General features: G+C 32.9%; 4 protein-coding genes and 2 long non-coding RNA genes across 6 annotated transcripts in view; 1 reads left to right on the top strand and 5 right to left on the bottom strand.

The window, feature by feature from the left end:
• Positions 1-3,950, bottom strand: part of LOC114762133 (disease resistance-like protein DSC1) — a 4,280-nt gene extending 330 nt beyond the window's left edge. The window contains exons 1-5 of the mRNA XM_028951591.1: positions 3,099-3,950; positions 2,875-2,991; positions 2,686-2,772; positions 2,245-2,580; positions 1-2,144 (exon numbers count right to left, since the gene is read on the bottom strand). The exon at positions 1-2,144 is cut by the window's left edge and continues 130 nt beyond it. Of these exons, the coding sequence (XP_028807424.1) occupies positions 1-2,144; positions 2,245-2,580; positions 2,686-2,772; positions 2,875-2,991; positions 3,099-3,950 (3,536 nt within the window). The remainder of the gene's footprint in view (positions 2,145-2,244; positions 2,581-2,685; positions 2,773-2,874; positions 2,992-3,098) is intronic.
• Positions 3,951-5,936: 1,986 nt separating this feature from the next.
• LOC114762132 (TMV resistance protein N-like) lies at positions 5,937-6,554 on the bottom strand. Its single transcript, XM_028951590.1, has one exon. The coding sequence runs from the start codon at positions 6,552-6,554 to the stop codon at positions 6,060-6,062; it is 495 nt and encodes a 164-aa protein (XP_028807423.1). The 3' UTR covers positions 5,937-6,059.
• A 22,408-nt stretch (positions 6,555-28,962) lies between these two features.
• On the bottom strand, positions 28,963-30,257 carry LOC114762104 (uncharacterized). The gene is made up of 2 exons (XR_003742224.1): positions 30,158-30,257; positions 28,963-29,232 (listed from the first exon to the last, which is right to left on the bottom strand). It is a non-coding gene; the product is annotated as an uncharacterized LOC114762104 (long non-coding RNA).
• Positions 30,258-30,382: 125 nt separating this feature from the next.
• On the bottom strand, positions 30,383-35,768 carry LOC114762131 (disease resistance protein RPP4-like). Its single transcript, XM_028951589.1, has 6 exons — positions 35,293-35,768; positions 33,733-34,657; positions 33,197-33,496; positions 32,757-33,092; positions 32,053-32,656; positions 30,383-31,944 (listed from the first exon to the last, which is right to left on the bottom strand). Exons 1-6 carry the CDS (start codon positions 35,766-35,768, stop codon positions 30,383-30,385), a joined length of 4,203 nt encoding a protein of 1,400 aa, XP_028807422.1.
• Positions 35,769-47,694: 11,926 nt separating this feature from the next.
• On the bottom strand, positions 47,695-55,127 carry LOC114762130 (TMV resistance protein N-like). The gene is made up of 8 exons (XM_028951588.1): positions 55,062-55,127; positions 53,233-53,558; positions 51,572-52,610; positions 51,164-51,463; positions 48,832-51,061; positions 48,092-48,131; positions 47,955-47,989; positions 47,695-47,834 (listed from the first exon to the last, which is right to left on the bottom strand). The coding sequence occupies exons 1-8, from the start codon at positions 55,125-55,127 to the stop codon at positions 47,695-47,697; spliced, it is 4,176 nt and encodes a 1,391-aa protein (XP_028807421.1).
• Positions 55,128-60,659: 5,532 nt separating this feature from the next.
• Positions 60,660-72,089, top strand: part of LOC114762103 (uncharacterized) — a 17,455-nt gene continuing 6,025 nt past the window's right edge. The window contains exons 1-2 of the long non-coding RNA XR_003742223.1: positions 60,660-60,670; positions 66,119-66,120. This is a non-coding gene — a long non-coding RNA (uncharacterized LOC114762103). The remainder of the gene's footprint in view (positions 60,671-66,118; positions 66,121-72,089) is intronic.

Genomic DNA, 72,089 nt, shown 5'->3' with positions numbered 1-72,089 from the left:
CGAAATGCAAATTCAAGCTCCTCATCATGACCTTTCCCCTTTCTTCGGAGTTTCTGTAGTATGACTTCACTGTAGAGGGGATCGTACCATAGAAAAACATTATCTGAATTCAATTTTACCATTGAATAGTGCCATCCAAATGGACCGTTCAAATAGTTACCATATTTCCAACTCTCATCAGACGATAAACTCAGGTCATGTAAAGAGAAAGAACATGACGAGTGACATTCATGCCTTTCTTTTGAGGAGAACTGGGGTATAACAAAGCAGAAAATGAAACCCTTTAAGTTGTCAAAATCCAGAGCAAACCGAACACTGATCGAGACTTTTGAAAATTCATACTTTATCATTGAACTTTTATAAGTAAACCATTCTGGAATAATACTTCCTTCAAAATTGCCACCTTCTCCTTGATTCAAGGAGAAAGTAGCATATTTTAGGATTCCATGAAATGAATTCTCATCAGCATCATGACAAGTCTCTTTTTGGGTACCCAAGTTTGATTGCAACAATTCCATTTCTTGAATGAAGTTGCGATATTTCGAGGCATATATTGGCAAGACTCCACATTCTTCAATCACATCATCAGCATCCCCACTATCTGCATCAAGACAGAATTTAAATAGCACCTTTGATCGATAATTGGTGTTTTTATCGTCCTTCTTGTTATGGAAGCCGGTGAATGTGCAAGGTAGACTCCGCAGAAGAACTTGATGTGAATCTAAATTTGTCATGTTTAGGCTAAAGCTACTTGAAATCCATGGCCGCAAATCATCACCAACATACAGTTCGCATAAAAAGTTAGTGGAAGTGCGTTGAAGAACAGACCACCAAATGAAGCCAATTAGGTCGCTAGTGGGGAAAGGAAGCTCAATAGTTATATTTTTGGAGGCCTCTGCTACCCGATTCAATGTAAACGGCTCTGGAGCTTTTCTTCCGGAGTAGCGAATGTAATCTTCTTTTTGTGCGTATACTAGTCGGCTCAATGAGGAATAAGCACTTTCCATAGCATACGTTTCCACTGCTATGCAACCTTTGCCATAAATTTTTTCAAGGAACGGTGGTAGCTCTGGCAGAGAACGAAGTCTTCTACAATTGCTCAAGTCAATTTCTTGTAGATTTGAAAGATGCTTGATGCCAGCAGGGAGTTCATACAATTGTTCACAACCATTAAGAATAAGTCGTTCAAGATTTTTGAGATAGCTAACCGAGGAACAGAATGTTGAACCCGGCGTTATTTCACCTGGCAGAGAACGAAGTCTTCTACAATTGCTCAAGTTAATTTCTTCTAGATTTGAAAGATGCTTGATGCCAGCCGGGAGTTCATGCAATTGTTCACAATCATTAAGAATAAGAATTCTAAGATTTTTGGGACAGCTAACCGAGGAACAGAATGTTGAACCCGGCGTTATTTCATCCGTCGACAATGAAGCTTCAGTATGAGAAATGAATTGTAGTGTCGTCAATGATGTGCATTTGCCGGCATCTAATACTCCAATGGATGGAGGAAGCTCGGGTAAAGATTGAAGGTCCTTGCAACCGCTTACATTAAGATCGTATAGCCTTGGGAGATGCTTGATATTGTTTGGAAGTTCAGTCAAATTGCAGGTCCCGCTCAAATCAATTGTTTCTAGAGATAGCAAAGCATCAAATAAGACATGGAGCTTTGACTTATCAATTATTCCTCCTCCACAATCATAAAGACAAAGCACCTGGAGAGATCTCATGTAACAGATGTCATTGATCGGAAGATTCTTTAATGTTGAGCCGTTGACATAGAGCCACTTGAGTTTCTCCATACGCCCACTTGAAAAGTCCAATATCTCGACACCTGTTCCTTCTAAGCTTAAATCCTCCATTTTGTCTGAAGAGAATGAAAATTCCTTGAGTCTAGAGCAACCATAGACATCTAGGTGTAAGAGAGATTTTGATTGACTCTCACATTTCAAACTTTCTAGGCTTCGGCAGCCACAAAGGTTCAAATCACTCAATCTTGGGAGAGATAAAATTGATGGATGAAGATGCCGCAAACTTTCACAATATGTCAGATCAACCTGTTCAAGACTTTGGGCTGTTGACAAATCTCTCACTTCTATCAATTGGTTGCACCCATAAAGGTTTATCTCCCTTAAATTCACAAAGCTCTGCAACAATTAAAAAGAGAAATATTACATGAGAAGCAAGAGTCTCAAATTTCAATTAAATTATAAAGAAAGAAATTAAAACTTTTAATTGTTCGTTTACCTGCATGCCATCCCATGGTTTTTCAAGGTTGCTACCTTGCATGAGAAGTTCGACTAGTTTCTCTGCACAAAATGACAATGGTAGACACTTGGAAAATGGATTTAGTTTTGAGAGCGATTTTGATTGACTCTCTGTAACCAAACTCTTTAGGTTTTTGCACATCCCAAGATCCACAAACTTTAATCTCGGAAGAGATAAAATGGATGGATGAAGATGGCATAAACTTTCACATGCGAAAAGATCAACCCATTTGAGTCTTTCAGCGGCTGACAAATCTGGCAACTCTATCAATTTTATAGATTCCCGAAGGTTGATATTCCTTAAATTCACCAAGTCCTGCAACAATTAAAAAGAGAAATATTACGTAGGAATCAAGAGTGTTAAATTTGAATCAAATTGTAAAAACGAAAAAATTATGAAACTCGTATTTGTATGTTATACCTGCTTGCCATCCCATAGTTTTCGAAGGCAGCTATAGGGCATGTGAAGTTCAACTAGCTTCTCGGCACAAAATGACAACGGCAAAGACTTTAAAGGAAAATTGTCCCACCAAAGATGCATTAACGAACTGGGAAATGATTGAAGTCCTGAAGGAAGATTCACAATGCACGATCTTTTATCCTCACGTACGCGTGAATAGAGATTCAGAAACCTTAAATTTGTCATCTTTCTAAAGACATCAGCACTCAATTTTAAATATTTAATTTGAGACAAATCTAAACTTATGCCTTGAATTGCACCACTTCCCTGAAAAACACAAAAGCCCAAAAGAAAATAAATAAATTGCTTTATATTAACAATTTCTTTTCATTCATTTTCAAGTGTTTAATTAGAAAGGTAAATATTTTTCTTACCCGATTATTTTCTAGCACATCACGGATCTCATCAGGATTCCGTAGTCGACTACGTCCTCCAGGATTTTTCTCATTCTCTTGGCGAACAATTTCAAAAGCCATCCATTGTATTAAATCATGCATCCATACCGCACCATGACTATAACTTATCAACGCCTTATCCACAAGAATTCCCAAACCAATTCTTGCATGAAAGCCAAAGCCCTCTAGCGTTGCTGCTACATACTCTCCCCATTCACCTTTAAAAAAAAAAGCAATGTCTAAAAATATCTCCTTCACTTCATGATCAAGTCCATCGTAACTCAATTTTAACACATCTTGAATATCTTTATTGGCCATCCGTTCTAATTTGTTCAACGCACTTACCCATTGATTTATAGGTCTGGAATGTAGAAACGAACCCAAAACAGTTAAGGCCAATGGGATGCCTTTGGCATAAGCAAGTGCTCTTTCAACCAGTTCTTCATATTCACTTTCATAACCAACTTTGTGGAAGGCTTTGAGGTTGAAAAGCTCAAGTGAATTGTTGTAGCTCAATGCCTCAGCCTCATGTATTCTCTCAACTCTTCCATTTAGCACATGCTTATCTCTACTTGTTATGATGACTTTACTACCATGTCCCAAACAAGGAACTTCACTTTTCAACTCATCTAACTGCTGTGTGGTGCTAACATCATCAAGTACAATCAAAACTTTTCTACTATTGAGCCTTCCAAGAGATGTATCTAGTTCTCGGCAAAGTTCATCACGGATATGCTCTAACCTATACTCTTCATACTTTTCCCTAAAATTTTTCAAGAAGCAGCAACTATCAAATTGAGAGTGGAGCTTGGCAAACACAACCTTAGCCATTGTTGTTTTGCCTATCCCGCCTATCCCCCAAATCCCAATTGTTGAGGATTCTTCTAGCAACGACATAATATGATTCAAATTCTCATCAATTCCAATAATATCTTCTAGTACAGTTGTTAGGGACCCACGGTTTAGTTTTTTGTTGATGTCCGAGACAATATTTTGAATGAGTTCTACTTCATCCCTATTATAAGAAAAAGAATTACTCAAGAAAGTATTAATGCATCAAATGAAACTTAAGGAATGGTTTAAATAAAGTTATAACTAATTGATCGCAGTTTCTTCCTTCGGTGACATGGTAAGATAATTATTTTATAAGTGACAAATTTCTATAGAGTTTCATCAAAATTGTGTGTATATTTTAATTTCCCCCGTTTTCAAAATTATCAAGTAGAATTCTATTAAGATTTCATCGATTCCTACTCTGGTAAACAGGACATTTGTGAATAATTATAGAGATAAGATGTTATATACTGTTTGTTTCAGGGAACAAGCTTTTATAACTTTGAAAATTACCAACAGATGCCGTAAAATCTATCGTTTTTGTGAAATTTAGAAATATGTGCAAGTTTCATTTGATCATAAGAAATAGGGAGCACACATGCAGGGTAGAGCCCCAGCCAAGAATAAGCAGGCTACATTTTGCAGCCTCTTACCTGATCTTTCTTGTAGAATCCCTAACTATTTTGAGATGGGTAAGAATGAGTTAGATGCAGGGTGGGCTTCCCTATCTAAATAGTGATGCCTTGTCTATGTGTGAAAAAAAAATCTATACTAGCACAGAAAGATTTCACAGAAAAATTGTCAAACTCAAACCAGCGGAACATATGAAATTTCACGTTCCTTCTGTCTTTCATTTAGTCTTTCCAAATTTCACATTCACATCAGTTCCAAACATCATAATATAATATATTAATATTACATTATATACATATATATATATATATATATTCAAGCAGGGTTAAACGGGCAGAGCAACATGCTTTATTCAACACTCGATCCTGCCCATATTAGCTCAGCTTGAAAGTACTCTGTTTTTTTTTTTTTTTTGGGTTTCTTCTTTTTCTTTCAGACTGGACCGGGATTATTTTTTTTCTGGACAGAACGAACACCCCTGTTAAGAAATGTATACATAATTTACTCTGCTATATATGAGTTATTCGTATATTCTTAATGACAATTAATTAAAGAAGGGAAGAACATTTATTTTTTTAAAAAAAGTAAAATCTTTACTGGTGATCTTATTTTTCCAATACACATAGCATCTTGATTTTTTTAGTGGTAAAATTATTGGTAAAATTACACTACTAAAATGATTAAATGCTAAATATACCTGAAAAATAAATCAAAAATAAAATTCACAGTTGCCAAAAAAGCAACCTTAGAGGCGAAGTATCCAATTTTGAGATGACACCGTTTAAATAACATTTTCTTCATATAACCCCAATAAATTAAAGAAATTAATTTTATACTCGTCGGGTACTATTGATAAAAGAGAAAATATTATTTTTGTCCTATTTATAAGTCACTTTATTAAATTTTTAGCATGGATATACCATTTTATCTTTTATTTATTATAAAGATTTTTTTAAAAGATATATATTAAATAAAAATAGTATTAAAAAGTTATTATACTCCTCCGGTCCTTATTATAAGACTCAATTTGACTTTTTATTTGGTCCTAATTATAAGACCCAATCCATTTTCTCTCTTATATTTATGCATTTTTTTCCAAGATAATCCTTCTAATAATGATAGTTTTAGCCAATATACTTAATTAGCAAGGATATTTTAGGAATGACAACACTTATTTATTATAAATAACCAACTTAACTTCCTTAATCTCCTCAAATAAGTCAATTGAGTCTTATAATTAGGACCGGAGGAGTATTTTAATAAAAAGTTAGTTACCATTTCAGGTTTTTATTAATTTGAACAAAGAATGCTAGAAGTTCCTTAAACATCAAATACTCACTGCCAGACCTGTTAATTACTTGCCAGGAAAAAGCAATTTCTACGATGACGAAGATCAATCAAAGGAAATAATAAAAGCATGAAACTCTCAAGTCATAATTGCTAATGCAGCTGTGATTCAAAGATTGAGACTTATTAGAGAATGAAAAGTGACCTGTAGTTGCGGGAGTCCCATCCTGCTAGACTTGCAATCTCAAAAAGTGCTTGTCTCCACTCCTCCACCTTCTCTTGGTTTTTCTCCAAATGCTCTGTGAATGCTTTCTTATAAGTTCCTTTCTGATTGCGCACATGAGATGGGTCGATTTCGTAGAAGATAGGAACAACAGTCTGTCTCTGCTGTTGTTTGCAGCAAAGGATCTGAAGGAGCTCATCTAAACACCATTTGGAGGAGGCGTAGTTTTCAGAGAAGACCACCACAGAGATGGATGAATCCTTAATTGCTTCCATGAGTGATTGAGAGATGCCATCGCCTTTTGGGAGCTCATTATCAATGTATGTCTCAATATTTTTGCAGCACAAGGCATTATGGAGATGGCTGGTGAAGGATCTGCGAGTGTCCTCTCCTCTGAAACTCAGAAACACATCATATTTCTTGGAAGAAGAAGATGATGGGGAAGCTATGGGAAACATGGTATTCTGATTGTTCTCTCGGATCTCTCTCTATCTTCTTTGCTGAGAAATGGCAAAAGTGAGCTGATGATGGAGTATATATATAGCAGCGGCTAGACTTTACTCACTTTTTCAAGTCTTCAGAGCCAAAATGACACGGCAACTGATATTTTTACTCTTTTCACATTTGAATTAACAAATTTCATTCCCATCCTAACCGCACCACCTTTCTTTTATCTTTCGCATTGGTAAACTTTTACATCCATCAACTATGATCGCTGTGAATCAACTATCTTATGCTTTCGTTTATTAACGTAAGATCTAGTTTGCATGCAGTATATCTTATATTAGGGAAAAAAAGGAGGTGTATATGTTATAAATGATAATTTGTGTGAAGCCCAAATGAAAACATTATTATCTATGACCCATAAATAATGACTATCTGTCACTTTTATTGATAAAAACGGGGTAGAATGATATAATAATTATTCTTTTCGGTTTTTCGATTTAGACGAAAACGTCATGACAACGTTGTCCCTCCCTCATACGATGAATTACAGGGAAAGGTCGTACCTTCAATGGTTTGTGTGTGATTAAGTCGTGTTACTCTTTTGCGTGTGAATGGCTTGTACGTAAAAGATAATGTAGATTGTTCATGCCAATTGCTTTGTTACTTCTCGGCAACTTCCCCCTACTTTTTTGGGACCAGCAAACTTCCCCCTACTTAACGTAGCTAGGTGGAACGTTCCCATCAAAATTCGAATGCTCAACTTTCACTAATTGATGGTAGGGACATTCTTGTTACTAACTTCTATTTTTTATCAGGGTTACTTAACTAATTTAAATATGTTAAATAATAAATAAATTATTTAATTATAGTAAACATGACATTTTTTTTAAAAAATATTTTTTTATAGAATATTAGATTATATACATCTATTTATAATATAAATAAATTAGTTTAAAAAATAATAAATATGATAGACATATTAAGATCTTATCTATAATATCAAATCTAACTCCCGATTAGTTATTATATCAAGAACTGAATAGAGTAATTGTTAATGTTGATATATAGGGTCAATTCTGTTTGAAATTGTGTTAAGTGATGGGTTCTAATATTTGTTAGTGGTGATAGGGTCAGTTATAATGATGGGTTCTATTATATTGTAATGCTGCTTGTACTGTAACAAAACAAATTGGAACATATAAGAGACCCTGTTGCCAAATTAAAATGCACAAGGTTTGAGAACCAATACACAACAACAATGCAAAAGCCTCATCAACACCGGCTGATCATCTACGAGAATAATTATCACAGTTACTATAATTAATATGACAAGTTGGCTTGTGCCTCATATATATTTTAAAAAAAAAAGTGGTGAAGATGTAAAAATACATGTAAACTTTTTATTGTTTTCAAATTAGGGGCATTTTGATACTTTCACAGTACTAGCATAGGTCCCACGGCAAAAAATAACAGTTATTAGTCAAATTTAATGGTGATATCAATTTTTTTTTTTTTTGGTTTTGCAAATTTATCCCTGCTTTTGTACTTCCGAAAAGATTATAGTGGTGAGTATACTTTGGGTAAAAATTTATAGGTATTTTGGCACGTTCACTATTTTAAGTACAATATAACATTATCACTTCTGTGAATTTTTGAAACACACCCTTTTATTTTTGGCCTTTTCTCAACCTTTTTTTTTCAGATTTTACATAGAATGATTTCTATTTGTTTATTTTTGCCCATTAAATATCTTGACCTTATGTTTCTTTTTGTTGGTTCAATTTAACTTGACATGGGTTTACGTGTTAAACGGATTGATAAATATCAAGAATTAATGATTCACTAGACCCTCTAGATCTAATTTGAATTGAAAGAATATTTTAATTTTAAATATAAAAATTTAATTTACTTTATCTTTTAAATTTATAATTAAAGGAGGAGATTTCTATTAATGCGGTGGTTTTTAATACAAATTATTAAAAGAGTATTTAGGTAAATCCACAAATATTTTCTTGAAATAATTAATAAAATTACCTAACTCCTATATGGAAAATGGAAGCGAGTATATGCTTCTTTTTTTTTTGCGGCACATTAATTATGAAGTCAAGTCTTCGGGAGAATAACATTTATCATGAAAGCTCCCACGTAACTAAGGTCAGGAAAAAAAAAAAGAAAAATGAAAGCTCCCACGTAACTAAGGTCCAACAATATGTGTGGCCTACGCTGAAAAGTGAAAAGTTCATGTTGATGCTTTCATGCAATTGCTTTGCTATTTCACTGCAACTTCCCCTTGGTGTGGCTTGGAGGAATAACAATTACTCTGTTACTTCTCTGCAGCTTTCGCCAACTGACTGTAGTGTCAGAGTTTTAATTGTTAGAGATGGTAGGGTCTATTTTGTTTGAAAGCGTGTTAAAAAATAAATTATATTATATTTCTAATCTTTAATATAAAAGTTTGTTTAATTTTATTTTAATTTTAAATATAAGATTCTAATATAGTTTATCTCTCATATTTATTTACTTTTTTTCAAGATAGTTTTTATAGTAATGTTAATTCTAACTAATACATTTAATTAGTAAGGATATCCTGAAAAAACAATAGATATTTATTATAAACAACTAATTTAACAAATTTTCTTAATCTATTTAAATTAGTTAACTAGCTCTTATATTAATAATTAAAAGTAGTAATTAATTTCTGTAGCTTTCAAGACCAAAACAATTTCTGTTATTTAGAGCTCAAGTCTTTGGCAGAATTGCATGGCTGGCTTCCATATTAAAATGGTGCATATCCTCACTGGAAAAGTTGCGAATGGGGGGAAGAATAAATGACCCGCCATGAATTATTAGACCGAGTGCTTGGGCTAATAATATACACTGCACAATGATATACAAACCTGTGGGAAGTTGAAAACTCCTTCGAATCATTTTGGATTTACTTTAAATATAAAATTAAAATGTGTTTTTAACTATTAGCAATCCTGAAAACAAGACACAGTTTTGTTATTAAAAAAAAAACCCTCATAATCAGTGTCTCTTACCATGATCGGCAATCTAACCTAATGAAAAAATTGAAGATCATTTTCCAATTACAAAGTCACGCGCACACATATTCTGGTTTCAGTACATAACTTCCTAAATGCAGAGAGAAAAAGAAAGCAAGCACAAAAAAGTGAAGAAAGCAATTATTTTGAAAGAAACCAGAAGAAATTCCAACTCATCAGACTTAACCATTAAGCAGCAGCATCCGTCGAATCTTACTGTTAGCTTTTCCTGGCCGAGAATGATGACTAAATACATATATTTTGTCAAACTGCAATGATGAGAGGATGTAATAATATGAGTCAATAGATTTTTGGGGTATAAAATTAGTTAATAGATATTAATGATTGGGTATATGGGGTTGGCATCAGAAACAAGATATGTAACCAAGCGGTAAGCTTTTTTAGCCACGAACTACATGAGTCTTGATTTCTCTAAAAGACATATAGGTACTAAGTTTTTCTCCTAAGTCTAGTCTAATTTTATAAAAAATTTATTTTTTTCTTTTTGTAAATAAAAAGTTTTTTTTTGGTTTCTATCTCTATGTTTTTTAGGGTAATTAAAACATAAAAAAAGGTCATAATAATTTTGAGTAGCTGACTTAGGGTAACCATTCTCTTAAATGAGTGTTGTGGTATGCCTAACACTTTTTTCACACACAATTGACTCTTGAACCCTATTCGGTTTTCCTAAATTATTTTTTTATTTTCAAAATTAACCTTCTAAAATTTTAGTAGCGGCTTCTCTTTTTTTTCCCCCCTTTTTATGAGATGATCAAGATTCGGACGCAACAGTCATGAGTCACTAGATAAGTCTAGATCTAATTTGAATTGAAGGAATATTTTAATTCTAAATATAAAAAGTTAATGTATTTTATCCATCAGATTTATAATCTTCTTGTTACACTATTAATGTGATAGTTTTCAATAGAATTATTAAACAAGTATTTAGATAAATCAAACACATTTTTTTTTAAATAATAAACTCAATTCTATAAATTACTTACGTAACTCTTATATTTAAAATTAGAGGGAGTGTAGGTTATTTTTCTGGGGCAAAGTAATTATGAAGTCAAGTCTTTGGGAGAATTACATTTGCGTGTGAATGCATCTGTGTAACTAAGGTCCGACAAATGTGCGGCCTACGCTAAAGAAGTTGACATTTATGCCCTCATGCCAATTGCTTTGCTATTTCATTGCAACTTCCTCTGAGGAATAATAATTACTCTGTTACTTCCCTGCAGCTTTCACCAAGTGATGGTAGGGTCAGAGTTCTAATTATTAGAGATGGTGGGGTCAATTGTGTTTGAAAGCGTGTTAAAATTCTGATTAATATGTGTTACTTTTTGGACCAAAACAGTATCTGTTGTTTAGAACTCAAGCCTCTGGAAGAATTGCATGGTTGGCTTCCACATCAAAGCGGTGCATATCCTTATTGGAAAGGCTGTGAATGGACGGAAGAATAAATGACCAGTCATGTACTATTGAGAGTTGCAGCATGAAGATTGCTGGTGAAGTTGCTGCGGGTTTCGGCTCTAAAACTTACGAACACATCATATTTTTTTGGAGCATTCGGCCTAGAACCAGAGCTTGGGGAAGCAGAAGCCATTGCAGTTTGTTTCAAAATGCAGAAAGAACTGTTTACGCACATTCTTGGGAAGAAGTGATGAGATGATGGGGCATGGTAGCGAAAGACTTGACACACCTTTAATTCTTCAGACCCAAATGAACATCACTTGTGACATGACTTTTAATATATGAAATTGGATGGATGGAACAGAAAGTGAATATGGCCAGCTGTTGAGAACAAGATAAAATTATTAAAATTTGAATTAAGGTATTATGTTTAAAATCAAAATAAATTCATTAACTAGTTTCAGATTAGAATGATTATTTTTTAGAAAGATGAATGTATTTGAGGAACTGTATCACTGTTTTGTAAGAATGGATCCCTTTTTAATAACCACAAATCTAAATATCCCATATAAGCTTTAATCTGTAACTGTTTAACATTTGTAGACATTATTGCTTGTAAGAGTTTTATATAGTATATATAAAAATAAATTTAAAAATAATCCTTGACATGGTGGCTTTGTTTAATGAGGGAACCGTTGGCAAGTTGCTGTGAAACTTCACGTAAGTTTCACGACCTATTTAAATTAATAACTTTTTTGTTAATATGACAAATCACGCGGTTTATTGTGATGAACAAAAAGTTAGCCCGCATGTGAATTGGCTCACTTATGCTTAACAGGTAGCAGATTGACCAGTGATCTAACTTTTGTGCTTTGGGCTAGGTTGTCATGTGAAGAAAATAAAAAGACTGTTTTTGAAGAACTGGTATGAGTTCCTACTCCCGATTTGAGAGCTTTTGTGCAATTTCGAGGGACCTTTTTAATATTAATTGTGCTCTGTGGGACCTGAGTATAATTTTTCCAATTTAAAATGCACAAGGTTTGAGAACCAATACACAGAGCAATAATGCAAAAGCCCCACCAACACCAACCGATCATCTACTAGAATAATTACCACAGTTACTATAATTAAATTGAAAGGTGAAGGTGTAATAAAAGTGCCTATAAACTTTTACTTAAAGTGCATCCATTACTGTAACCTTTGCGGAGGTGCAAAAGTATAATAGTATAATAAAATTTAATTTTTTTAAAAAAACTAGAATAATTAATTTATTTATACGTTTATGGGTACTTTTGTAGAATCATCGTTTAAATTCATTGAGTAAGTATTTTCTGTTAATGTGACCTATGATGTTAACATTTAGTAACTAAAAATATACTTTCCGTATTTAAGAGACTAAATTAAAACTTGATGTAAATTTAAAAGACTAAACATATATATTAACCATAAAATTAATAGCATTAATTATCATAGTATAATAAAATTTAATAGAGTTTATCTGTTAAAACTGGAAGAATTAATTCATTTGTATGGTTATTGGTACTTTTACAAATGTAAAAAAACATATGATATTTGGCGTACCTTGATTAAAAAGTTTATAAGTATTTTTATACTTTCATTTTTTTTTTGTTGGAATTATTGGCATTTTAATACTTCCATAACATTAACGTGGGTCCTGCCGCAAAAAATAATGGTCTTTAGTCAAATTTAACGGTGATATTATTTTTTCTCTGATCTTGCAAATTTATATGTACTTTTGCACTTACGAAAAGATTATAGTGGTGAGTGTATTTTGAGTAAAAATTTATAAGTATTTTAGCACGTTCACCATTTTTAGTATAATATAATATTATGACTTTTGTGAATTTTTGAAACACACCCTTTTATTTTTGGCCTTCTCTCAATCTTTTTTCAGATTTTATGACTTCTATTTGTTTCTTTTTGCTCATTACTTATCTTGACTTTATGTTTCTTTTTGTTGGTTCAATTTAACTTGAAATGGGTTTGCGTGTTTAACGGATTGATAAGTATCAAGAACTAATAATTTATTAGACTCATCTAGATCTAATTTGAATTGAAAAAATATTTTAATTTCAAATATAAAAATTTAATTTACTTTATCTCTTAAATTTATAATTAAAGGAGGATATTTCTACTCCCTCCGTCTCTAATTATAAGATCCCCTTTTTTGAATGGATTTGTCCCTTTTTATAAGGTCTCTTTTCAATTTGTCTAAACATTTAATGTATTGTTACATATTTTATCTCTAATAAATTCTCATGTAATTCTCTCTCCATACATTCTCTTTCTATTTATGTCATTATTACTCTCTTATATTTATTAAGGGTATATTTGAAAAAAAATTATATTTGTTAAATATTAATTATTTTTAACTAATTTTAACTGTTTTATTAAAAAGCACAATTTGACTATAAAGTTTTTATAATTAGAGACGGAGTAGTATTACATTTTTATGAAAGCTTATTCCGGTCGGAACAAAAATGGAAAGCTTCTACGTAACTGGGGTCCAACAAAACGCGTGGCCTACGCTGGAAGCGGAGTATCCAATGCATGCAATGATTTTGTGAAGACTGAAGAGGCTTTACCCACCTTTGCCTCCGCCGTGTAGTCTGCAACGGCGTCCACTCGGGGTTTAAAAGAAAATTGTGCTAGAAAATATAATCATTTTAGTTATGTTGAACATTTTCTAGCTAAGACTTATTATTTTCAGATAAATTATTATTATTTTTAATTTATTTATATATTATTTTATATTATGTATTAGAAAAGTTTTTGTTAATATTAAGTTTAGACTTTTTATTTGTTAGTCAAGACTCGTCGTTTCCAGATAAATTATTATCAAACAAGAATAAAAGAGTTAATATATATTATTTTTTGTATTATAATATTAAAAAATATTTGTGGCCCAATATTTTTTTTTGTTGCCTCAAATAATTAGGGGGTGGTGGGATCAAATCCCACCCCACTGCTTTCTTCAAATAATTTCTCATGGAAAAAAAAGTCTTCTTGATTTAACGTGAAATGAGTGATTGATAAATATCAAGAACTCATGATTTATTAGATGCCGTCTAGATCTAATTTGAATTGAAGGAGTTTTTTAATTCTAAATATATAAATTCAATCTATCTTATCTTTTAAATTTATAATTTTCTTTTTACACTATTACTGTTATAGTACATGGGGACTTCTATTAATGTGGTAGTTTTCAATACAATTATCAAGGGAGGATTTAGGTAAATCAAACACATTTTTTAAAATAATAAACTTAACTCCATAAATTAGTTACACAACTCTTACATTTAAAATTGGAGGGGGTATATGTTTTTTTTTTGGGCACAATAATTTTGAAGTCTAGTCAATGGGAGAATTACATTTGCATGTGAAAGTTTCTGCTTAACCAACGTCCAATAAAATGTGTGGCCCGCGCTGAAAAGATGGTGTTGATGCTTTCATGTACCCATTGCCTTGCTAATGGGGTTTGGAGGAATAATAATTACTCTGTTTCTTCCCTGCAAATTCATAATTTTTTGCCCAAATTATTTTTATTGTTTACAAATTAGTTATATATATATATATATATATCTTATATTAAGAATTGGAGGTAGTATTATTAACGGAATGCATCGGCCTCCATATTGGACTGGTCCACATCCTGAACCGAGAAGTTGTGCGTAATGGATTGAAAATTCCCATCGTTGTCTGGATGTGAAAAATATAGAGAGAAAAGAATACCCAAAAAGAAAACTTTAAAAATAATAAATCCTTTTAGTATTGCAAAAAATTTTCTTCGCAATATTTTTCTCCGTGTTTTTTTTCCCTTTTCTCTCATTATTTTTCTCTTATTTCTTCCATCCAAACCTAGCCTTCATGTTATATTAGATCAGGCGATACATCCACAATACAAGGATTTGATGTCTAGATCTCATTTAAATTGAAAGAGTATTTTAATTCCAAATATAAAAATTTAATGTATTTTATCCATCAAATTTATAATTTTCTTGTTACGCTATTGTTTTCAATACAATTATTGAAGGAGTATTTATGTAAATCAAACACATTTTTTTAAATAATAAACTTAATTCCATAAATTACTTACATAACTCTTATATCTAAAATTGGAGGGAGTATATTTTATTTTTCTGAGGCAAAGTAATTGTGAAGTCAAGTCTTTGGGAGAATTACATCTGCATGTGAAAGCTTCTGCGTAACTAAGGTCCAATAAAATGAGGGGCCTACGCTGAAGAAGTTGACATTTATGCCCTCATGCCAATTGCTTTGCTATTTCATTGCAACTTCCTCTGAGGAATAATAATTACTCTGTTACTTCCCTGCAGCTTTCACCAAGCGATGGTAGGGTCAGAGTTTTAGTTGTTAGAGATGGTGGGGTCAATTGTGTTTGAAAGCGTGTTAAAGTTCTGATTAACATGTGTTATTTTTTGGACCAAAACAGAACTCAAGTCTTTCGCAGAATTGCATGGTTGGCTTCCACATCAAAGCGGTGCATATCCTCATTGGAAAAGTTGTGAATGGATGGAAGAATAAATGACCAGTCATGTACTATTGAGAGCCGCAGCATGAAGATGGCTGGTGAAGTTGTTGCGGGTTTCGCCTCTAAAACTTACAAACACATCATACTTTCTTGGAGCATTCAGCCTAGAGCCAGAGCTTGAGGAAGGAGAAACCATTGCAGTTTGTTTCAAGGTGCAGGAAGAACAGTTTACACACTCTTTCTACCGCCGCTTCAATAGACTTGACTCAGTCTTTAAGTCTTCTGAGCTAAATGACACGGCAAGTCGGCAATTGATACCCCCCCCCAATGATACTTTTTAGTCTTTTCGTGTTGGAATACAATTCCTATCCCCCCCCCCCAAAAAAAAGAAAATCTTACCTTTGTTTCTGGCCCTGGATAATTTGGACTTGTGAATAAAGTGGATGCATTTTATAGATAATAATTTGAGCAGGATCCTGATGAAAACATCACCATTTTAACATAGTTTGATTGATACAGTATTATTTATGACCTACAAATAGTAATGCTTATGAAGTCTAAGTCTTTCGGGAAATTGCAAAAGGTTGTGCGTAATTAAGGTCCAACAAAATGTGTGGCCTACCTTTAAAAGTTGATATTGATGCTTCACGCCAATTGCTCTGTTACTTCTCTGCAATTTCCTGTCTGATTAACATGGCCGGGTGGAATAATAATACTCCTTTCATTTTGATTCATAATTCTTTTTCAAAAATTACAGAAGTGTCCAATTTTATCATTATTTAAAATCATTTGATGTAACTTTTTAAAAAAATGAATTAACATTAACAAAATATAATATAAAGCATATTCAAAAACTTTAATGTAAAACTCACTTTGAAGGAGTAAGAGCTCACTCTCTGTTTTCTTTGCTTTGTAAGAGCTCACTCTCTGTTTTCTTTGCTTTGTTTTCATCCATAGACACCAACGTGTTCACCCGTCAAAAGCAAACTTATCTTGTTCACCTGACAAAATTTTCACTGACATGGAGTTTATAAAATCGTCATTTCCCCTGCAATGGACTTACTCAACTGATGAAAAAGGAAAAAAAAAATCCAAAATTCACTTCCTTATGACAAATAGAAACACCGACCGATCATCTACAAGAATGTTTACGACGTCCGCTTAGAGTTTAAAAAAATGATACTGTCTGTTGTTTTAAATATAAAAGATAGATAATTAATTTTAAAATATTAAGAAAATTAGCTAAGTTTGTGTTGACTTTTGTAAACTATTCTATTTAATCATATATTGGAACTATCCTTAATGAAAATCCTTTATCATCAATAGAAATTTTTTGGAGAAAAACTATAAACTTGAAAAACAAAGTGGATTGAGATTTTAAATTTAAGATCAAACAAAATAGATATAATAATTTAATGATGATTTTCAGTAATATTTTATAGAAAAGATTTTAGAAAAAGAACTCTAAAATTATTAGAGTTTTAATTTTAATTGTTAGAAATCGTAGGGTCAATTGTGTTTGGAAGCGTGTTAAAGTTCTGATTAATATGTACTCCTCCGGTCCTTATTATAAGATCCAATTTGACTTTTTATTTGGTCCTAATTATAGGATCCAATCCATTTTGTCTCTTATATTCATGCATTTTTTGCAAGATAATCTTTCTAATAATGATAGTTTTAGCCAATATACTTAATTAGCTAGGATATTTTAGGAATGACAACACTTATTTATTATAAATAACCAACTTAACTTACTTCCTTAATCTCCTCAAATAAGTCAATTGGGTCTTATAATTAAGACCGGAGGAGTATTACTTTTTGGACCAAAACAATATTTGTTATTTAAAACTCAAGTCTTTGTCAGAATTGGATGGTTAGCTTCCATATTAAAGTGGTGCATGTCTTCATTGGAAAAAGGTGTAAATGGCGGGAAGAATAAATGACCCGTCATTTACGGTTAATTTGTGAAATTGGACGGATGGAATAGAAAGTAAATATGGCCAGCATACGTGAAGGGCTGGTGCTCCGGCAGCTTTCGGGAAAGGAAGGTTTTGCATCTGGCCATTTGATGAGTGAAAGTGGGTGCTATAATTTAGTGAATTACTATAGCAACTTGGTGATTTCTGATTTAAATATGTTTTATTTCTCATTTTTTAAATCTCCACAGCTAATTGAGTGCTAACTATAACATAAACGTTCATTTAGCTTAATAAAATCCCCCCCCCCCCCAAAAAAATCAATCCAAGCAACTTCACTTTTATTTACATAACAAATGACCAAAACTCCATTTTGCTGACCAAAAACGTAAAAAACTAAAACAAGTAATTAAATACTAACATACTCATGTGATATCCATTATTACTACTACTACAGATATAATCATTAATAGGCAAATAATTGATTTATTCTTTAAAAAATTTTACAGGACTAAAATCTTGGAATATATATATATCTTTCTTGTAAATTGCATAATTTTCAACACTTAATTGAAATTTTAAGTTGCAATTTTGGGTGAGGTTGTACTTTTGAGCAGGCATATATACTACCTTGATCTTAAATATAAAAATTAGATAGCTAATTTTTAAATATTAAAAACTTCTTTAAGTTAGTTGTTTATAGAAAAAAAAATGTATGTTATTTTTCCTCGAATATCTCATCTAATTAGTTATATATATGCATTATATAATTAATTTGGGGAAGAATTATACCGAAAAAATATGGATTAAGGTGTCATATTTAAAATCAAAATAAATTTCTCAACTAGTTTCAGATTAGAGTGATTATTTCTTAGAAAGATGACTGTATTTGAGGAACTATATCACTGTTTTGTAAGAATAGATCTTTTTCTAATAACCACAAATCTAATTATCCCATATAAACTTTAATCTGAACCGTTTAATATTTGTAAACATTATTGCTTGTAATTAGAGTTTTAATAGTACTCAAAACCTAACTCATACAAACTTTTATGTATAAAAAAGAAAATCATAACAAATTCAAGCGATTAATATTACGCAACTTACGGATTTGGAATCACCATTCAGGTTTCGGTTGCCCCACCCCCAAACAAAAACACACACTGGCAAGGATTAAAGAATAAGGAGAATGCTTCACTTTCTGATTTTGTTTCAATTACAAGTAGGTATTTGTTAGTTGTTACTTGTTACCCCTCTAATCTTCAATATAAATTCTTATTAATTAATTTACACAAATCATTAATTAAGTTAGTAATTTGTCATTATATAAAAATTATGGATCACTTTTTCTACAAATTATGTGAGAGATAGAGAGGAAAACATGTGAAATTAATGAAAATAATACTGAAAAATACTCGGTGATAAAGTTTTATTACGTAATCTTGGCAACTGATATATTATACTTGGCGCTAAAAAGGTGATCTACTTCTTTCATGGCCACAGCCATAAATAACAACACTAGTTCTTCCATGTAAAGTCACGAAAATAAAAAGCAGCATGGCTTGGCATTTTCCTATTATTTCCCTTTTAAATATAAAATTTAGATAGTTAATTTGTAAGTATTAAGAATTAAATAAATCATTTGTAAAAGCATATATGTTAGTTTTTCAAAAGTATTTCACCTAATCAATCATTTAATTACAATAAACTATCATAATTGACGAAAATTCTTTTTACATGCACAACCAAATAAGGATAATTAATTTGGGAAAAAAATTATAAATTTAGGAACAAAAGCAAATTAATGTATCGTATTTGGAATTCAAAGAAAACCCATCAGTTAGCTCTTATATTTAAAATCAGAGTAATTATTTTCTAGATGAACGTATTTGAGGAATATTTACTGTTTTGTAAGAATGATTTTTTTTAATAACCATAAATCTAAATATCCGATATAAGTCTCAATCTGAAACGGTTTTACATTTGTAAATATCATTGCTTGCAAGTGCTTTTATAGTATATATAAATAATTTTTTTTTTGGAAAAAAAAAATCCTTCACATGATGGCTTTTGTTTTATGAGGGAACCGTTGGCAAATTGCTCTGAAACTTCATGCAAGTTTCATGGGCTATTTGGATGAGCAAAAATGTAAATTTCACTTACCAAGAAACTGTTGGTTGAAATGATAAGTGGCTTCATCTCCGTAAAAAAAAAAAAAAAAAAAAGAACACAAATTCGTATCTTAGGAAGCATATTTATTGGGAGGACTTTAACTTAAATACTCTCAAGCTAACATAAATTAGTCTCAAGCCTAAAAGGACTTGAAGATACTCTTGAGTTTAAAAAAAAAAAATGCAAGTTCTACTTTCATTAATTGAAAAAAAAAAATCAAAAGTCACTTTGATAAAGGAAAACTTATGATGAAGGGCTGGCAGCTTCCAGGAAGGGAAGATTTTGCATCTAACCATTTGATTAGGGAAAGTGGGTGTTATAATTTAATGAATTACAAAAGCAACTTAGTGATGGTTGATTTAAATATGGTTTTCATTTTTAAATCATCACGGCCAACTGAGTGCTTGTTTTTGTCGGCCGCAGAGAAGATGAAATGATGGGTAGGTTAAAATTTAAAATGCATTTTGATGCTCCTTTAACGATTCTTCATGTTTATTGGAAGCCGACGAAGATGAAGAAGCTGCAACAACCATGGTGCTATTCAAGGTTTTCTTTTTTGCAATAAGGATGGAGTATGGCAATGAACAGGCTTCTTTCGAGCCAAATATAAGGCTCAGTTAATTACCACAATTACCATATACTATTTCGGTTCCTTAATATAATTTCAGCCCCAGCTAACTAATTTCAAAAGATTAAAAAAATTAAATAAATTGCTTTAAAGTGTTATATTTATAGTGTTTTCCCAGACTAATGTGTCGGGTTATAAACTAATATATATAGTCTGACAGGATATACAAGTATTTTTTAGAGAAATCATATAACATATAGTATAATTATACTAATTTTTTAACTTTCTTAATTTTTTCAAATTAATCAATTGAGTTTTATATTAAGAAGTTAAATTGGCTTGTGAAAGTTATGGCAAAGTTTCGTTCATGTTCTCCTTTCAAGTCTTTACTTCGTTTTCAATTACAAACATCTTTATGCGAATCAGAATCAGTTTAATCATAGTATTCAACAATTTTGTGAAATACTACAACCTTTCCGGTTAACACTTCAATGGATTTGATCATTTCATCAATTCCAATTACATGTTGACAATTATATATATGTTTCATTTTTGTGTTGACATCAGACCACATACCAAATTTCATAATAATATCTTTGATCCTAATTATAAGATCTCATTTATAAAGGACTGGCATTCTGGCAGCTTCCAAGAAGGGACGGTTTTGGATCTAACCCTTGATTAGCGAAAGTGGGCGCTATAATTTAGTGAATCACAACACCGACTTTGCGACGTCTGATTTACTTTAATTATTAAATCTTCACAGCTAAAGTGCTTGCTTTTGTCGGCCACAGAGAACATAAAACGGGAGGAGGGGCAAATGATGGTACATTAAGACTTAAAAAATTTGAAATGCATTTAATGCTCCTTTAACGGTTATTTCCTTTAAGCTTAATAAAAGCTTCTTCTTCCTCTTCTTTTGAAAATGCAAATCCAAAAATAAGGGAGATGGCTCTATCATGCTTTTCCATTAAAAAATTAAAAATTTGAATTACACGATTTTTTAGGCCTTTCGGTCTCATTTTTCTGACCAAAGACTTAAAAAATAAAACTAAGTAATTAAATACTAACATAATTAGGGTTGCATTATGATATCCATTGCTACTGCCATAGATATAATTATCAATGCGTTGGCAAAAAAAAATTATCAATAAGCAAAGACTTAATTTATTCTTCTAGAAAAATTTTGTGGAACAAAAAGTCATGGAATATATATCTTTTTCTAAATCGTGCATTCAATGTAACAAAAATGAAATTTTAGGCAGGCTAGTATCTTGGATTAGGTGAATTTTAGCTTGACATGTACACTCTGTTCCTAAATACTATTATGTCTCTTATTATAAGATCCTTTTAACTAAATTGTACGATTTAAAAAAATCAGTTAAAATTAGTTTAAAACAATTAATGTGTAACAAATATAATTTTTTTTCAAATATACCCCTATATATAAATGAGTCAATATGATAGAGTAATAGTAAGATAAATGAAAAAAGAGAATATATTAAATACAATAAACTAGAAGTAAAATAAATAATAATTTATTAAATGTTTATACAAACTCAAAAAAGATCTTATAAAAAGGGATAAAACTATTCAAAATATTAAACCTTATAATAAGAAATGGAAGGAATATGTAATTATTTCCAATGCGATTAGTTAATTTCTGCTTTTCAAGATAACTTTAAACATAGCTTGTCAACCACCAAAATCAAGCATACTTGAAGGGATAAATTATTAAAGAGGAGAGAGATTCTGCTGAGTGCTTTCCTCTTATCATGCACACAAAGGAAATTTTACCGCAGTGGGTTTAACTTGTCTTGCATCATGAGTGAATTTTAACACTGCTTGAATATCTTGATGAACCGTCCTTTCTAATTTTCTCAATGTACTCTCCCATTCCTCTGCAGTTTTGGAACGAGGAAATGAACCCAAAGTGGTAAAGATCAGTTTACTGGGTTGCCTTTGGCATAAACGCCTGGTATTTGAACTAGTACTTTATGTTCACTTTTGTAACCATCTGTGTAGAAAGCTTTGAGTCTTCAGGAGCCAAACGAACGCCAACTGAAAGAAAATTTACCATTCTCACATTGGAATACGTTTCATTTCCATTCTAACCACTATCCCTTTATTTTCCTTTATTCTTCGCATTGGAAAACTTGAGCACGCGTTCATTATGGTTGTCGTGAATGAACTGGACCTATTTTATAGACACCAAAACTATTGCAAGAGTCAAACTAAATAATGCTACTTCCATCCACTGATGACGGAAAAATGGTGTGGTAGGATCCATTGTGCCTAAACCGACGTTATGGATCATCTAGAAGAATGATTACCACAATTACTATAATAAAACAGGTTGGCTTTCCCAAGTTATGGCACGTTTCGTTTATGCCCTGTTTTCAGGTCTACTTGGTTCTCATCTACAAACTTCAGTACGTGAATCAGAATCAGTTCAATGATATTCAACAACTTTCGTCGAAATCTCACTTGGAAGGAGCAATAGTTCATGCTCTGTTTTCATCTACAAACACCAACACGCTCATTCGTTAAAAGCAACTTAGTTTATTCACCTGCGAAAATTTTCATTGATGATCTTATAAAATTATTATTTCCCTGGAATGGAATTACCCAACTGATAAAAAAAAAACCCTCGAAATTCACTTCATTAAATATTATAACAAATAGACATTTAAATTTACAACATTCAGACGCACCACATGCTCTGCTTTGAGTCTCTACTTTATTTTCATCTACAAATATCGATATGCGAATCAGAATAAGTTTAATTGTATTCAACAACTTTGTGAAATTTTTCCAGTAACTATTCAACGGGTTTAGTCATTTCGTCAATTCCATTTACATCTTTTAATGTTTACTGACAATATTATACATACCTTCCAGTTTTGTGCCGTTGGACGAAGCAAAAAGGCAAAAAAAATTTTGCCAACAAAAAGAAAAAACAAAACATAGTAAACCGTGCAGAAATATTTTAATAAATAAAATCTTGGCGGGGACACAAAATGAGCGTGGCCTGTGCATGAAAAAGTAAAGTTATAGTAGAAAAAGATAAAGTGACCTTTTTTTTTATTTTTATGGAAAAGTCAAACGTCACTTTGATAAAGTATTGGCTACGCGAAGGGTTTGCAGCTTCTGGGAAGAAATGGTTTTGCATGTAACCACTGATTCGGGCAAGTGGGTGTTATAATTTGGTGAGTCACAATGGCACTTTTGTGGGGTTCGATATAAATATTTTCTTATTTTCAATCATCACAACTATTTTATTTAGGAGTTGTTTGGATATATACAAATCATAGTTTGGAAAATAATTTCTGAGAAAAAATAATTTTGAAAATAGATTTTTGAAAGAATAGATTTTGTAAAAAAAAATAATTTTGATAAAATGAGAATGTTTGAATGGTTAATATTAGAAGTATTTTTTTTTATATACAAATTATGAAAAAAATATATAACTTAATATGATAATTACATAAAGTCATAAATATAAATTTTATTTATATTTTCATTTGAAGTGATAAATTTTCTAATAATTTAAATTTGTGAATACGATAAATGAAACATCAAAAATATAATTAATTGTTAATATGTGTATATGTATATATAAAATGTAAGATTAAAAATATTTTTTTAGAAGGAGCAAAGGCAAAGAAATTTTCAAAAAAGAGGTGAAGTTTGTGATTCAATTTGATGAGTGTTTTTATCATATACTATTGGCTGTATTGTGATAGGGCATAATTATTAATCCAATAACCCAAAATTTACTCCCAAAAACAAAATTTTTCTGCTTCTTTACAAATCTAGGTTTTGGGCTCCAAAACCTTAGTTTTGGGCCAAACCAAGGCTTTTTCAAAAAATTTGGGTGTTTGGCAATTATCTGGCTCAAACTATGATTTAGGGTGAAAATACACTTTTCTTTAAATTGCCAAACACCCTCTTAATTAATTTACTGACAAATATTCAAAACCCAATGAATAAGGCCCTTCTTTCTGACCTAAAATTTAAAAAATAAATCCTAGTAATTAGATACAAACACAGCTACGCTTGGATTGTGATAGCCATTTCCACTGCTATCGAGATCATTATTACTCCCTCCTCATTTTATTATAAGCTTCTAATAATAATTTTATATAAACTAATAAAGTCAGTTAAAATTAATTATTTATTGGAAAACACCCTCTTAATTAATTTACTGACAAATATTCAAAACCCAATGAATAAGGCCCTTCTTTCTGACCTAAAATTTAAAAAATAAATCCTAGTAATTAGATACAAACACAGCTACGCTTGGATTGTGATAGCCATTTCCACTGCTATTGAGATCATTATTACTCCCTCCTCATTTTATTATAAGCTTCTAATAATAATTTTATATAAATTAATAAAGTCAGTTAAAATTAATTATTTATTGGAACTATGAAAATTTCTTAATAAAAAAATTAACTACATAAATGTGATTAATTAATTAGAAAGTTTTATAGTTAGTTAGGGATGTCATGTAAAAAAATTAATACTTCAAACAGAATATGTTATATTAAGGACTCTGTCATTTCGACCAACAAAAAAAGGACTGTCGTTTGTTAAACAAGTTTAACGTAGTTGTGGGAAGCCTGTGTCGAATGTTGATGTCTGCATAATTATGCCACTGCAAGAAACAAATAGTTCTTCTTTTTATATTATTCGCCTGAGCATCAAAGTCACATAGTTCCTGTAATCTTATATTTTTAATTCCATTACTTCAAACAACCAAGAAAGCCCCCCCCCCCCCCAATAAAAGAAAGAGCCAAGTAGAATCAAATTCTCAATATTAATCCGGTGGTAAAACACCAAAAATGATTTGGAAAGTATCTCATGAAGAAGAAAGCAAACGAAACGATATTATATGATCACTCTAGAACTCTACTTTTCATATATGCAAATTAAAGTTAAGATAAAAGAAGTAATTATAAATACTTACTATTTTCAAACCAACAAGTTAATCTGCTCAAAGTCATATATGCATCACTTTAGTGCTCTGCTTCTTAGGTAATGGTATCTCTCAATGCTGTTTGTTTGAGCTGTCAAAGTTTAACCCATTTGATGAAGCAGATAGTGAAGATATACAATAATTTTCTCTTTTGCTTTGGGCTGTCAAAGCTTATGAATCTTGCAAAGGAAACACAGTTAAGGAAAGGAACTTTTAATGAACAAAAAAGAAATACAACTCATTCGTATAAAAGAGGTACAATTCCAGGCCCGTACTATTAAATCAGTAAGAATTACAGGATGTGGAAGAGAGACCAATAAAACTTATCTACTTGAAACAGTGGTTCCAGCAGGGGTGAACTAATGAAGAAACCAAGAAGGGCATTTGTGAACGTCAACAGCTTAAGCAGAGATCAAGTTGTGCTGGAAATAGCATAAATCCTACAAAGAAGAAGGACTTGTGAAAAGGAGTTCTTAAAATAGACAAAACTGTGAAAATAGAAGCTATTCTGAGCTACAAACTTGATCATGCAACGTTTTGTTTGATTATTTTTCAAATGGTTTTTTATGACTGAATATGTTATCCAATGAAGTAAGACTACATACCAAGTTTCCTGTTATCCTTTTATCCTACTCAACTGCATATTGCTTGTTGCTACACACTGCACCAAGGAAAATGCCAAAGATGTTAGCTTGAGAAGAAACCTGGTCATTGTAATAAGCCAACAATAAATCAAAGTTCAAGTTAGGAAATAAGGCAGTTCAAACATATCAACAGAACGAAATGAATTAGAAGGTAGTAGCTTTTTTACTTAAAAACAGAAAAGATATTTAACTTTGAAAATATCCACTTTTACACACTTATTCACCATCCCTATAATTTTTGCTAACATAATGCATATATACTAAATAAAGACAGATGCTTAATAGATGAAATTTAACAAGATAGGCATATAAATACCAGAAAAGAAATCATACATAATTTATATCCGATGGATGCTGCTATTCTTCTTGCGTTCCAAATTCAATTGTGAGAATGGTAACAGCAACTCATCAAATTCATCAATATTCCGATGCCTCTTTTTTCCCGTTATTAACCTCAACTTCAATTCCTTTTGTCTGAGACCTATATTGGTCAAACTCCACATTCTTTGATCAAGCAATCACCAAATTTAAATTCAAATTTGACCTTTGATTTATATTTCCCAGCTTTACTGGAGCCTATTCTGCTTTGAATATCCTCCAGAATGAGTTCACAATAGAGAGGATCATACCATAGGGAAACATTATTTGAATTCAATTCGATCGTTGAATAATGCCATCCTCTAGGGCCTTTTTGATAAATGTTAGTTTCATCATAGTATCCACATGATGAGTGACGTAGATCCCTTTTAAGGAGAATTGAGGAATAACAAAGCAGAAGATGAAACCCAATAAGCCATCAAAACTAGGATTAAGTTGAACAAAGACAGAAGACTCTGCTGTCAAGCCTTTGTAACCAAACCACTCTGGAATAATACTTGTTTCAAAATCACCAAATTTTGCTTGCTTCAGTGAGAAACTAAGCTAGCATACTCCAGTTTTCTACGAAACAAATATCTTGATGGGCCGTCGTTTCTAATTTTCTCTATGTACTCTCCCACTCCTCTACAGTTTGGAAATGAAGAAATGAACCCAAATTGGCTAGGATCAGATTAATGGGTTGCCTTGGGCATAAGCGACTGCTATTTGAACTAGTTCTTTATATTCACTTTTATAACCGTCTTTATGGAAGGCTTTGAGGTTGAAAAGCTTAGGTGAATTGTGGCAGCCAGCCCATTGCTATAGCCACATGTATTTTGTCAACTTCTCCATCAAGTACATGTCTTGTCTTTACTTGTTATGACGATTTTACCACTATCAGATCCCCGAGGGAGCTTCACTTTCCAAATGACCTAACTGACTTGTGTTAATCTTTCAAGAATATATCCTTTAGTAGTTCATAGAAAAGTTTATTGTAAGTAATGTGTGCGGATGTGTTACGTTAATTTTTTGGGGGGGGGGGGGAATTGTTGTAAATATACTGGTTTGTTACAATATAAACCAATATATTTCATGAGCATTAAACTTGACGTATCTTATGGACACCTCAGTACACCATCACCCCCACCATTCACAATCTTAGGAGATATTAGCTCCTAAAAGAATAGTGGTCATTTTATATGCTTGAATTATGCTTAATTAGAAACTCAAATAAAGATTTAAAACTTGATCTTGAAGCTGGAATATTTTTTTAGAGATGTTGAACATTTGAGGATGGATGTATCTTATAAAATTGAAAGGTTGGACCTAAGCTTCTAAAATAGTAGATGATTGCTACAAAGTGATAAACTCAGTAACAAAATGGCTTAGATGCTCCTTGATTGGTAGTAACGGATGAGTATAAGATTTAAAACTTGATCTTGAAGCTGGAATATATTTTTTTTAGAGATGTTGAACATCTGAGGAAGGATGTATACTACAAAGGGCTAAGGTGCATCCAGCACCCCCAAGTATTTTTCCAGGTGCACTCAGTGGCCTAAAGTAATTTATAGTGCAATTTCACCCTCAAAGTAATTAAAATGGTGCACTGGTATCTCATGCTAACAGATCTATTACTTTGACCGCGAAATTGATGAGTCAGCACAAGTTTGACCAAAATAATCTGACCTGGCATGTCTAATAAGTAGGTGACATGGCATTTCTTGTTAATTCTTTTGTTTTGTCTGAATATTATCTCTAAAATATTGCGTCTTGGGTGAAACGACTTGCGGAGGAAAACGAAAGTAGGCTTTTCTTCTCCATGTTTCGTCTTCAGCAAATCGTAATCCCTGTGGTGTGAAATTTTCTTCTCCGACCAAATCGATTGAAGTTTGTATTTGTTTTTCCCTCTATGTCAATGGCCGCACCCGTTGAAACCTGAGAAACATTGTTCATCTATTTGTGCCCCCTTTCTGCATTTGAATATCTGATGGGTGAATCAAACTCAGATTCGAGGCGAGGAGCAAAAAAAGGATTGGTTTGGTCAGACAAGTTGGAATAGAAACCGAGTATGAAGCACGTCGAAGGAATTGCTTGTTTCTCTTGAATACAGGAATACAGCTTTTAATTTTTGTTTTTTTTTAGGTTCTTTCTTTTTAAGAAACTGCTTTTCTTTTTCGCTTTTTTTTTTTTTTTAGTTTCTTTCATTTTGAGAAAGTGAAGACATGGAGTGCAAAGTTTGTCAAATAGCGGTTCATTTCTTTCCTATAAACGAAAGAAGATTTGCCTTGAACAGAAATAACAATAATTATTCATTCATTTTAGCTGACGCATCCCAAATACAAAAATGTAAACTTAATGGACTCTCAATTGATAAAATAGGAGGAGTATATGTTACATGTACTTACTATTATTATCTTGGTTAGTAGTTTTATAAAATTATTAGATATGATTATTCTTAGTTTAAAAAAATAGATATGATTATTCTATTTAAGCTATCAAAATCTTAAAGAACTCATTGAAGAGGCATTCAACTCAAAACACTGCTTTGTAGCCAGTGTCAGGAATTGCATCTTATCTTGAGTTTAGTAAATCAGGACCGTAAGAACCGTCCTAAGCCAAAAAAAAGTAAGATTAAATAATTTTTTGTTGTTGCATATTTTTTATAAATCATTTTGTATTTTGTGTGAACAGTGCAGTAAATTGTCATGACTCAATTTGAGCCGTGATCGGCATATTGACCAAGCCAATACAAGTACACTTAGTTTAGGTAGCTTGGATTAAAACCACATTCACACCATACTAACTAAAAGAGTCAAAAGAAAATTAGCCTTCATTTGTATCAAAACAAATCACAGTTTGCATACTGCAAGGTACCAATTTCAAAACAAATTAGCCAACATCAGTCAAGCATTATTCAAACAAACGTTCGACATAAATTTGAAGTTGACACAACACAATAACACTAGCCCCTCCATAATAGCCATGACACCATGGGATACTACGTCGTCATTATTCTAGCTTGTCCTACTTAACCCGTGTCCACAATATGCAACAACAGAGATCGCTACTCAATTGCATGCTGATCTGCAAAGTAATGAAAAAGGGGTGAATCTATTATTGACTCAATGAAACAAATAAAAAAGTGTGAGGAATTCAAGCATTGACATATAAGAATTTTTCCCAAAAATATTTTCGAGAAGAGAATTTAAAACAAATATGATCAAAACCAAGCCATAACATTAGCCAATAATCACAAGGCATTCAACTACAACTATCTTTTCACTTATACACCTCACATCACAATCTTTACCAGTGAATAAGCGTTCCACCTACATTACAGCATATTGTGTTTGTCTATATATATATGTGTGTGTGTATATATATAAATATACTTACCTCCTTAATTTATAGTACATCAAATATACCTCTCTTCTGTATAAGCACGGGGAATAACCATCCAACACACATACATATATCCTCTTCCAGAGAAATAACCATCTCACCTAAGTGTAGATATATAAATATCTATGTGTGCATATATCAGTAGCTTAGTTATGAAATCCAGAGGAGATAAAAGCTTCACCGTAGAAGTCGAACTCCCTTGTAAACAAACTGAAATCCAACAAATTATATATCGGACTTACGAAAGCCAGCTTTTTAAGTAGACAAAATTACAAGAAGATATCCTATATCTAAATCATCTCAAGTTTTGGTTGATGATTTCACTTCACTGATGCTTTTTTTATTATGGTATGTAATGAAGCTAGGCTATGCATACCAAGTTTCCTATTATGTTATGCCTTAACAGACTTCCGCTTCAGTGAACATATTAGTGAAGTTGTCTGAATTAGATATATACCCACTGTAAGAAGCCGATTTGAAATCCTAGTAGTGGAAATAATTGGATTCAAACTTATCAATAGAATTAAATATATTACAGGGCAGCATATTTTTTTTAAAAGCATCAAAGTCAACTTTAATAGATGAAATGTAAAAGAGGAATACATACCGATCAAGTAATAGATTATAGCCAGGTAATCTATTTCTCACGACTGTGATCCTTTGTAGATTCCAAATTCAATTGGGACAGCAGGAGGAGCACTTTGTCGACAGCATGAGAAGTCTTGGACCCAGGATTCTGGGGAATAGATTGAATGATTGAAGACTCCTTCAATTTCTTTGTTGAAGGGAGTTGGTACTGGTCATCATCAATATTTCGTGACCTCTTTTTTTTTCACACCTCCTTTCGATTTTGTTGTTGAAGAAAGAAGTTCGTGTACTCTGAGGCATATATTGGGCGAACTCCACATTCTTTGATCCAGCAGTTGCGCTCTTTAGAATTGCAATCATTGGTATAATAATTGCCAAAATGAAATTTAAATTCAAGCTCCTCATCATGACCTTTCCCCTTTTTTTGGAGTTTCTGTAGTATAAGTTCACTGTAGAGGGGATCGTACCATAGAAAAACATTATCTGAATTCAATTTTACCATTGAATAGTGCCATCCTAATGGACCATTCAAATAGTTACCATACATCCAACTCCTATCAGACGATACACTCAGGTCATGTAAAGAGAAAGAACATGACGAGTGACATTCGTGCCTTTCTTTTGAGGAGAACTGGGGTATAACAAAGCAGAAAATGAAACCCTTTAAGTTGTCAAAATCCAGAGCAAACCGAACACTGATCGAGACTTCTGAAAATTCATACTTTATCATTGAACTTTTATAAGTAAACCATTCTGGAATAATACTTCCTTCAAAATTGCCACCTTCTCCTTGATTCAAGGAGAAAGTAGCATATTTTGGGATTCCATGAAATGAATTCTCATCAGCACAAGTCTCTTTTTGGGTACCCAAGTTTGACTGCAACAATTCCATTTCTTGAATGAAGTTGCGATATTTCGAGGCATATATTGGCAAGACTCCATATTCTTCAATCATATCATCAGCATCCCCACTATCTGCATCAAGACGGAATTTAAATAGCACCTTTGATCTATAATTGGTGTTTTTATCGTCCATCTTGTTATGGAAGCCGATGAATGTGCAAGGTAGATTCCACAGAAGAACTTGATGTGAATCTAAATTTGTCATTTTTCCGCTAAAGCTACTTGAGATCCATGGCCCCAAATCATCACCAACATACAGTTCGCATAAAAAGTTGGTGGAAGTGCGTTGAAGAACAGACCACAAAATGAAGCCAATTAGGTCGCTGGTGGGGAAAGGAAGCTCAATAGTTATATTTTTGGAGGCCTCTGCTACCCGATTCAATGTAAACCACTGTGGAGCTTTTCTTCCGGAGTAGCAAATGTAACCTCTTTTTCGTGCGTACACTAGTCGGCTCAATGAGGAATAAGCACTTTCCATAGCATACGTTTCCACTGATATGCAACCTTTGCCATAAATTTTTTCAAGGAACGGTGGTAGCTCTGGCAGAGAACGAAGTCTTCTACAATTGCTCAAGTCAATTTCTTGTAGATTTGAAAGATGCTTGATGCCAGCAGGGAGTTCATACAATTGTTCACAACCATTAAGAATAAGTCGTTCAAGATTTTTGAGATAGCTAACCGAGGAACAGAATGTTGAACCCGGCGTTATTTCACCTGGCAGAGAACGAAGTCTTCTACAATTGCTCAAGTTAATTTCTTCTAGATTTGAAAGATGCTTGATGCCAGCCGGGAGTTCATGCAATTGTTCACAATCATTAAGAATAAGAATTCTAAGATTTTTGGGACAGCTAACCGAGGAACAGAATGTTGAACCCGGCGTTATTTCATCCGTCGACAATGAAGCTTCAGTATGAGAAATGAATTGTAGTGTCGTCAATGATGTGCATTTGCCGGCATCTAATACTTCAATGGATGGAGGAAGCTCGGGTAAAGATTAAAGGTCCTTGCAACCGCTTACATTAAGATGGTATAGCCTTGGGAGATGCTTGATATTGTTTGGAAGTTCAGTCAAATTGCAGGTCCCGCTCAAATCAATTGTTTGTAGAGATAACAAAGCATCAAATAAGACATGGAGCTTTGACTTATCAATTATTCCTCCCCCACAATCATAAAGACGAAGCACCTGGAGAGATCTCATGTAACAGATGTCATTGATTGGAAGATTCTTTAATGTTGAGCCGTGGACATAGAGCGTCTCGAGTTTCTCCATAGGCCCAATTGAAAAGTCCAATATCTCGACACATGTTCCGTATAAATCTAAATCCTCCATTTTGTCTGAAGAGAATGAAAGTTCCTTGAGACTAGAGCAACCATCGACATCTAGGTATAAGAGAGATTTTGATTGACTCTCACATTTCAAACTTTTTAGGTTTCGGCAGCCCCTAAGCGTCAGATCTATCAATCTTGGGAGAGATAAAATTGATGGATGAAGATGTCGTAAACTTTCACAACGTGTCAGATCAACCTGTTCAAGATTTTGGGCCGTTGACAAATCTGGCAACTCTATCAATTGGTTGCACCCATAGAGGTTTATCTCCCTTAGGTTCACAAAGTTCTGCAGCAATTAAAAAGAGAAATATTACATGAGAAGCAAGAGTCTCAAATTTCAATTAAATTATAAAGAAAGAAATTAAAACTTTTAATTGTATGTTTACCTGCATGCCATCCCATGGTTTGTCAAGGTTGCTACCTTGCATGAGAAGTTTGACTAGTTTCTCTGCACAAAATGACAATGGTAGACACTTGGAAAATGGATTTAGTTTTGAGAGCGATTTTGATTGACTCTCTGTAACCAAACTCTTTAGGTTTTTGCACATCCCAAGATCCACAAACTCTAATCTCGGAAGAGATAAAATGGATGGATGAAGATGGCATAAACTTTCACATGCGAAAAGATCAACCCATTCGAGTCTTTCAGCGGCTGACAAATCTGGCAACTCTATCAATTTTATAGATTCCCGAAGGTTGATATTCCTTAAATTCACCAAGTCCTGCAACAATTAAAAAGAGAAATATTACATAGGAATCAAGAGTCTTAAATTTGAATCAAATTGTAATAAGGAAAAATTATAAAACTCATATTTGTATGTTATACCTGCTTGCCATCCCATAGTTTTCGAAGGTAGCTACGGGGCATGTGAAGTTCAACTAGCTTCTCGGCACAAAATGACAATGGGAAAGACACTAAAGGAAAATTGTCCCACCGAAGATGCCTTAACGAATTGGGAAATGATTCAAGCCCTGATGGAAGATTCAGAATACACGATCTTTCATGATTGAGGGAATAGAGTTCCAGAAACCTTAAATTTGTCATCTTTCTAAAGGGGTCAGCACTCAATTGTAATTTTTCGATTCGAGACAAATCTAAACTTATGCCTTGAATTGCATCACTTCCCTGAACAACATAAAAACCCAAAAGAAAATAAATAAATTGCTTTATATTAACAATTTTTTTCCCATTCAATTTCAAATGTTTAATTAGAAAAAGGAAAATATTTTTCTTACTCGATTATTTTTTAGGACGTCGATGATGTCACCAGAATTCCATAGTCGACTACGTCCTCCTGGATTCTTACACTCTTTGCGAACAATTTCGAAAGCCATTAATTGAATTAAATCGTGCATGCATACCGCACCATGACTAAGACTTATCAACGCCCTTTCCACAAGAATTCCCAAACCAATGCTTGCGCCAAAGCCAAAGCTCTTTAGCATTGCTTCTACATATTGTCCAGATCTCCCTTTAAAAAAACAAGCAATGTCTAAAAATATCTCCTTCACTTCGTCATCAAGTCTATTGTAGCTCAATTTTAACACTTCTTGAATATCTTCATTGGCCATCCTTTCTAATTTTCCCAACGCACTTTCCCATTGATCTACAGGTCTGAACTGTAGAAGCGAACCCAAAACGGTTAAGGCCAACGGGATGCCTTTGGCATAAGCAAGTGCTCTTTTAACTAGTTCTTCATATTCACTCTTATAACTATCTTCGGGAAATGCATTGAGGTTGAAAAGTTCAAGTGAACTTTTGTCACTCAATGCCTTGGCCTCATGTATGTCATCAACTCTAATTCCTTTAAGTACATGCTTATCTCTACTTGTTATGATGACTTTACTACCATGTCCCAAAGGAGGAGTTTTACTTTTCAACTCATCAAACTGCTTTGTGTTGCTAACATCATCAAGTACAATCAAAACTTTTTTACGATTGAGCCTTCCAAGAGATGTATTCTTTAATAGTTCTCGGAAAAGTTCATCACGTACATATACTAACCCATGCTTTTCATAGTTTTCCGTAAAATTTCTCAAGAAGCAGCAACTATCAAATTGAGAGCGGAGCTTGACAAATACAGCCTCAGCCATTGTTGTTTTGCCTATTCCGCCCATCCCCCATATCCCTATTGTTGAGAATTTTTCTAGCAATGACTCAATATGATTCAAATTCTCATCAATTCCGACAATAGTTGTTGGGGACCCACGGTTCAGTTTTTTGTTGATGTCTCTGACAATATTTTGAATGTTCGTGACAATATTTTGAATGAGTTCTTCGTCATCCCTATTATTAAAAAAAGTATCACTCAAGAAATTAATGCATCAAATGAAACTTAAGGAATGGTTTAAATAAAGTGACAACTACTTGATTACGGTTTTTTTACATGATAAGATTATTATTTTTTTAAAAAAGCGACAAATTTCTTCATAGTTTTATCAAAATTGCACAGATATTTTTCCTCCATTTTCAAAATTATTAAGAAGGATTCATCCAAACATAAGAAATGTATACATAATTTACTCTACTATGATTTACTCGTAATAACAATTAATCCAAAGAAAGGTTATGTTGAAGAGTTGAAAAATCAACTTCCATCTGATAGGGGGAACAGGAAAAAAGAGAGGGGAAAAAAATCAACTTTCAGAGCTAAAGTATCTGATTTTGAGATGATGCCAATTAAATAATGTTTTTTTCATGTAAATCCAACAGTGTAAAGAAGTTAAGTTTATATGTCATATATACACGAGTATTACAATGAACATGATCCAACATCATTATTCACTACCAGTTAGTTAGTTGTCAAATAAGCTAGCATGGAAAGAGAAAGCAATTTATACAAATATGAAGACCAATCACAGGAATAAGTAAAAGTATGAAACTCTGATTCAGATACTTGGAGTTAGAGAATGAAGAGTGACCTGTAGTTGCGGGAGTCCCATCCTGCTAGATTTGCAATATCAAAAAGTGCTTGTCTCCACTCCTCCACCTTCTCTAAGTTTTTCTCCAAATGTTCTGCGAATGCTTTCTCATAAGCTCCCCTTTGTTTGCGTACATCAGATGGGTTGATTTCGTAGAAGATAGGAACAACAATCTGTGCCTGCTGTCGTTTGCAGCGAAGGATCTCAAGGAGCTCATTCAAACACCATTTGGAGGAGGCATAGTCTTTAGAGATGACCACCACAGAGATGGATGAATTCTGAATTGCTTCAATGAGTGATTGGGAGATGTCATCACCTTTTGGGAGCTTATAATCAATGTATGTCTCAATATCTCTGCAGCACAAGGCAGTATAGAGATGGCTGATGAAGGAATTGCGGGTGTCCTCTCCTCTGAAATTCAGAAACACATCATATTTCATGGAAGAAGGTGATGATGGGGAAGCTATGTCAAACATGGTATTCTGATTACTCTCTCGAATCTCTCTCTGTCTTCTTTGCTGAGAAGTGGCAAAGATGAACTGATGATGGATTATGTATGGCAGTGGATAGACTTTATTCACCTTTTCAAGTCTTCATAGCCAAGTGACACAGCAACTGATACTTTTACCCTTTTCACGTTGGAATTAATAACAAATTTCATTCCCATTCTAACCCCCACCTTTCTTTTAGCTACAAAATGTTTAAATAAATAATACTATAATGATTATTCTTTTCGTTTTTTTTTAATTTAGACAAAATATCATGACAACATTGTCCCTCGTATGCACCATGAATCCGTTGCGTCTGAATGGGTGTTACTTTTTTTTTTTTTTTGCATGTGAATGGTTGGCACGTAAAAGGTGATATTGATGCTTCATGTCAATTGCTCTGTTACTTCTCTGCAAATTCCCGCCAACTTCATATTTCATTGGCCCATTTCTCGCCAGAAAAGTTAGGCATAAGGGGAAGAATGAATGACCTTAAAACTTTAGCTTAGTTTGGATGTGAAGGAAAAAAAAAAAAAGAAAAGAATATTGCCAAGGGAAATTCCAAAAAAAAAAAAACAAGAAGAAGAAGTAATTTTCCAATTATTTTTACAAGTTTTGTTCATAGTATTTTCTCCCCTTATTTTCAACAAATTTTTTCCTCCATCCAAACCAAGGCTGTGTTATATTTGATCAGATAACATATACTATACAAGGACATAAGAACTTGTACTGCAAAAAAAAAAAACAGGGGATTAGTGACAGAATTTAATGACAAAAAATTTAGTGACGGAATTTTATTCCATTATTAAATTAGCAACGGATTAGTGACGGAATTTTATTCCCTTACTAAATTCTGGGACTTGAACTCAATGCCCAAAAAGATCCTACTAGACCAAATCTTTGTTAGTAACTTTATATTTCTTTTTGTTGGTTCAGTTTAACCAAAAATAATGGCTTAATAAACATCAAGAATTAGTCATGATTCACTAGATGATGTCTAGATCTAATTTGAATTGAAGGAGTATTTTAATTCTAAATATAAGAATTTAATATATTTTATCCATCAAATTTATAATTTTCTTTTTATGCTATTAATGTGGTAGTTTTCAATACAATTATTAAATGAATATTTAGGTAAATCAAACACATATTTTTTAAAATAATAAACTTAATTCCATAAATTAGTTACATAACTCTTATATTTAAAATTGGAGGGATATGAAGTCAAGTCTTTGGGAGAATTACATGTGCATGTGAAAGCTTCCACGTAACTAAGGTCCAACAAAATGTGTGGCCTACGTTGAAAAAGTTGATATGCTCTCATGCCAATTGCTTTGCTATTTCACTGCAACTTTGTCTGAAGGAATAATAATTACTCTGTTACCTCCCTGCAGCTTTCACCAAGACATGGTAGGGTCAGAGTTTTAATTGTTAGATATGGTAGGGTCAATTTTGTTGACCAAAACAGTATCTGTTGTGTAGAACTCAAGTCTCTGGTAGAATTGTATGGTTTGGCTTCCATATTAAAGCGGTGCATATCCTCATTGGAAAAGTTGTGAATGGATGGAATCATGGAAGAATAAATGACCCGTCACGTACTATTGAGAGCTGCAGCATGACGATGGTTGGTGAACCTGTTGCGGGTTTCGCCTCTAAAACTAAGAAACACATCATACTTTTTCGGAGCATTCGGCCTACAGCTAAAGCTTGAGGAAGCAGAAGCCATTGTAGTTTGTTTCAAAGTACAGAAAGAACAGTTTACACACACTCTCTGGCAACAGTGATGGGATGATGGGGTATATCAGCGAAAGACTTGACTCACCTTTAATTCTTCAGACCCAATGAACATCACTTGTGACATAACTTTTAATACATGAAATTGGATGGATGGAACCGAAGGTGAATATGGCCAGTTGGTAAGAACAAGATAAAATTATTAGTCAATTGATATGAAGTCAAAAGTCAGTTTTTTGTTGTGGAAAAACCATAAAGTCACTTTGATAAAGGAAAACTTACAAACGAAAAGTGCCGCCACTCTGGCAGCTTCCAGGAAGGGATGGTTTTGCATCTAACCATTTGATGAGCGAAAGTGGCTGATATAATTTAGTGAATTACAGCAGCAACTTAGTGATGTCTGATTTAAATATTAAGAAAATTATTTAAATTAGTTATTTATTAAAAGATGTACGTTAGTTTTTCTCAAATACCTCATCTAATTAATGACATATATGCATAACCATCACAACCATGGAAACTTCCTTTATATATTCAATCAATAAAGATATACCGTTGATTTGGAGAAGAATCATATGAAAAAAAAAATGGATTAAGGTCTTATATTTAAAAATTATAATAAATTTCTCAATTAGTTTTGGGTTAGAGGGATTATTTTCTAGAAAGATGAATGGATTTGAGGAACTATATCACTTTGGTAACAATGGATTTTTTCTTTTTTTAAATAACCACAAATCTAAATATCCCATAAAAGCTTTAATCTGAAAATGTTTAACATTTGTAAACATATTGCTTGTAAGAGTTTTAATAGTATATAAATAAAAAAATTTTAAAAATAATCCTTCACATGATGGCTTTTGTTTTACGAGGGAACGTTGGCAGATGCTCTAAAACTCCATGTAAGTTTCACGAAATATTTAAATTACTAACTACAAAAACAAGGACTTGTTAATATGACAAATCACGCGGTTTACTGTGATGAACAAAAAGTTAGCTGGATGTGAATTGGCTCACTTATATTTGGTAGGTACAACTGACCGGCGACATAACTTTAGTGTTTTGGGTTAGGTTGTATTTTGGCTCATGTAGGGCCTATTTATAATACTCATCCGGTCCTTAATATAGAACCCAATTATTGAGTTGGTTTTGATCCTAAATATAAGACCCATTTCTTATATTTATCAATTTTCTCTAAATTACCCCTATAGATACTCCCTCAACCATAATCAAGTAAAAGAGGGAGAGGGGTATTAAGAAAGATGATTATGGTATTTTAGGAAAAATGTGTCACTTTTCTTATAATTAACTAACTTACCTAACTTCCTTAATATAATCAAATTAGTTAAATGGGTCTTATATTAAGGACCAGAGGAGTAGTTTATAAGTAAATTTTTTAACTATGATTTATAGAATATGAGCTTAGTATATAAAATAAATATTATCTCAATTTATATGAAATATGTTTATAAGTAATTTCAATCGACTGTCTAATAACCTAGCTTAGTAACTTTGGGTTAGGGTGCACTTTTAGCTCACTTATATTTAATAGGTGGAAGATTCACCAGCGATCTAACTTTTGTGCTTTACGCATCTGGCAGATTTGGAATCACTGTTCAGGTTTCATCCTCCCATCAGGAAGGATTAAGGAATAAGGAGAATGCTTCGCTTTCAAATTTTGTTTCAATTATAAATAGGTATTTGTTAGTTGTTACTTGTCACCCCTCTCTAATCTTAAATATAAATTCTAATTAATTAATTTACGCAAATTATTAATTAAGTTACTAACTTGTTATTATTATATAAAAATTATGGATCACTTTTTTCTAAAATCATGTGAGAGACAGAGAGAAAAACTTGTAAAATGAATGAAAATAATGTTGGAAAAATACTTGGCGGTAAAGTTTTACTACGTAATTTTAGCTACTGATATACTAACTCTGGTTTTTAATATAAGATCTCATTTGACTTTTATTTTCCTCCTAAATATAAGACACCAATTCACTTTGTCTCTTATATTTATGTATTTTTTCCTCAAGATAATCATTTTGATAATAGTACTTATAGCTAATACACTTGATTAGCAAGAATATTTTACAAAATACAATACCTATCTATTATAAATAACGAACTTAACTTATTTTCTTAATCTACTCAAATTAATTAACTAACTCTTATATTTAGGACTGAAGGTAGTATTATATTGGTGATAAAAGGTAATATAGTTCTTTCATGGCCCGCAACCAAAAAAAGAAAAAAAAAACATGACCAGTTCTTCCATGTAACGTCATGAAAATAAAATACGGTATACAAAAAACTTAAATAAAATAATATCTTGGGTTAGGTTGTAAGTTTGGCTTGGCATTGTCCTATTATTTCCATCTTCAATACAAAAGTTAGATAATGAATTTGTAAATATTAAAAAAATTATTTATATAAATCATCTGTAAAAACATATATGTTATATTTTCAAGAATATTTCATCTAATTAATCATTTGCGATGCGAACTATCAAATTGACAAAAATTCCTTTTACATGTACAGCCAAAAAAGGATAATTAATCTGGGAAAAAATTATAAATTTAAGAAATAAAGTAAATTGATGTGTTATATTTGGAATTCAAAATATATTTAAAGTCACAGAAATATTTCCTGGATTGAGGAACATTGACTGTTTCGTAAGAATGATTTTTTTTTAGCAACCATAAATCTAAATATGCCATATAAGTCTTAATCTGAAACTAACATTTGTAAACATTATTGCTTGCAAGAGTTTTTATAGTATATATAAATAATTTTTTTAAAAAAATCCTCCACATGATGGCTTTGTTTTTATGAGGGAACCGTTGGCAAATTGCTCTGAAACTCCATGTAAGTTTCACGGACTATTTGATTTATTAACTACAGAAACAAAGACCTGTTAATATGGCAAATCACGCCGTTTACTTGGATGAACAAAGATGCAATTTTCACTTACCGACAAGCTGTTGGTTGAAATGACAAGCAATCTCATCCTGTAAAAATTCAAACCTCAAGAAGCATATTTATTAGGAGGATTTTAACCTAAACATTTCTGACCTAATAGAGATTAGTCTCAAGTCTCAAATAATTTGAGGGTGCTCTTAAGTTATACCAAAAAAAAAAAAAAATGCAAGTTTCACTTTCGTTAATGAAAAAAATCAAAAGTCACTTTTATAAAGGAAAACTGACGTTGAAGGGCTGGCAGCTTCCAGGAAGGGACCGTTTTGCATCTAACCATTTGATTAGGGAAAATGGGTGTTATGATTTAGTAAATTACAAAAGCAATTTCGTGATGTTTGATTTAAATATGCTTTTAATTTTTAAATCATCACAGCCAAATGAGTGCTTGTCTTTGTCGGCCACAGAGAAGATAAAATGATGGGTAGGTTAAAATTTAAAAGGCATTTTAATGCTACTTTAACTATTCTTCATGTTTATTGGAAGCCGACGAAGATGAAGAAGCTCCAACACCCATGGTGCTATTCAAGGTTTTCTTCTCTGCGGCAAGGATGGAGTATGGCAATGAACAGGCTTCTTCCGAGCCAAATATTAAGCCCAGTTAATTGCCACAATTACCATATACTATCTCGGTTCCTTAATATAATTTCAGCGCTGGTTAACTAATTTTAAAAGATTAAAAAAAGTTAAATAAATTACTTTTAAGTGTTATATTTATAGTGTTTTGCCAAACTAATTTATGCGGTTATAAACTAATATATATAGTCTAATAGTATATACAAGTATTTTTAGAGAAATCATATAACATATATTATAATTAAATGCTAATTTTTTAACTTTCTTAATTTTCTCAAATCAATCAACTGAACCTTATATTAATGAGTTAAGTTGACCTGTGAAAATTATGGCAAAGTTTCGCTCATTTTCTCCTTTCAAGTCTACTTCGTTTTCATTCACAACGCGAATTAGAATCAGTTTAATCATAATATTCAACAATTTTGTGAAATACAACAACTTTTCCGGTTAACACTTCAATGGATTTAATCATTTCATCAATTCCAATTACATGTTGACAATTATATATATGTTCCAGTTTTGTGTCGACATCAGACCACATACCAGATTTCATAATACTACCTTCAATCTTAATTATAAGACTTTATTTATAAAAAACTGGCACTCTGGCAGTTTCCAAAAAGGGACGGTTTTGCAGCTAACCTTGATTGGCAAAAGTGGGTGCCATACCTTCCTTACCAAAAAAAAAAAAAAAAAAGTGGGTGCCATAATTTAGTGAATCACAACAGCAACTTTGTGATGTCTGATTTACTTTAATTTTTAAATCTTCACAGCTAAAGTGCTTGCTTTTGTCGGCCACAGAAAATAAAACGTGAGGAGGAGGGGCAAATGATGGTACATTAAGACTTAAAAAATTTGAAATGCATTTAATGCTCCTTTAGCGGTTGTTTCCTTTAAGCTTAATAAAAGCTTCTTCTTCCTCTTCTTCTTTTGAAAATGCAAATCCAAACATAAGTGAGATGACCGTACCATGTTTTTTCTTTTTTTTTTTTGGCCAAAAACCATGCTTTTCCATTAAAAAGTTGAAACGTGATTCCAAAAATAAATTCTATTTTTTTCCCTAAGCAAACAACTTTTTAAGCCTTTCAGCCTCATTTTTCTGACCAAAGACTTAAAAAATAAAACTAAGTAATTAAATACTAACATAATTAGGGTTGCATTATGATATCCATTGCTTCTGCCACAGATATAATTATCAATGCGTTGGCCAAAGAAAAAAATATCAATAAGCAAAGACTTGATTTATTCTTCCAGAAAAATTTTATGGAACAAAAAGTCATGGAATATATATCTTTTTGTAAATCGTGCATTCAATGTAACAAAAATGAAATTTTAAGTAGGCTAGTATCTTGGGTTACGTGAATTTTAGCTTGACATGTACACTCTAATCCTAAATACTACTCCGTCTTTTATTATAAGATTTTTTTTAATTAAATTGTGCGGTTTAAAAAAATAGTTAAAATTAGTTAAAAGTAATTAATATGTAACAAATATAATTTTTTTCAAATGTATCCCTATATATAAATGAGTAGATATGAGAGAGTAATAGTGAGATAAATGAATAAAAAGAATATATTAAATACATTAAACTAGGGGTAAAATAGGTAATAATATATTAAATGTTCAGACAAACTCAAACAAGATTTTATAAAAAGAAATAAAACTATTCAAAATATTAGATCTTATAATAAGGGACGGAGGGAATATGTAATTATTTCCAATGCGATTAGTTAATTTCTGCTGTTCAAGACAACTTTAAACAGAGCTTGTCAACCACCAAAATCAAGCATAATTAAAGGGATCAATTATTAAAGAGGAGAGAGATTCTGCTGAGTGCTTTCCTCTAATCATGAGCACAAAGGAAATTTTAACACGGTGGGTTTAACTTGTCTTGCATCATGAGTAAATTTTAACACTGCTTGATTATCTTGATGAGCCGTCCTTTCTAATTTTCTCAATGTACTCTCCCGTTCCTCTGCAGTTTTGGAACGAGGAAATGAACCCATAGTGGTAAAGATCAGTTTACTGGGTTGCCTTGGGCATAAACGCCTGGTATTTGAACTAGTTCTTTATGTTCACTTTTATAACCATCTGTGTGGTAAGCTGAGTCTTCAAGAGCCAAATGAACGCCAACTGAAAGAAAATTTACCATTTTCACATTGGAATACGTTTCATTTCCATGATAACCACTATCCCTTTATTTTATTTTATTCTTCGCATTGGAAAACTTGAGGATGCGTTGATTATGGTTGTCGTGAATGAACCAGATATATTTTATAGATACCAAAGCTATTGCAAGAGTCAAACTAAATAATGCTACTTCCATCCACTGATGACGGAAAAATGGTGTGGTAGGATCCATTGTGTCTGAACGGACATTATGGATCATCTAGAAGAATGATTACCACAATAACTATAATAAAACAGGTTGGCTTTCCTAAGTTATGGCACGTTTCGTTTATGCTCTGTTTTCAGGTCTACTTTGTTCTCGTCTACAAACTTCAGTATGTGAATCAGAATCAGTTCAATGATATTCAACAACTTGCATCGAAATCTCACTTGGAAGGAGCCATAGTTCATGCTCTGTTTTCTTTGCTCTGTTTTCATCTACAAACACCAACACGCTCATTCGTTAAAAGCAACTTAGTTTATTCACCTGCGAAGATTTTCATTAATGATTTTATATAATTATTATTTCCCTGGAATTGAATAACCCAACTGATAAAAAAAACCTCGAAATTCACTTCATTAAATATTATAACAAATAGACATTTTACAACATTCATACACACCACATGCTCTGCTTATGCGAATCAGAATCAGTTTAATTATATTCAACAACCTTGTGAAATTTTTCCAGTAACTATTCAACGGGTCTAGTCATTTCGTCAATTCCATTTATATCTTTTAATGTTTACTGACAATATTATACATACCTTCCAGTTTTGTGGCGGCATTAGGGACAATTTCCTGAATTAAACTATTCAATTCATTCCTATTGGACGAGGGGGGGGGGGGAATTTGCCAACGAAGAGAAAAATAAACATAGTAAACCGTGCAGAAATATTTTAGGAAAAGTCAAAAGTCACTTTGATGAAGGAATGGCTTTGGTGAGTCACAATGGCACCTTTGTGGGGTTCGATATAAATATTTTCTTATTTTCGAATCATCACAACCATTTTATTTAGGAGTTGTTTGGATATATACAAATCATAGTTTGGAAAATAATTTCAGAGAAAAAATGATTTTGAGAATAGATTTTTGAAAAAATAGATTTTGTAAAAAAAATGATTTTGATCAAGTGAGAGTGTTTGGATAGTTAATATCATAAGTTTTTTTTTTATATACAAATTATCAAAAAATATATAAGTTAATGTGATAATTGCATAAAGATAAATTTTAATTTATATTTTCATTTGAAGTGATAAATTTGCTAATAATCTAAATTTGTGAATACAATAAATAAAACATAAAAAATATAATTAACTGTTAATATGTGTATATGTATTTATAAAATATAAGATTAAAAATATTTTTTCAGAAGAGCAAAGGCGAAGAAATTTTCAGAAAAGAGGTGAAGTTTGTGATTCAATTTAGTGAGTGTTGTTATCATATACTATTGGCTGTATTGTGACAGGACATAATTATTACTTTAATAACTCAAAATTTACTTCCAAAAACAAAAATTTCCTATTTCTTCACAAACCTAGGTTTTGGGTTCCAAGTAGTTTTGAGCCAACCAAGGTTTTCTAAAAAATTTGGGTGTTTGGCAATTATCTGGCTTAAATTATGGTTTATGGTGAAAAAACACTTTTTTTTTTAAATTGCTAAACACCCTCTTAATTAATTTACTAACAAATATTCAAAACCCAATGAATAAGACCATTCTTTCTGACATAAAATTTAAAAAATAAATCCTAGTAATTAGATACAAACACAACTACGCTTGGATTATGACATCCATCTCCACTGCTATTGAGATAATTATTACTCCCTCCTCACTTTATTATAAGCTTCTAATGATAATTTTATATAAATTAATAAAGTTGGCTAAAATTAATTATTTAATGTAACCATCAAAATTACTTTCATAAAAAAATTAATTACATAAATTTGATTAATTAATTAGAAGTTTTATAGTTAGTTAGGGATGTTATGTGAAAAAAATTAATGCTTTAAACAAAATATGTTATATTAAGGACTCTGTCATTTCGACCAATTAAAAAAAAGGAATGTCGTTTGTTAAACGAGTTGATCGTGGTTGCTGGAAGCTTCTGTCAACTGTTGATGTCTGTATAATTATGCCTCTGCAAGAAACAAATAGTTCTTCTATTCTTATTATTCGCCTGAGCATCAAAGTCACATAGTTTTTGTAATCTTATATTTTTTAATTTCATTACTTCAAACAACAGGAAAGCACCCTGCAATAAAAGAAAGAGCCAAGGAGAATCAAATTCTCAATATTAATCCGGTGATAAAACACCAACTATGCTTATCTGTAACTTGCATTCAAATTTTGTCAAAAATGATTTGGAAAGTATCCTATGAAGAAGAAAGCAAACAAAACAATATTATATTATCACTCTAGAACTCTACTATTCATATATACAAATTAAAGTTATGATAAAAGAAATAAGGAGAATCACAAATAAAGACCCTCCAATATGCAAAATAACAGATAAGTCATTTGAATAAGTGAAATTACTCACAATGACCGGGTCTCAAATTGCCATTATGAAATCATGGCCAAATTACCAAAATATCTCAAATTGCCAGACACTTGATCCCCCAACCTCACTTTCCCTACTATTTAAAAAAAAAAAAGTTCTAAAAAAAAAAACAAAGGAAGGCCGTCGGTGCCGGAGCTCCGGCGGCCGGATGAAAAAATATATACTCCTCCGGTCCTAATTATAAGACCCAATTGATTTATTTGAAGAGATTAAGGAAGTAAGTTAAGTTGGTTATTTATAATAAATAAGTGTTGTCATTCCTAAAATATCATTGCTAATTAAGTATATTAGCTAAAACTATCATTATTAGAAGGATTATTTTGAAAAAAAATACATAAATATAAGAGATAAAATGGATTGGAGTCTTATAATTAGGACCAAATAAAAAGTCAAATGGATTCTTATAATAAGGACCGGAGGAGTATGTTGATGAAAAAATATATATATTTATATATATACACGTGTGGAATATAGCTATTGATCATATAGATGAATCACGTATTTGAAGAAGTCTATCAAACATGGTGTGACAACGCCGTATGTTGTTGGCGGAAAAAAAAAAAAAAAGACAACGCTGCATGTGACAAAATCAACTTTTTGGGACTGTTCCGAAAAGATACTGTTGGAAGACAACAGAAACGGAGCAAACGTGGGCAATTTTTTTTTTTAATTAGATTTACTTAATATGTTAAAATAAAAAGGAAAAAAAATCGAAGGTACTAAGAAGATGAACGGTATACCAATTATACAGCCTAATTTGGTTGCTATTATTAGTTAGCAGAAAAGAATAAATAAAGCTCTTCTCGCCCAAATACGACAATGATGGGTTTAGTTTGAAATCAAATCTCAATCGTTACAAGCACGCATGGAACTCAATAGCATCGTCTCGGGATTTGAATTCTCTTCGCTTCTTCTCCCATCCTCTTCCTCTCCACTACCCTTTTTTTTCCTTCACAACTATCGGATCAAAATTCCAATGATTCAGATTTGACATCTTATAAAAATAATATTATTAAAAAAATAAATAAATAAATTTAAACTGTTAAAATCTAGTCTAAACAATTAATAACTGTAATAAAAAAGTTGAAAAAAATTTGCTCTATAATAATAATTTGTAGATATGAGCTGTTCAAATTAGATTTTAATAGTTTAAATTTATTTATCTATTTTTATAATTATATTTATTTTTATAAAATATTGTAAAATATTAAATCTGGACCGTTGAAGTTTTGATCCAACGATTCTAAAAGGCCAAAGAAGGTAGTGGAGGGGAAGGGGATGGGAGAAGAAGGAGAGAGAATCCAAGTTCCAGCGCGCACAGGCATACATACAAACATCTTTTGAACATAGAGGGCCAGGCAACATTACAAAACACGTGAGATCAGAAAAGAAACCATCTAGGCCAGTTCAACGATGGGGACCCTGCACTCGTGGCCCGGGATATGGGATTTAGGCGAGTCATCCTAGAATCTGTTTCTACGGAAGCCATCCAATTGATTTTGGAGGGAAGACATAAAGAGCCGGCAGACCATGAACCCAGTTTCAATGTTCATTGTTTTGATGAACACTATAAATTTATCAGGCCTGAATCATTCAGATTTTATTTGAATAGTCCAAATTTGATTTTTTTTATTAATTTAAAATAATTATTTTAATATGTATAGAATCTAAAATAGAAATAATTTCTTAACTGCTATTCTTTCAAAAAATAGTTTTTTTCATTTAAAAATAATTAATTGAAAATTTTAAATCTAAACAATTCAAATCAGATATAGACGGTACAAATCTAATAAGTTTAGAGTGCTCATCAAGGTAACGAGTATTGAAACGGTGGTGTCATCAAGGAAGCTAGAAGCATGATTAATCGCGAATGGGAAGTACGCCCTTGCCGTGTGAGTCTAAAGGGTAAACTTGGCAGCTGACTTCTTGGCTAAACGGGGTCTCTCAGCAGGCTTCGGGTTCCACATCATTGCGCAAGGCCCTTTGGAACTTGCCCAGATCATTGACATGGATCGAAGCAGCTGAGTCTGATTTCTTTCTGTTAAAAAGAAAGAAAAAAAAAACCAAGGAAACAAGGACCAAGTTATGAGAGATCTTCTCTCAGATGTGCCTCGCGGCCAAGACAGATCAGCGCACATTAAACATACAAAATACAGACCAATAAGGATTTCAGGAGAGAAGGAGGGGTTCCACCTGCAGTGAATAAATGAAGAACAAAGCACATAAAAAAAACTCGTGTCAATATGTAGACAAAGACCTTCATATAAAAAAACTCATGTCAATATGTAGACAAACAGCTTAAGCAAGTGGATCGGCGATGTCTGAAGAACTGCCTCTGCTACAACAAATAGTTCTTCATATTATCTGATAGAAATTAATAACAGAATGATGGGTTTGCATCAGAAAGAAGATATGTTACTACAAGTTAATTCCAGAAGTTTCCTTAGTTAGCCTCCAATCAGAGCACCACCCCACATTAGATCAAATACTTACCCACAGTCGGCTAAGTAATGAAGAAGTTCTCCCATGAACAAGTTCTCCCAGGCTTCGCTATAGAAGTTGAACTCCCTTGTAAAAAAGGCAAGAATCCTTTTGGGGAAAAAAAAAAAAGGAAACAAAGAAGAAGAAGAACTTGTGAAAAATAGTTGATAAAATCACGACAAGGGAAGTAAATTTAATCCAAAAACTGATCATCACAGGGATACGCACCACATGTATCCAGTTATGTCATGGCTTCTGCACCAATATAATTATTAGTTATGTTGCAAAGTAACGATATTTTATTAAAAAACCGAATGGACATTTGTTTAGAGAGAGAGAGATATACCCGTCAAGTAATGAATAATAGGTAATTTATTTCTGATGAGTGTGATTCTTTGTAGATTCCAAATTTAATGGGGACAGCATAAGTAGCAACTCATTGACCTCGTCAGTTGTCTTGGACTCAGAATTCAGGGGAATAGGTTGAATTTCTTTGTTGAAGTGAGCTGATGTTGGTCATCAATATTCCGATGCCTCTTTGTTCGCGTACTCACCTTCAATTTTTTTTGTTGGAGGAAGTTTGCGTACTCTGAGACATATACTGGGAACCCCACATTCTTTGATCAAGCACTCACCAATCTGAAATTTCGAATTAACCAAACCATCACCACACCTGAATCTAAATTCAAGCTCCCCATCATAAGATTTTCTCCTTCTCTGAAGTTCCCGCAGCATGCATCCACGCAAGAGGGGATCATACCATTGAAAAACATTATCTGAATTCAATCTTATCATTGAATAGTGCCATCCTATTGGACCTTCCAAAGGCAAGCTTTTTGTCCAATCATTACTCCTATCTTCAATAAGGTATGTACATGACGACTGACATTGATCCCTTTCTTTTGAGGAGAAATGAGGCATGACAAAGCAGAAAATGAAACCCATTAAGTTTTCCAAATCTGGAGCAAGCTGAACGCTCACCCGTAAACCTCCATCTTTTATCGTCGAACTTTTGTGAGTAAACCAATCTGGAATGACACTTCCTTCAAAATTGCCATATTTTCCTTGCTCCAACGAGAAATTCACATATTTTAGTATCCCACGAAATGAATTCTCATCAACATCATGACAAGTCTTGTTTTGAGTACTCAAGCTTGACTTCGATTCCATTTGTTGAATGAAGGTATGATAATCCGAGGCATATATTTGGCAGACTCCACATGCTTCAACCAAACCATCGACTAACTTGTTATCCCTTGTAATAACAGAGAATTCAAATGACAGCTTCGGCTTGTAATTGGTGTTTTGATCATCCATTGTTTTACCCAACTTTATGAGTGTGGAAGGATCACACCATAGAATAACATGACGTGAATCAAAATTTTCGATGAGCATAGGAAATGGTAGGCATTTGCACCACTTACTATCATAATAAAGTTGGCATTGTAAGCTATAATGAGAGTCATGAGAACAGAAATGAGAAAGAACAGAGCAGAAAATGAAGCCAATTAGGTCGTTATTGGTTGAAGGAAGCTCAATAGTTACATAGTTCGAAGCCTTTGTTCCCTGATTAAACATAAACCACTCTGGAACTTTTCTTCCTGGGTAAACAAAACCTCCTCTTTGTTTTGTGTATACTAATCGCTTCAATGAGAAATATGCCCATTCAATGTCACGGGATGAAGAACAGTTCTCCAATTTCGAGCAATCTTTCAGATGTAGGAAACTCAGTTGTCGTGCAGAAGTTATTACAGTGGGTACAATCTCCAGTGACATGCAACCACTAGCATCAACAGTTTCGAGGAATGGCGGCAATTCTGGCAGAGAACGAAGTGTTCTACAATTCCGCAAGAAAATTTGTTCTAGATTTGAAAGATGCTTGATGCTGGCAGGCAAGCTCTCCGCATTACTTTCACTCAAGTCCAGTGAAGATAATGAAGAAAAGGAGTCCATGAATTCAGAGAGTTCATACAACTGTTCACAACCTTTAAGAGTAAGCCGTTGAAGATTTCTAAGATAACTAACTGAGGAACAGAGCGTTGGACCCAACAATTTTCTATCTGCCAACGATGAAGGTTCAAAATGAGAAGTAAGTTGTAGTGTCCTCAATGATGAGCATTCGTAGGCACCTAACTTTTCGATGGATGGTGGAAGCTCTGGTAAAGATTGAAGGCTTTTACAATTGCTTACGTAAAGACATCGTAGCCTCGAAAGATGTTTGGTATTGTTTGGAAGATCAGTTAATTTGAATGCTCCATCCAAATGAATTGCTTTTAGAGATAGCAAAGCATCAAATAAGCTATGGAGCTTTGATTTGTCAATTAATCCTCCAATATCATAAAGAGCAAGACTCTGAAGGCGTCTCATGCAACAAATGTCATTAATTGGAAGATATTTCAGTCTTGAGCAGTTGAGAACGAGGTACTGGAGTTTCTCCATACACCCAGTTGAAAAGTCCAATATCTCGACACTTGTGGGCCGTAAATCTAAATAAGTTATTTTGTCTGAAGTGAATGAAAATTCCTTGAGACCATTGCAGCCGACGACAATTAGCTTTGCGAGAGATTTTGACTGATTCTCAGATTTCAAACTCTTTATGTTTCTGCAATTAATAAGCATTACGCTGCTCAATCTCGGGAGAGATAAAATTGATGGATGAAGATGGCCTAAACTTTTACACCCACAAAGATCAACATGTTTAAGATTTTGAGCCGCCGAGAAATCTGGTAACTCTGTCAATTGTTTAGATTCAGCAAGGTTTATCTCCCTTAACTTCCCAAAATTCTGCAACAATTAAAATGAGAAATATTACATAGGAAACAAGAGTCTTAAATTTGAATTAAACTGCAAAATTTAAAGAAAAAAAACTCATATTTGTATGTTTACCTTTACTCCGTTCCATAATATTTTAAGGTGGTTGTAAGGCATGTGAAATTCAAGTAACTTCTCAGCACAAAATGACAATGGTAGGGACTCTAAGGGAAAATTGACCCATTCAAGATACCTTAATGAATTGGAAAATGCCTCAAGCCTTGAAGGGAGTTTTACACTGCAAGATCTTTTAACCTCGACAGAATAGAATTTCAGAAACATTAAATTAGGCATCTTTCTAAAGACATCAGCACTCAACTGTAGATCTCCAACTTGAGACAAATCTAAACTTATGCCTTGAATCGCATCACTTCCCTGAACAACACAAAAATCCAAAAGGAAAGTAAATAAATTACTTTATATTAACAATTTCTATTCAGTGATTATCAAATGTCTAATTAGAAAGGTAAGTATTTTTCCAACCTGATTATTTTCAAGCGCCTCACAGATCTCATCAGGATTACATAGTCGACTACGTCCTTCAGGATTTTTCACACACTCTTGACGAACAATTTCGAAAGCCATTGATGGAATTAAATCATGCATCCATACCCCAGAATCAATAGTTATCAGCGCCTTATCCATAAGGATTCTCAAACCAAAGCATGCTTGAAAGCCACGGCTCTCTAGCGTTGTCATTACACATCTTCTAGATTCACCTTTCAAAAAGAAAGCAACGAGTAAAAATATCTCTTTCTCTTCATAATCAAGTCCATCATAGCTCAATTTTAACACAGCTTGAATATCTTGATGGATCGTGTTTTCTAATTTTCTCAATGCACTTTCCCATTCCTCTGCGGTTTTGGCGTGTAGAAATGAACCCAAAATGGTTAAGGCTAATGGATTTCCTCCAGCATAAGCAACTGCTCTTTTAAAGAGTTCTTTATATTCACTTTTATAACCAACTTTGCGGAAGGCTTTGAGGTTGAAAAGCTTAAGCGCGTTGTCATAGCCCAATGCCTCGGCCTTGTGTATTTTATCAACTCTTCCCTCAAGCACGTTTTTATCTCTACTTGTCATGATGACTTTACTGCCAGGTCCCAGAGGAGGAGCTTCACTTTCCAAATAATCTAACTGCTGTGTGTTGCTAACATCATCAAGTACAATCAAAACTTTTCTACGATTGAGCCCTCCAAGGGATGTATCCTTTAATAGTTCTCGGAAAAGTTCGTCACCTACATATTTTAACCTATGGCTTTCTGACTCTTCCCTAAAATTTTCTAAGAAGCAGCAACTATCAAATTGAGAGCGGAGCTTGACAAACACAACCTTAGCCATTGTTGTTTTGCCTATCCCGCCCATCCCCCAAATCCCAATTGTTGAGGATTCTTCTAGCAATGACTCAATATGATCCAAATTCTCATTAATTCCAATAATATTTTCTAATATACTTCCTGAGTACCCATGGTTCAGTTTGTTGATGACGCCCTTGACAATATTTTGAATGAGTTCTGTGTCATCCCTAATATAAGAAAAAGAGTTATAGAAGAAAATATTAATGTACCACGTGAAAATTAATTAAGAAATAATATATTAATAAAGTGATAACTAATTGATGACGGTTTTTTTACATCACAAGATTATTATTTAAAAAAAAAGACAAATTTCTTCATAGTTTTATCAAATTTGTGTGGATATTTTCCTCCATTTTCAAAATTATTAAGAAGGATTCATTCAAACGTAAGAAATGTATACATAATTTACTCTACTATATGAGTTATTCGTAGTGACAATTAATTGTAAGAAGGGTTACGTTGAAGAGTTAAAAAATCAACTTTAATCTAATAGGGAAAAAAAGGGGGAAAAATCAACTTTCAGAGCTAAAGTATCCAATTTTGAGATGACACCATTTAAATAATGTTTTTCTCATGTAAACCCAACAATGTAAAGAAATTAATTTTATATGTCATATATACACGAGTATTGCAATGAACATGATCCAACATCATTACTCACTACCAGTTAATTAGTTGTCAGATAAGCTAATATGAAAAGAAAAGCACTTTATATGAATATGAAGACCAATCACAAGAATAATATGAAACTCTGATTCAGATACTTGGAGTTAGAGAATAAAGAGTGACCTGCAGTTGCGGGAGTCCAATCCTGCTAAATTTGCAATCTCAAAAAGTGCTTGTCTCCACTCCTCCACCTTCTCTACGTTTTTCTCCAAATGTTCTACGAATGCTTGCTCATAAGCTCCCCTTTGTTTGTGCACATGAGATGGGTCGATTTTGTAGAAGATAGGAACAACAATCTGTGCCTGCTGTTGTTTGCAGCGAAGGATCTGAAGGAGCTCATTCAAACACCATTTTGAAGTGGCATAGTTTTGAGATAAGACCACCACAGAGATGGATGAATCCTGAATTGCTTCAATGAGTGACTGGGAGATGTCATCGCCTTTGGGGAGCTTATAATCAATGTATGTCTCAATATCTCTGAAGCATTCGGTTTTTTTTTTTTAATTTAGACAAAATATCATGACAGCATTGTCCCTCATATGTACCATGAATTAAACGGAAAGGTTGCACCTTCAGTTGTAGGGTCCGTTGCGCCTGAAGGGGTGTTTTTTTTTTTTTTGGGCATATGAATGGTTGGCACGTAAAAGATGATGTTGATGTTTCATGCCAATTGCTCTGTTACTTCCCTGCAACTTCCCGCCAGTTAAAGTATGATGGTAGGGTAATTACTGTTAGTATTTTTTTATTTTAATATAAGAGTTACTTAGATAATTTTGATATATTAAAAAAGTTAAATAAATCATTTAATTATAATATAGCATGGCATGATTTTTTAAAAATATTTTTATAAATTATCAGATTATGGACTAATTTATAATATAGATAAACTATTCTGAGAAAAAAATGATAAATATAATAAACAAAGTAGATTAAAATCTTATATTTACAATCAAATCTAACCCCCTTAGTTCAAAAAACTTAGGAGAGTAATTGTTAATGATTATGTGGTCAATTTTGTTTGCAAGTGTGTTCAATGATAGGTTCTAATATTTGTTATTTTTGGGACCAAACTAAAATATAGTATTATTCAGAATCCAAGGCTTTGGCAGAATTGCATGCATCGGCCTTCAAGTGTGTTCAATTATTAGACGAATATTTAGGTAAATCAAACAGATATTTTGTTAAATGATAAACTTAATTTTATAAATTAGTTATAAAACTCTTATATTTAAGATTAGAAGGAGTATATGTTATTTTTCTGGGGTAAAGTAATTATTAAGTGAAGTCTTTGGGAGAATTACATTTGCATGTGAAAGTTTCTACGCAACCAAGGTCCAACAAAATGTGTGCCCTATGCTGAAAAGTTGATGTTGATGCTCTCATGCCAATTGCTTTGCTATTTCACTGCAACTTCCTCTGAAGGATTAATAATTACTCTGTTACTTCCCCGCAGCCTTCACCAAGTGATGGTGGGGTCAGAGTTTTACTTGTTAGAGATGGTTCTAATTAATGTGTGTTACTTTTTGGACCGCAACAATATCTGTTACTTAGAGGGTGTTTCGAAATGCTTAAAAATACTTCTTAGAAGTATTTTTCTGTAAAACGAGATAAACTCCTCCACATATTTATTTCGTAAATAGTAAAAACATTTTTAAAATTATGGTTTGGTTTACATCCAAACACCCTTTTAGAACTCAAGTCTTTCGCAGAATTGCATGGTTGGCTTCCATATTAAAGTGGTGCATATCCTCATTGGACAAGTTGGGAATGGAGTGAAGAATAAATGACCCGTCATGTACGGTTAATACGTGAAATTGAACGGATGGAACAGAAAGTGAATATGGCCGGCTGTTAAGAATGAAGGATAAAATTATTAGTCAATTGATATGAAGTGAAAAGTCACTTTTTGTTATGGAAAAACCATAAAATCACTTTGATAAAAGAAAACTTACATAAGTAAAGGGCTGGCACCCTGGCAACTTCCAGGAAGGGAAGTTTTTGCATTTAAAAGGCGTCATTTGGCTCCTCCTTTAGTGGTTAACTCATCGGGCTTTTCTCACTGCAAACAAATAGTAGTTGCTTTAACATAAAAGCTTTGTTTTGTTTTTTTTTTTCCCAAAATGTCAATCCAAACATAAGTGAGATGGGGTCTCCTATGATTTTTCATTAAAAAGCCACTTAATTGGGATGGCTGAAAATTCATTCCAAACACAAATTAGATCCCCCGGGGGGCGCGTGGATACAAACAATTTCGATTATATTTACATAACTAATTTCCAAAATTCAATGAATAATATGGGGCTGAACTGATCAGAAACTAAAAAAATTAAAACAATTAAATACTAACATAATCATGTGATATCCACTATACTACCACATATCTAATTATTAATAAGCAAATAATTGATTTATTCTCTAAAAAAATTTACAGGACTAACATCTTGAAATAGATACCTTTTTTATAAACTGTATAATTTTCAACACTTAATTGAAATTTTAAGTTGCAATTTTGGGTTAGGTTGTACTTTTGAGTAGGCATATGTACTACCTTGATCTTAAATATAAAAATTAGATAGCTAATGTTAAGACAAATAGAATAACACAAAAGCCTAGCCAATACACAAGAGCAAAGCCCAATAGGCCCAGAGTGAAATTACTAAGTGACTGACTGTAATTTATTTCTTACTGATGTATACGTGGCTTATCTCTATTCTTTCTAGGGTTTTGTCTTGTCTATATAATGTACAGTAACTGCCTTGTACAGTGTGCAATCAATACAATAGAATATTTTTTTTCTCTCATTACAAGTTTTATCTTGGTATCAGAGCCCTAGGCTAGCCACCATGGCAGAACAAACCTCTCACACAGAAAACCCAGGATCACAGAGCACTGGAAGCAATGGAGGCAAGAGCTCACTGAGTTCGGCCACAGCTCTTGCCAGGTTGACTGAGAAGAGCAATACACTTTCTCAGACATGTTCTGTCAAGTTGGATAGAACCAACTACTCCATCTGGCTGACTCACGTTTTGCCCATTATCAAAGGGCACAAACTTGAAGGTTTTATCAATAGCACCAAACCTTGCCCTCCTCAGTTTATCAAAGAGAATGACTCCTCCAGGCTAAATCCCGACTTTGAAGATTGGGAAGCTGCAGATCAGTTGCTGTTCGGATGGCTGTTGAACACCATGACTCTGAAGATATCTTCAGAAATGACCAATGTATCCACCTCTGCTGCCTGTGGAGAGCAGCGAAACAACTAGTTGGTGCTCAGACGAAATCACGCCTTCTTATGCTGCGTGCTGAGTTACAAAGAACCAGAAAGGGAACCATGAAAATGGGAGAGTATTTGGCGAAAATAAAAGGCATTGGAGAGCAACTTACCCTGGCTGGAAGTCCCTTTCCTCTTCCTGACTTGATTATTCAAGCGTTGGCTGGCTTAGATGCAGATTACAACCCCATAGTGGTTCAACTATCCAATCAAGCTGAAGAACTAAGCTGGATTGATCTTCAGACTTCTTTGTTCACCTTTGAAAGCCGGCTGGAGCAACTCAATCAGCTTGCTCAACTGTCACTCAGCAACAATCTTGCTAACTATGCCAGATCTGATGGTGGTTCTTCTTCCAGAAACAATTGGAGAGGAGGAAGAGGCAGCCGTGGCAGACGTGGCAGAGGAAGATTTGGAAGAGGAGGACGCTATAACAGCTACAACAACAACAATGATACTGATGTTATAAAATGCCAGCTTTGTAACAAGGTTGGTCATGTTGTTGAACATTGCTTTTATAGATATGACCGTTCTTTTCATGGTCTAGGTAGCAAACAGAACAAAGACAGAAATGACTATACTGAACTTGATAGTGCATATTGGGCAACACCCGAGACTGTAAATGATTATGGTTGGTACTTGGATAGTGGAGCAACAAGTCATGTGACAAATGATCTTAGCAAGCTGGACAATCCGACTACACCTAATGGTAAGATGAATGTGATTGTTGGTGATGGATTTAAACTAGGAGTTGAAAGGGTTGGCTCATCCATCATTCATAATGGTACTAAAAGAAAAGTTGAGTTGAAAAACATTTTGTATACCCCAAAGATCAAGAAAAACTTGCTGAGTGTTTATAAAATGGCTTATGATAATGATGCTGATGTGATCTTTAATACCAGTGGTGTTTTTGTGAAGAATCAGGACACAGGGGAAACAATACTGGAGGGAAGACCAAGTAATGGTGGTATGTTTCGAATCAGTAAGCAAGGACAGAATGGTGAAACTGAAGTAGTTTTTGTTGCAGAAGAAGAAGCTAGTGCTCCAGCAACTAAATCTAGCTATTCTAGTAGGACTTTTTAGCATTGTAGGCTTGGACACCCAAGCAATAGAATATTGAATCGGCTAATTAGAGAATGTAATCTGCAAATGACTCCTATTAATGAAAATGAGTCTGTTTTCTGTGAATCTTGCAAGTATGGAAAATTACACTCTCTTCCCTTCAAGGTGTCTACTTCTAGAGCTTCAAAACCACTAGAATTAATCCACACAGACCTTTGGGGTCCCTCTCCAATAACCTCAATGAATGGTTTTCGGTATTATATTCTGTTTCTTGATGATTACAGCAGGTTCTCTTGGATCTACCCTCTAAAAACTAAAGATGAGGCCCTGCCCATGTTTGTTCAGTTTAAAACTCAAGCTGAAAGGCAATTTGATAATAAGATCAAAATTATCCAAAGTGACTGGGGAGGAGAATACAGAAGCTTTAGTAAGTTGTTGAGTGAAAATGGAATTGTTTTCAGACATTCCTGCCCTCATACATCAGCCCAAAATGGCAGAGCTGAAAGGAAACATAGGCATATTGTAGAAATGGGTCTCACACTCCTGGCACAAGCTAAAATGCCTTTGTTTTACTGGTGGGAAGCCTTTCATACAGCAGCTCAACTTATTAATAAACTACCTACTCCGGTTTTGGGAGGAATTTCACCCCATTTCCGTCTCCTAGGTAGACATCCAGATTACAACTCACTAAAGGTTTTTGGTTCAGCTTGCTTTCCATGTCTAAGACCATACAATGAGCATAAACTACAATTTCGGTCTGTAAAGTGTGTGTTTATTGGCTACAGCAACTCTCACAAAGGACATAAATGTTTGAGTCCAACAGGAAGAGTTTATATCTCTAGACATGTTGTATTTAATGAGTGTGATTTTCCTTTTTCAACAGGGTTCATCAACAAAAGGAAAATACCTGAGGAATCTGTGCATCCTAAGGCCTTCTTTCAACCTCTCTTGTCTGCCTTTAACACTTGTCCAACTGATCACAATATTGGTGAAGCCGCCACTCCTCAAGTCACAGCACACTCCTCATCAGATGATTTGCCTTCCTCTGAACCTGCAGTTGCAGAGCAAATACTGAGTCAGTCCTCTACTCAAAATCAGAGAGAAAATGAGTTACATGAAAGTCAACATTCAACAGGACAGAACACAGAACAAGCAGAAGAGTCAAGTAATGAAGAAGCTAGCCCTCAGTCAGCTGGAAATGAACTAATTCTGACTCAACATCACATGGTGACAAGAAGCAGAGCTGGAATTCATAAACCAAAACAACCATATGTTGGTGTAGCTGTTGCAGATTTGACCCTAAAAGAACCGTCTACTGTCAAAGAAGCCTTGAATTCAGAAAATTGGAGAAGGGCTATGGCTGAGGAGTTTAATGCTCTTGTCAGGAATGATACTTGGGTCCTCGTTCCTCATTTCAAACATATGAAGCTTATTGACTCCAAATGGGTCTTCAAACTAAAGTCTAATGCAGATGGAACTGTGTTTAGACCTAAAGCTCAGCTAGTAGCTAAGGGTTTTCAACAAAGCCCAGGAATCGATTTTGATGAGACTTTCAGTCCAGTGCTGAAGGCTTCCACTCTGAGGTTTGTGCTCTCTCTTGCTGTTACTTTTGGGTGGCCTATTAGACAGTTAGACATAAATAATGCCTTTCTTAATGGAGAATTGCAAGAACAAGTCTATATGAGGCAACCTATAGGCTTTAAATCCAGTAAATTCCCAAATCATGTTTGTCTTATGAGGAAGGCTCTCTATGGTCTAAGACAAGCTCCCAGAGCCTGGTTTGAGAAGTTAAAGTCAGTACTGTTGAATTGGGGTTTTACACATTCCAAATGTGACACATCACTATTCTTTTTCAAGAGCAAGGAGTTCTGCCTTTTTGTCCTAATCTACGTTGATGACATAATCATTACGGGAAATTCCTCAAAAACTCTCGTTATGTTCATTCAACGCCTAAATGATCAATTTGCACTTAAGGATCTGGGTAACCTACACTATTTCCTTGGAGTAGAGGCGTACAGAGATGACACTGGTTTGTATCTTAAGCAAGAAAAGTATATTTTCGATCTTCTTCACAGATTTGGAATGGGAAATTCCTCACTAGTGCCAACACCTATGATCGTTAATAAACACTACTCAAAGCATGATGGAGTTCCCCTGAAAAATCCGACTCCCTACAGACAAGCTATTGGAGCCTTACAGTATCTCGTCAATACACGACCAGACATCATGTTTGCTGTAAATAAACTCAGTCAATTTCTTACCTCTCCAACGGACGATCACTGGCAGGCGCTTAAACGGATCTTCCGCTATCTAAGAGGCACCTCGGATTTTGCTCTGCATATTCGACTGAGTACTCATCTTACTCTCTAAGGATTTTCCGATGCCGATTGGGCTGTTTGCCCTGACGATCGTCGCTCAATAGGAGGCTACTGTGTTTACCTCGGTGACTCTCTTATCTCGTGGTCTGTGAAGAAACAGAACGTCGTGTCTCGGTCGAGTGCCGAATCAGAATATCGGTCACTTGCAAATCTCGCCACCGAGCTTGCCTGGATTCAGTCCTTGATCAAAGAACTTGGTGCCCGATTGAATCAAACTTCGATCACCTGGTGCGATAATATGAGTGCTGCCGCCTTAGCATCAAATCCCGTCTTCCATGCAAGATCTAAGCACATCGAATTGGATGTGCACTATCTCAGAGATCGGGTAATGAATCATCAGTTGTGTGTTCGGTATATTCCCTCCTCTGAGCAGATTGCGGATATTTTCACCAAGGCACTCTCCCATTCCAGATTTCGGCTTTCTGTGACAAACTTGGTCTCACCAGATCTCCAAGCCCAAGTTTGAGAGGGGATGTTAAGACAAATAGAATAACACAAAAGCCCAACCAATACACAAGAGCAAAGCCCAATAGGCCTAGAGTGAAATTACTAAGTGATTGACTGTAATTTATTTCTTACTGGTGTATACGTGGCTTATCTCTATTCTTTCTAGGGTTTTGTCTTGTCTATATAATGTACAGTAACTGCCTTGTACAGTGTGCAATCAATACAATAGAATATTTTTCCTCTCATTACAAGTTTTATCTGCTAATTTGTAAATATTAAAAAATTAATTAAGTTAGTTATTTATAAAAATATATATATGCTAGTTTTTGTCAAAAAACTTCTTGTTAATCTCAGGTTTAAACTTGTCATTTCTTAATCAAGACTTGTAATAAATTGTTGTCAAGCCAAAGTAAAAGAGTCAACGTATATTATTTTTTTACATTATAATGTTAAGAAATCATTTGTGGCCCAGTAGTCACATTTTTTTTTGGGTTGGTTCAAATAATCATGGGATGGTGGAAACAAATCCCACCCAACCACTTTCCTAAAATAATTTCTCATGGAAAAAAAACCTTTTTTTTCCTGCCAATTACTTATGTTCAATTTAACCTGAAATGGGTGATTGATAAATATTAAGAACTCATGATTTATTAGACATCCTCTAGATCTAATTTGAATTGAAGGAGTATTTTAATTCTAAATATATGAATTCAATCTATTTTATTTTTCAAATTTATAATTTTCGTTTTACACTATTACTGTTATACTACACATCGATGGGAGTTTCTATTAATGTAGTAGTTTTCAATACAATTATTAAAGGAGTATTTAGGTAAATCAAACACCTATTTTTTTAAATAATAAACTTAACTCCATAAATTAGTTACGTAACTCCCATATTTAAAATTGGAAAGAGTATGTGTTTTTTTTTTGGGGGCACAGTAATTATGAAGTCAAGTCATCGGGAGAATTACATTTGTATGTGAAAGCTTTTGCTTAACTAATGTCCAACAAAATGTGTGGCCTACACTGAAAAGATGATATTAATGCTTTCATATACCAATTGCTTTGCTACTTAATGGGGCTTGGAGGAATAATAACTACCCTGTTACTTGCGTGCAAATTTATAATTTTTTGCCCAAATTATTTTTATTGTTCACATATATTAAGAGATTTCGTAGTTTCACAAATTAGTTATATATATATATACTTCTCCGGTTCTAAATATAAGATCTATTTTACAGTGTAAATTATAATACAAAATAGATCTTATATTTAGGACCAGAAAGAGTATAAATATATATCTTATATTAAGAGTTGGAAGCAGCATTATATAGAACTCAAGTCTTATGGTGGAATTGCATGCATTGGCCTGTATATTGAACTCGTCCATAACCGAAAAGTTGTGCATAGAAGGATTGCAAATTCCCCTCTTTGTTTGGATGTGAAAAATATAGAGAGAAAAGAATACTCAAAGAGAAAACTTAAAAAAAATAAATAAATCTTTTTAGTATTGCAAAGATTTTTCCTTCATAATATTTTCTCCCGTTATTTTTCTCTCATTTTTTCCTTTTCTGTCATTATTTTTCTCTTATTTTTTCTTCCATCCAAACCTGGCCTTTATGTTATATTAGATCACGCGATACATCCACTATATAAGGATATATAGGAAGTTGGAGGAAGTTGGAAGCATTAGAACAATTTTGAGTTTACTCTAAATAGAAAATTAAAGTGTAGGAACCAAATCTGATTTGAGATTTAGTAATTTTAATATTCTTTCATAAGATTCTTCCCAATAATTACTCTTTCTATTTTTTAGAGTCATTTTCATCATTAACATTGAAATTAAGGAAAAGGTTAAAATTCATTATTATTTTTTTTTGGGAAAAAAATCGAAGAAGCATCCAATTTTATCATTATCACTCATCTGGCGTAACTTCGTAAAAATAACTAATTTTAAATTAAAGATAATAGGAGAATAATATTATAAATACCTTGAACTTATTAATGCTTTAATTTAGACAAAAAATCACGACCTAAAATATTCGTCCCGTTACCCCATACAATCAGGTCAGGCCTTGTTTGGATTTTGGAATGGGATGGGATGCTCTAAAAACAGTTTTTTAATCTTAATTTACAAAATAAAAGTTAAGTATGTGAGCTACTTGCGTGAATAAATAATTTAATTAACTTTTTAAATATTCACCATATTACACTACTTTCGTGGGACACGACCGCAGAGAGACAGACACCCTTGGTCTGCCACGTAAAGTAGTACAGTTGGCTGTTTCGGTTGTCCGGTTACCATGGTAATTTAATCTTGTCGATGGCTAGTCGGTGTTGGATGGAGAAAATAGGGAGAAAAATAAGAAGAAAAAAATATTCCTCCTCCTGTTACTAATATGAGATGTAATTTATAATATAAATTATACTATAAAATAACTTTTATATTAAAAATCAGAGAGAGTGTTAGAAAACTTTTAGTGAAAATATTACTATATCCGATCCTTAATATAAAGGTAAATTATTGTTAAACTTTTGAGTTGACTTTTTGAGTTTAACATTTTTATGTTTTTAGTTTATACAATCATGTTGAATCACTATTAAATTTGTGTTAGTTATAAACTCAATCAAACTTACGAGTACACTCATCAAATTTATCATTTTTATATTTTTATCTTATAAAATCATATCAGCTCGTGCTAAATTTTTGGATTTAGGTGTATTTAGTGACTTTATGTGAATTTTAAAAAATTTCTTTATTGAATATGGTAAATTAGGAAAGTCGATGAATTTAATTTTAATTATTTGGATTCAAAATATATCTAAATAGAATTGTTGTTATTAAAAATAATAAATCTTTTTGGTATTGCAAAAAATTTTCCTTCATAATATTTTTTCCTCCATCCAAACTTAGCCTTCATGTTGTATCAGATCAAGTGATACAGCCACTATATAAGGATATAAGAACTTGTAGGAAGTTGGAAACACCTTGGAACCATTTTGGGTTTACTCTGAATAGAAAATTAAAGTGTTCTTTTAATTATCAGCAATCCTGATAACAAGACACAGTTTTGTTGAAGAAAACAGCTCTTAATTTACATATCTTAAATATACATAAATGCTATGTATTGCATGTTTGAAAACTCCATTTTTTGTTCTTGAAGTGTATTTCGATGCTACATGTACTGTAACAAATTGGAATATGTAAGAGACTATTTTGCCAAACTGAAATGCGTAAGGTTTGAGAACCGATACACAAACTAATAATGCAATAGCCACACCAACATAAATCGATCATCTACGAGAATATGATTACCACAATTACCATACTATGGCAAGTTGGCTAGTGCAAGTTATGACACGTTAGGTTCATACTCTGTTTTCAAGTCTTTACTGTGTTCTCATTCCCAAACATCAATATGCCGATCAAAATCAGTTCAATGATACTCAACAACTTATAATCTAAAACTCAATTTGAAGGAGCAATAGCTCATGCTCTGTTTTTCTTTACTTTATTTTTATCTACAAACACCTACATGCCCATTTGTTAAAAGCAACTTACTCCTCTGATCCTTAATATAAGATCCATTTAACTAATTTGATTAGATTAAGGAAGATAGATAAATTAGTTAATTATAAGAAAAGTGACACATTTTTCCTAAAACACCATAATTATCTTTTTTAATACTTTCTTTCCTTCTTCTATTTGATTATTGTTGAGGAAGTATCCATAGGGGTAATTTAGAGAAAAATGATAAATATAAAATATATGTCTTATATTTAGGACTAAAACCAACTGAAGAATTAGGTCCTATATTAAGGACCGGAGGAGTATTTTATTTGTTTGCGAAATTTTTCATTGATATGTTGTTTATAAGATTGTCATTTCCCTGGAATGGAATTACTGAACTGATTGGAGGGGGGAAAAAAAAGTCAGTATCACAAAATTCAATCATGAGTGCAATAATTATTACAAAAAAAAAGGGCATCATCGTCGAGTATGAATACATGGTCTTAATTTGCTAATTTAAGATAGAGATAATACCTATTCAATCATTATGGCCTTGCGTTTTGGGGAATTCAAGATTGAACTCCGCCGATTTCCCTTGTGGATCAACATTGTAATATTCTGAGGCATATATGGGGTAGACTCCACACTCTTTGATGAGAATGTCATTGCCGATTCCAAAATCGAATTTGAACAAAAGATTTTGGTCGTAAGAGGTGGTTTCATGGTTTCTTTTGTTCCCTTCAATCTTGTTGAGCATCAATTCAGATAGTTTTGGATTAGAACGTAGGAGAACATTTCCAGGACTGAATTTTATGAGTGACGAAAATGCAATTTCGCGAGTCATTTCGTCCAATTTAAAGACGAAGGAAATTTCAGGGGCCATATGCTCTTCCCATGGGAATGAGTCAGGAACGACGGCGCAAAAACCCGCTAAATTGTAAGAAGCTGGAGGTAGTTCGACGATGCTCGAATCATTTTGGGACCTATTATTCCCAAACCACTACGGAACCTTCTTCCCTGGGTAACAAACTGTATCATCATTCTTCTCATGAACTGCTTTCTCTAACAACAACTTGACTTGTTCTTCAATGGCGCCCAGATCTAAGTTCACACAGTTGATGAATGAAAAGATTTTTTCACCATAATTCTCAGATGTGCTTGAAATTGTTGAAGCAGACACCGTCTTCGGTGATGTGCAGTCTGTGGCAATCAAATTTTTAAGGGATGGAGGAAGTTCCGGTAGACTCCGAAGCATGGTGCAACCTTCTACAGGTAGATAGCGTAGCTCAGAAAGATGTGTGATATTGTGGGGGAGTTCAGTTAGGTCGGGCCACTCCTTCAAAGACAACACTTCTAAAGATGGCAATGCATCAAATAGAACTGCCATCTTTTGAATACCAAGGCACATGAGTTTAAAATGACAGAGCATGGTCTGTGGAGGATACCAAGGACTTGAAGTATCGAGCAGGAGACGATTGAGATTTCTAAGGTGATGAACGAAGGAGAGGTTGAACGAGAGTGCTGCGCAATCAGTGGCATCTAATAATTTAAGGGAGGGGGGAAGCTCTGGTAAATATTGAAGATTCCTGCAACCTCCCAAATAAAGCTCTTCCAGACCCGAGAGTTGCCTGATATTATCTGGGAGTTCAGTTAATACCTTTAGATTCTTCAATTTTGTATCACAGAGGTTGAGTCTTCTAAGCTTTGAACAACGCCCAATTGATGGACTCAATTCTTCTATCTCATTTCCTTCTAAATCTAAAGACATTAGTTCTTCTGTTGACACCGAGAACTCCTTAGGACGATAGCACCCAGCTAGTTATATTAATTTCTTCGAGAGATTTTAGATGAAAACATCACTATTTTAACATACTTTGATTAGTATTATTTATGACTTACCAATAGTAATGCTTATGAAGTCTAAGTCTTTGGGGAAATTGCAAAAGGTTGTACGTAATTAAGGTCCAACAAAATGTGTGGCCTCCCTGTAAAAGTTGATACTGATGCTTCATGCCAATTGCTCTGTTGCTTCTCTGCAACTTCCTGTCTTGTTTACATGGCCGGGTGGAATAATAATTAGTCCTTTCATTCTGATTCATAATTCTATTTCAAAAATTAAAGAAGTGTCCAATTTTATCATTATTTAAAGTCATTTGATGTAACCTTTAGAAAAATGAATTAACATTAAATAAATATAATATAGAGAAAAGACAGCAAATTCTTATTTTTTTTAAAAAGGATCAGAGGCAGTACCTTGACCTTATTCACGTTTTCATTTAGATCCCAAAAAAAAAAAAAAAACAGAGTCAGGATATGGGATATTCCCTGGCACAATCAATCTAGTGGTAACTTTGAATCAAAGTTCAATTGCTGAGCTTTCCATGCAACTCTCATCAACTAACGGTAGGGTCATAATTGTAAGTTCCTCCTGTACTTTATGTAAGAGTTATTTTATTAATTTAAGTAGAGGAAAAAAAAAGCAAATAAATTAGTTGATTATGACAAATATGATATAGTCTTCCTAAAATATCTTTATATAATATTAGATTATATATCAGTTTATAAGTTATATAAATTAGTTCAAAAAAATAATAAATATGGTAGACAAAGTGGATTAAGATTTTATATTTAGGATCAAATTTAAAATTTGACATTTAAAATCAAATCTAACTCCTAACTAGTTCTTGTATCAAGAATGGGGGAGTAATTGTCAGCAATAATTAATAGGTTCTAATATTTGTTATTTTTTGTACCAAATTAATATCTATTATTTAGAAGTCCAGTCTTTGATAGAATTGCATGCATTGGCTTCCATGTGAAACTGGTCCATATTCTCACTCGAAAAGTTGTGCATGGAGGGAAAAAATAATACTAAAAGAAAAGACTTTAAAAAATAGTAAATGTTTTTATTTTATTCATAGTATTCTCTCCCCTGTCTTCCTCTCACTTTTAACTCCATCTAAACTAAGGCTTCATTATTATATGGCAGAGACACACACTACACAAGGATATAGGAACTTGTAAGAAGTTGGAAACACCTTCAAACCATTTTGAGTTTACACTAAATAAAAAATTTAAAGCGTTTTTCTAATTATCAGTAATAATGAAAACAAGACAGTTTTTTAAGGGGGGAAAAAATCTTAATTCGCATATATTAAATATACATAAATGCTATGTATTGCAGGTTTGCAAACTCAATTTTTTTCCCTCAAAGTATATTTGATGCTACATGTACATTAACAAATTGGAATATGTAAGAGACTTTGATGCCAAATTAAAATGCATAAGGTTTAAGAACAAATACACAGAATAATAATGCAAAATTCCCACCAACACCGATGGATAATCTGCAAAGTTGGGTTGGGCAAGTAATGGCACATTTCGATCATGCTCTGTTTTCAAGTCTTCATTTAGTTTTCATCTATAAACATCAATATACCAGTCAAAATCAATTTAATTATATTCAAAACTTTAATCTAAAACTCACTTCGAAGGAGTAAGAGCTCACGCTCTGTTTTCTTTACTCTGCTTTTATCTGCAGACACCAACATTCTCACCCGTTAAAAGCAACTTATCTTGTTCACCTGCCAAAATTTTCATCGATATGAAGTTTGTAAAATCATCATTTCCCCTGTAATAAAATTACTCAACTGATGGAAAAAACTCAAAGTTCACTTCCTTCTAACAAATAGAGACACCAAATGATCCTCTACAAGAATAATTACAACATCCGCTTGGAGTTTTAAAAAAAAACAATGGGCCTGTTTTTTTACCTATTCTGAAAACAATTTTTTGTTTTTAAAAACAAAAAAAATAAAAAAACATGTTTGGGAACTTGTTTTTAAAGAAGTGTTTTTAAAATCAAAAAACCAATTATTTGTTTTTAAAAACTAAAAACACAAAACAATTTTAAGATGTTTTCTGATTTTGTTTTCCATTTTGAAAAACCTGGGAAACTTTTCCCTGACTTCTCTGCTCGCTCGACGGCTCCCTTAGAGAGGGTTGGAGTGCCAACCGATGCTTCAGCCTTGTGCTCGCTGTCTCCTCATCCTCTGGTTTCATTCCTCGGTGCTCGCTGTCTTCTCCACTCGGTGCTCGCTGTCTTCTCCGCTTGGTGCTTGTCGTCTCCAGTCTCCCCTTCCTCTCTGCTCGGTCCTCAATCGGTGAGTCCTCAGCCTCTACTCTCTCTCTCTCTCTCTCTCTCTCTATCTGATTAATTTAATGGGTTTTAGTTCTAAAACTTTATGTGTATCATTTAATGGATTTTTGTGTATAGGATTTGTTTTGGTTGCTTGCTGTAACCCTCATTGTTTCATGCCACTCTAATGCTGAGTACTCCGAATAGAGCAAAAATGGGTAATGCGGACAATCCAATAGTTCGATCATCACGAGACAATGACATTTTGACCTAACTTCTTTCCTTCTTTTAAACCATTGTTTCATACCTATTGCTCTTTCTTTAGAGCATATTTCCAAGTTATCTCACCAAGGCCTTTTTGTACAAGTAAGACTAAGTGAAGCTTATGATGAGCATTTAGCTGTGAAAAAAGTACAGAAAGGGTTCTCAAATATTCTTATTTTTACTGCTTAGCAGGCAGATATTTTCACAGGGGGCCGAGATTAGCGAGGAGGAAATAGTGGAAATAGAGGATGAGTTAGTAATTAATGAATAATCATGTCTGGGAAAAGCTAGTGAGGATGAAGAGCTCTATTAATAACTCCTGCAAGTTAAAGTGTATCATGGGTTTGGAGATAGTGAAGTTTTAGTTCCTCTTCTATATATTTATTACCAGCTAGAGTCAATGATGATTAATACCACATCTGTTATACTTAGAAAAGTGATTTTGTTAATCTTCTGCATTTAGCTCTTCCCACACTATGCTGGCAACTGACGCGTGAAGCCAATCGATTCGCTAATAAAGTGTGAAGATTTAAGGCAGAGTTTAAGCCCAAGTTTAGTAATTTTTAATTATTTTACTGTTCAGCGAATTATGTATATAAATATTATGCAGTATGCTATTGAAATGTGTGTGATTTCATTAATGGGGCTACATAATTACAAGAACATGGAGTTGATTCAGTATTTAGACTTTTGTATTGTTGTTTTTAATAAAGCCCATTGAACTATTAGGATTTCTAATAAGTTACAGGCTATTCAAATTGGAAGCAGATAAATTTTAACAATAATAACGTTGGTTTCAGTTTCTTTACCCTTCTTTATGGTTTTTTTTCAATTAACATGTGAACTTATTAAAGATAAGTACTCTATATAGTAGCATTTGATTCTACATTTCTATGATAAGTTTGAGTTTCATCTCATTAGGCTCAGAATTTCTGCACTAAATTCAATTGAAGGGTTTGGGGTTCTTGGTCCACTTGATTCGGTTTTGAGCCAAGCTACTCAGGCTTTGTTTGGATCCACAGTTGAAACAACTTTAACCAGCTTATAAGCCTATAAGTATGTTTGCATGAGGCTGCACAATGTCTATTTTGTAGGTACATCCTGAGGCTGCACAATTCAAGAAGCATGGCCTAGAGTATTATAAATTGTTAGGCATACTTTTTAACAAAAGCACTGCAACAGGTGTATTTCATTATGCATCTACACAAGATCCACCAAATTCCGATGATGAGGTTCAACTTGAGAATGAGTATCTTCACTCTAGAGTCCATGTAAACCTTGATAAGGATGAAGATGACGTTGCCCTAGACGTAATTGAGCACGTTACGCATAGTGGAAAACGAAGTATTGAATTCTCTGATAGAAAGAAAAAGAAAGAACCTAAGTCTATGCGAATGGGAGAGGCAATTTAAGCATGGGCTGAGGCATCTAAAGCTAGAGCTGAAGCTCAACTTGCTAAGGTTGAGAGGTGGAGGTCGAGGAGTAAAGCTAGTGTTGGAACCCCATCATCTATTAGTTGTTCTATTACTGATTGTGTTGTCGTGCTTAATGAGATGGACCTCCTTAATGACATTTATGTCAAGGCAATGAAACAATTTACCCTCTCCGTGAATAGGGAGTTGTTTATGGCTGTGCCTATGGAGAGAAAGAAGGCATGGTTGGAAAGCTTATAAAGATATACTACTTGTAGTTTTATATTTAGTGATGAGCTATGTTTAGTGAAAATTTTACATTAACGTGAACTATTTTAGGTATAGTTTTATTGTTAGTTTATATGAACTATCTGTATTTGACAATTTCACATTAATTTTCAATCATATGCTTGATTCAGTTTTTGTATTTTACAATTGATTGATTTTATATGCACAATAATTATAGATTAATTTTATGTACAGTGAATGTATATGCTTTTTCTTAATCATAATAGATGTTTTTTTAGTTAATAGAAAATTTTGTGTTATTTATTTGTCATTCTATTTGATTTTTATTAAATTAGTCTTTTTACTAGTTTTATTAAATTAGTTTATATTATAATAAGTTATTAAGTGGTTAATTTTACACCTTTAAGTTGATTTTAAAAATAATTTTTAAAATTAATCATCCAAACAAGTTTTTATATTTTATTGTTTTTAAAAAATTATTTTTAAAAACAATCAACCAAACATGTCTTTTTGTTTTTTGTTCTTAAAATTTGTTTTCAAAAACAGTTTTTAAAAATTGTTTTGAAAACAAAAAAACAAAAAACAAAAAACAAATCCAAATAGGCCCAGTATCTCTTGTTTTAAATATAAAAACTAAATAATTAATTTAAAGATAATGAGAAAATTAGTTAAGTTTGTGTTGATTTTCGTAAATTATCCTATTTAATCATATATTAGAACTAACCTCAATGAAATTTTTTTACCATCAATAGGAATATTTTAGAGAAAAACTATAAATTTAAAAAATAAATAAATTAATATTTTATATTTAACATCAAACAAAGTGGATATAATAATTCATTTATTATTTTCAGTAATATTTTATAGAAAAAAATTTCAGCAAAAGAACCCTGTAATTAGTATTTTTCAATTTATACAACTAACACTTAAAATGAAAGTAAACCCAAATTGAAATTTTGAAATTAAAGAAAATGATAAAAATGGCCTTTTGTAAATAACAATTAATCCTGGAATAACAAGTCTTCATTGCAAAATAACAAGTGTTGATTTGGTATTAACATGTTTGTTCCTGATAAACAACAAGTGAAATAACATGTGAATCAATTAAAAATGACAACAATTTATTTAAGAATAATAAGTCCTGATTGTGAAATTACAAGTCTCAATATAAAATTAACAACACTTTTTTTTAGTACATAACATGTGAATCAATTAATAATAACAATAATTTATCTGGAAATAACAAGTCCTGATTATGAAATTACAAGTCTTGATTTGAGACTGACATCACATTTTTTCAATGGAATTAACAAAGTGGTATTTTTGTTATTTCTCTTAAATTTTAAAATTCTAATTTGGATTTACTTCATTCTTTGTTTCTTTTGAAGTGTTATGTGCCTCAAATTAAAAAAAAAAAAAACTAACTTCAGGTTCTTTTCTAAAAATTTCCCTATTTTATAGGGCATACATAGGATATCAGTCAAAAAGCCAAAGGTTGTATCTTCAATCATTGGATTCTTTCTATTACCCTTTCAATCATCTTCCCCTCCACTGCTCTCCTTTTTCTTTAACAACTATTGAACTAAAACTCTAATTGGTCTAACTTAATATTTTATAAAAATAAATATTATTATAAAAGTAGATAAATAAATTTAAAGTGTTAAAATCTGATGTTGTGAACAGTTCATATATAGCTATAGACTGTTACAATAAAGCAATTTTTAAAATTTTTTTATTACAGTTATAAATTGTTCAGATCATATTTTAATATTTTAAATTTATTTATTTATTTTTTAATAATTTTATTTTTATAAGATGTTAAATCTGAACTATTAAAATTTTGATCCAATAATTATAAAGAGAAAAGAAGGGCAGTGGAAGAAAAAAATGATGGGAAACGCTGTGGAGAGTACCGACGATCCAATTCCTTCAATTGCAGGGTCCCTTGTGTCTAAATGCGTGTTGCTTTTTTGCTTGTGAATGGTTTGTACCCAAGAGGTGATGTTGATGCTAGTTAACGGAGCTAAGCGGGGTGTTTCATCAAAATTCAATTGCTCTCAAATTCCACCCGTGGATGGTAGAGTCATTGTTTTTAGTAACATATATTTTTAATATATAATCATATAATATAAGAACCATTTAACTAATTTGAACATATTTAAAAAATCAAATAAATCACTCAATTACAATAAATATGGCATAATCCCTCTAAAATATTTTTATAGGGTATTAGATTATATATTAATTTATA

Source organism: Neltuma alba, unplaced genomic scaffold (assembly GCF_004799145.2).
Source record: "Neltuma alba isolate B1F8T4 unplaced genomic scaffold, ASM479914v2 tig00011195_pilon, whole genome shotgun sequence".
NCBI classification, from domain to species: Eukaryota; Viridiplantae; Streptophyta; class Magnoliopsida; order Fabales; family Fabaceae; genus Neltuma; species Neltuma alba.
This window is presented reverse-complemented; position numbering and strand designations above follow the sequence as displayed.

Coding starts and splice junctions, on each gene's coding strand:
- LOC114762130 (XM_028951588.1), bottom strand. CDS start 55,127: ATGACGCCTTTTAAATGCAAAAACTTCCCTTCCTGGAAGTTGCCAGGG. Junction 51,464..51,571: donor AGGCGCTTGAAAATAATCAG/GTTGGAAAAATA, acceptor TGTGTTGTTCAG/GGAAGTGATGCGATTCAAGG. Junction 47,835..47,954: donor CTCTCCTGAAATCCTTATTG/GTCTGTATTTTG, acceptor TCTTTTTAACAG/AAAGAAATCAGACTCAGCTG.
- LOC114762132 (XM_028951590.1), bottom strand. CDS start 6,554: ATGTTTCCCATAGCTTCCCCATCATCTTCTTCTTCCAAGAAATATGAT.
- LOC114762131 (XM_028951589.1), bottom strand. CDS start 35,768: ATGTTTGACATAGCTTCCCCATCATCACCTTCTTCCATGAAATATGAT. Junction 33,093..33,196: donor AACTATGGGATGGCAAGCAG/GTATAACATACA, acceptor TAATTGTTGCAG/GACTTGGTGAATTTAAGGAA. Junction 32,657..32,756: donor AACCATGGGATGGCATGCAG/GTAAACATACAA, acceptor TAATTGCTGCAG/AACTTTGTGAACCTAAGGGA.